Consider the following 72,089-nt stretch of genomic DNA (forward strand, 5'->3'; position numbering starts at 1 on the left):
CACTTTGCACAGTTTGTTTTACTTTCAATAAATGCATATAAAAATCTTACATTTTATTAATTTTAAGGTAAAATTATTATTTAGTGTATTCATATTTTAATTCCTTGTTAAGAAACTCTTTATTTCAGAAAGGTGATTTAACAAATAACTCAAGCTTTTTTCTCTTTTGTTTACCAACCATCTGATTTTGGCATTCAAATACAATGTATTTTACAATGTCTCTGTTTTTAAGTACTCACTCACTCACTCACTCAATTATAGGGGTGGGTGATTTAAACTTAGAGTTATATTTTTATTTTTTAGGCAAAAAGCTAAAAAGCAATTTTTTTTTTTATAAAGCTGCTTTGCAAAAGTGACCCTTCTTAAAAGTGCTATATAAAAACTAACAAACAAATACAAATGGAATCATAGTGGAACCTTGGATTGCAAGCATAATTCGTCCTGAAGTCGACTCGTATATCAAAACACTCGTAAACCAAAGTTCCCCATAAGAAATAATGAAAATTCAGATTATTCATTTCACACCCCAAATAAATAGATAAAATAAATTCCTACAAAATATAAAGTAAAAATAAAACAAAATAACCTGCACTTTACCTTTAAAAAAAAGTGAAAATAAATCCAGACAAATGTGTTTACGTTAGTTTTTGTCTGCGCACTTGCAGTGTATACTGTATGTGTACGTATGTGCTCGCAAGAGCTGTGTGTGTGCATGTTTGTGTGCATGTGTGCTTGTGCGACTCCCTCTTCTCGCCTACACCATAACCCTTCCTCCTCTCTTATCTGCCTCATTGGAAAAATTTAAAAGAAACATCTCTGACACTCGAGTGGGCGCACACTAACGGACTCACTGATGTGAAGTTAAAATAATACAAATTAACCTGCACTTTACCTTTGAAATGAATTCCGACAGTGCAGTTTCTGTTAGTGTGTGTTGTGTATGTGTGTCTATGTGTGTGTGTTGGGGGGGGGTGGGGGGACAGTGTCCAATGACTCGCACACACACATAACACATAATGAAATTAGTGCAAAGGCTGATGCAGAGAGAGAGAGAGAGGGAGAAAATGGATCTTTAACCTCTCTAATGAGACTTTCTTTTGCTTTACACACACGTGTGTTATAATAAACAGTACACGCGCGCCATATACACACACATACAGACACAATATAAAATATGTTTTACACACACACACACACACATGCTCACAGTTTTATAGTAAATAGTACACGCTTGCACGGAGGGTGATTATACCAGTGAGAGACTAGCAGGGGAGACGATTACCCACAATTCTGCAGCACAAGCAAGAGAAAAACCATTGGCTCAGTTGTGATCATGTGACGCTCAGATCACATTTTGCTCGGTGGCAAAACAAGAAGCGCTTGCATGATACATGATACTCTGTACTCGTAAACCAAGACTTGTTTGTTTTTCAAATCAAAATTTTATTAAAAATCTCACAAACCGCGTTCACAAACTCACAATCTGAGGTTTCACTGTAAATAAATAAATAGAGTAAGAATACATATCTGGGGATTTTCCACCAAAATAGATTACTTTGAGTTTTTTAGATTACTGTTACAAGCACTTTTATTAAAACAGATGGATGGGTTATCCTAGAGTCTAACTCAAGGATAACCCATCCATCTTCTTTTTCTACATTTGTTCTGATTTTAAAGAAGTATTTCATTTCATCTGTTTTCTTCATGTCACTCAGTCTGAGGGAGAAGTGTTTCTGTTTAACTCCTAAATAACCCACTCTGTCTGAGTAACCTGATTCATTATGCAGATCAGGTGGCTCTTTTCTCTGACCTGGCCTCATTACCCAAACTGTCTCTGTCACTGTAAGATGTGTTGGGTGTGTGTATAAGCCATTTACTGTATAAACACTGTAGATCATCTTTCATCCCCCAAAGCTCCGGAAAGATACATGAAAGAGGTGATTAGAAGTCATTAACCTGAGCACCATAAAACACTGAGTTAGGCTTACAGCTTGATTTATCCCCTCTGGAACTCTGGGTTGGCTCAAAATGTGCAAATGAGCATATATATTATATATATACAGTGGAAATCTTGGATTATGAGCATAATTCGTTCCAGAAGCGGAAGGAGTTTGTTTAAGATGGGAATGTACAAATTTACAAAAATTACAATATAAAATAGAATTAAAGTAGAAATGTATAAATTACATTAGATTTACAGAATGTGCAAAGTGAAATCTTAAGATTTTATAGAAAAAAAATACAGAAGTATAAAAATATGGTGTGCATATGACAGCAGCAGTATGATTGAAACGAGAAGTATGAAATGAAATGATGTGTGTGTCAGCAGCAGTGTGACTTTTCATGTCCTAAAGTGTAAGTTATTCTCCACTTAATGAATAAATAAGCAGCGTGCAAACAAGAGCAAGACATGTTTGAGTAATCCTCATCATCATGATGCCATCATGACTCTGCTGTGTAAGCAGGAATGTAGGTGTGTGTGTGTGTTTATTTAGTAAAGTAAACAAAAGAAAATCTGATTTGTGGTACTTTGGTTGAGAGCTCATATATCTGGCAGAATGAAGTTTCTTCTCAGTCTCTCTGCGTTGTCCTTGAGGCAGCAGAAGTGCTTTCCTGACCACAACGGAAAGACCAGTCTATTGTTGAGGTGGCTAAAGTCCTTCACAATCTTTCTGAGCTTGGTCCAGCATCACTTGCTGTAGATTGAGTGGAGATCAGGGAGCTTGGTAAGGATGATGCACTCAGCTGATCTCACCACCCTCTGTAGAGCTCATGTGTCCTGTAGGGGCTGTTCATGAAAAAGGTTGTGATGTTTCCCGTCAAGATGTTTTCTATGGTCCAGAAGTAGAACTTTCTTAGAACATTGGAAGGCTGCCTTAAGGTCTTTCAGGCGTCTGAAGTAATAGAGATGCTGCCGGCCCCATTTTTACCACAGTATTGATGTGACAGGACCATGAAAGGTCCTGTGTGCTGTGAACACAGAGGTATTAGAAGCTCCTTATTATCAGAGGTATTATCATTCTCTTCACCTTCTTGATGATGGGGGTCTGGTAGTTCCTCTCCTGCTTTGTGCTGAACTCCACTATAAATGCTTTTGTCTTGCTGATGTTCAGGTAAAGGTTGTTTCTCTGGTGCTGCCAGGTATGCTTTTTTGTTGTTGTTATGCCCTCTGCTTATAGAGGCCTATTCAGGCTGATCATGCGTGGGTTTGTGTTTCTAACATCTTGGAGCCCAGCCTCGATCTTTTCTCCTAAACCACATGACTCCAGTTAAGCTGCATGATTCATTCCAGAATGCAGCAGCATGTCTTGTTTTTAACCTTCCCAAGTTCTCCCACACCACCCCACTCCTCCGCTCCCTGCACTGGCTTCCTATAGCTGCCCGCATCAAATTCTAAACGCTGATGCTTGCCTACAAAGCTAAAAATGGCCCAGCACCCACTTACCTCTCTGCACTAATTACACCACGCACTGCACCACGTTCCCTCCGATCCTCCAGCACTGCTCGCCTCATCCCACCATCTCTCAGGGATCGAGGGCGGCATTCATCCAGGCTCTTCTCTGTTCTGGCACATGGGTGGTGGAATGAACTTCCTGTAGATGTCCGTACAGCTGAGACTTTGACTATCTTTAAATGACGACTCAAGACCCATCTGTTTCTACAGTAGTTGGACTAAGCCCCCCCCCCCCCCCCCCAAAAAAAAAAAAAACTCTTCCCAGTTGTGTTGGACTAATGGCACTTAGTTATTAACCTAGTTAACCCAGTGTAAGTATGTATCCAATGATATAAACTTTTTGTAAGTCGCTCTGGATAAGAGCGTCTGCCAAATGCCTAAATGTAACTGTAAATGCTTCTAGACCCAATGTGAATCACAATTTTTCTTCAAAAAATAACCCCCCCCAAAAAAACATTGATTGCACTAAAGAAAAAAAAAAAAAGAGTTGTTTGAACAGGACGTTTAAGTCTCTTGTATTAAAATAAAAGTCACATGTCTCTATTTTAATGTAAATAAAGTGAAAAGTTGTTAAATATAAATAGAATATTAACAATAATACATAAAATATGTAATAAGTACAGTAGCACTTAACCTCCACTGGGTAGACTGTTGCTCTCCAGCTCTATTGCTTTGCCTCGAGCTTTAGATCAGCATATCGCAGCCTCTTTCTCTCATTTGCCTTGTCTGTGGCATCCTCCATCTGTTAAACCCAGATCTATGATTTAGACAGTGCATAGACATTTGACCATAGGTCATAAGGTTAAGGTGACTATTTCTGATGGTATGGAAAGCTAGTGGGCCAAATCTGCCTGCATTTTCCCATCTTGTGCTCCTTTCAAAAATCCAACAATAGTCAGTGAGGGACTAGGGGGGACACTAAGGAACACACACACACACACACACACCAATGAAATCACTCCTCTCTGACAGAAAGTCTTTGTCGGAACACTGGGATCTTTAACAAGGAACCTCTCTAATTTGCTAGACATTTGCTTTTGCCTCTTTTTAAGGATTTTGTGGAAATGTGGCGTTGCATTGCCGTTAAACAGATTCATCTTCCTCACTGTGTAAGGGTCCTCCACTAGAGGTCACTGTTTTTATTTTGTAGTTTTTGTTGGCCGACTCAGTTTCCCAGCAGGCACCTCGGTCAGGTGATGCAGTGCACACCTGAACCGAGGTAGCCATCAATCAATCTATAAATAGCTGTTTGGACTGGGAAACTGGGTCGAGCGTTTTTGGTAATACCACTGTCAGTTATGTGGGCATTTTGGTTTGTTTTGTTATCTGTTTAATTTGTACTTTGATTTTAGTTGTGTTGACTTGGGCTCTCTTATTGGCAATGTCTCTGTGTATGTTTTGTGTGTTTGTGGAGCTGATTCAGTCCTGTCCTCCTGTGTTCTTGTGGTTAGCTAGAGCAGGTAAGCAGTTAGGTGTGTGTGTGGCTAGGAGCATTAGCTAAATGCTATGTTGAGTTTATAGTACAGTTACAGTACTAGCATGCTTCTAGCCATAGCCCCTCTGTGTCTCTAGCTGTCCTGTGTTTCCTACCTCCCTAGTTGCCCAGTGAGCCTAGCCTTTGAGTGTCCCCTAGCCTAGCCACTGGGCATCCCTTGTCCTGTGTTTCCTCTCCCCCTATTGTCCCAGTGCGCCTAGTTTTAGAGTGCTGTCCCTCCTGGCTGGGGAGTAACGACTAGCTTGTGAGTGCCGCCTCGCTTAGTCTTGGAGGGCTGCCTCGCCTAGCCACTGGGTATCCTTTGTCTGTGTTTCTGTGCCCCTATTCCCTAGTGTGTTTAAGCTATTAGGTAAGTATAGCTTAGTGCATGTTGGGGCTAAAGACATGCTTAGCTAGGTGTATGTGTAGCTGACTGCCATGGTTAAGCTTAGCTTAACCATGTTTAGCTAAAAGCCATGCCTAGCTGATTGCCATGTCTTTAGCCCTTGTCCCGTCCCTCTCTTGTCTCTAGTCTTTACGTGTCTCCCGTTCTTCTCTAGTGTCTCCCGTTCTTCTCTAGTGTCTCCCGTTCTTCTCTAGTGTCTCCCGTTCTTCTCTAGTGTCTCCCGTTCTTCTCTAGTGTGTCCAGTTTCAGCTCCACGCCTCGTTTGTGTCCAGTTATGTTTGTCCCCCTGCCTGTGTCTCGCCACAGGACGTGTTTTGTGTCTCCCCCTGCCTGTGTCTCGCCAGAGAGCCCCTGTTAGCACAAAGTTAAGTATGGTTTGAGTTTGTTTGTTCCTTTGTTTGTGTCTTTATTTATACTTTGTGTTTACTTATTATTAAAAAGACTTTTTTTTTTTTTTTTTTTTTTTGGTTACACCACCCCTCTGCCTCTATGCCTGCTCCTTCCGCCCACGGCGTTCAACACCCCGTTCATGACACACTGCTACAGTCTTTTAAACCTTTTTCTTTACAAACGCCATTTTGGGCAGTTACTAAAAGTCACTACACTCAAACATACACAAAAAAAAGCTTTAAAACAGTACACACACACACACACACACACACACGGATGTTAAATATACGAGTGACGCACACACTGAGACCAAGCATGGGAGACGATTACCCACCATTGGAGATTTAAAAAAATTGTGATCACATGACACTTGTCTGGTTACTCGCAATACAAGGTGCCACTGTAACCCAAGGTTCTACAGACTGTGGGAATCAGCTGCTCCCATCTAATAGAGCTTATAAAACGTATGGTATACCATAATGTATCGTAGTGGAAACATCATAATTTGCGCCTGCTTTGCTGCATCAGGGCCTGGCCAGCTTGTAATTATAGAGGGGAAGATGCATTTCTAGGCATATCCAAACTTTTTAAGGATAATTTAAGAATGTCTTTATGTCAGCTAAAACTCTGTAGTTTTAAGTTGGGTGATGCAACAGGACCAAAACACTACAGCAAGTCCACAACAGAATGGCTTCAAAAAACAAAATCCGCCTTTTGGAGTGGCTGAGATTAAATAAACATTTGACCCACTGGACTTACCTATTATAGCGGAACAGTGATTTATAAGAGAAATATTTCCGTAAATCCTTGTGGGGAAAAAAAATACTTGTCATATTCTAACCAACTAGCCAAAACTATAAATTGTTAAAATTAAATTTGTGGAGTGCTTAAAAACTGTATTAATGACTTCAACCTAAGTGTACGAATACTTCTGTACTTTCAACTGTATAAATTCTGTAAAAATACTGTAAAAATGCTGTCTATTGGACAAACAGCACACTATATCGATATACATCGACTACAATGGTTTTACATTATTGGCTTTAAAGGTGTAATCTTATGGTTTGTGATAAGACCGTTTAATGTTAGTGAACAATAAAACATCAGTTTGTGTACTATGCAGTTTAACTTCAGTTAAAGTCACCATTTTCCAGCCTGCAGATAATCAGCAAGATTGGACATTTTTAACTTTTATCATGCTTATTGGCCACACTATGAGTTAGTGGTAGGCAGTCCTTTACAGAAAAAATGGCATTATATTGTAAAAAATAATGCAATATATTAAATAATGCATATATATGAAACTAGTGCTTATATTTATTAATTTATTGCATTATGTAATGGACATATACTGTATATAACAATGCAGACAAAAAACATTATACTGTGTTTATTTATAATTGTTTTATTGAACAATATTGAAACTTATTTATTAAATAATATTGAATTTTTTTAAATAAACTGTCAAATTGTAAACTTACTTTACATTCTGTACTAATGTCATTACCAATAAAGAACTTTTTATCCAGAAGTGAACCTTGGCACGTCTATAATGCTCCCTAATGCATGTTACAATGACCAAATATGATAATAAATAAGTAAACCACACTCTCAACTAATAATAAAACACAGATTCTATTATTTTTATAAAAATTATATTTAATAACAAGCAAACATTTGATTAATTTATACAAAAACAAGAAAAACAAAATAACAAACTATATACAGACAAAACAATACACTTTATATTTATAACATATATACTTACATAACAAATAAAAAAAAAATTACATCCTCCCTGGCGCCAAGCAAAGGAAATCTTTGATGAATTTTTCAGCATCCGATTCTGTCGGAGACTGAAGAATTGGATTCCTCATAGCTGAAGTCGTAAGTTAAAATTCCTTATAGCTGAAGTCGCAAGTTAAAAGTAACAATTACAATAACTTAATAAATAGACAGGACACTATTCAGTCACAAACTGCTGTGAAAAAATATAGAGATAGGTTCAATTAAAATTCATGATAATTTATCAAATGAACAATATTTATACTTTGTTCCTCTCGCTTCACAACTCATGAGAACAGACCGAAACCAGAACCGAACCACAGATTAAGCATGCGCATATAACCATCGGTATTTTAAGTGTGATTAAAAATACAAGAAATAACTTAAACCAAAATAACGTGACTAAACATCGCTAAACAACAGGTGACATTTATGTTCGGTATTTCGTTTCTCTTAGGAAAGACGGGAATTAATTCCTGCTTACCTTTTCCACACGCCCGCCAAACGTTTGTCTTCTCAACACGCTGTGTTCTCTTCTCGCGATGTTTGCTCGAATATTTCTGTTTTTTTATAGTGACAAGATCTCTTTGGTTTATCTCAACATGATTGAATCTAATACATGTTAAGCTGTTGAATTTCATACAAATACAACATAAATTATTCATGTTTATCTTGGAAACATGAAATTATTATGTACAAAACACATATTACATTTTAATACATGTAACAGGTAGCCATATTAATTTTTTTTTAAGCGTATAAGAAAGAAAATGGGAAAAGGAACATGAACCTGCATTTACATCTACAAAGTAGTGTTCGTCTTTAAATGTGCTATACATTTTAGTAAAATATCTGGATCAAAAAAAATAATAATAATTCACTTATTTCCCCTTAAAACATTCAAGATGCTGCAGCTTCCCGTCCACATACCAGCAAATTTCGGATGATAACGATAAGTCGTATAGACGTTGTATAGATGTAAAGACGATGTAACAGCTTAAACAGGCGATTTACAGACGATCAAAATACGACTATAAAAATGAACGCGATGTTTACCAGATGATACACTCTTTAGCAGACGTCTCCGCGACGTACCTGTGCTATCTAGGATAATTTCCCACAATGTTTTCCACACATCCTCCAAGCCTGCAAATGTTTAAGTGGCCAGTGTATTAGAGAAATGTGCAGGGCATAGCCAGGCCTCGGTGTCAAGTCAACAAAAAACACTTTACCAAGCTTCATTCATCCAAAACGGCCAGTGAGGTTTTACTTTTTGCGGTGTATTTAAAATTAAGTGCGTAATTATTATTGACAAGGAGTCAGAAAGTTTAAAAATCGATAAAAAAAAATAAAAAAATGTTAAAACCACAGAGGTTGTGATCAAAAAACATGTACTATATTTTAGCTGAAAATTACACAGCTTTCGTTTGTTCTTAAATTGCTAAATTAATTTAAATTCTATGAATCTGTGAGTGGTTTAGCATGTGGATTAGAATGTCTAGGTTACTAACACTAGTGAGGTTAAAAGTTGTATTTATTTTTAAATTTTAAACTTTTAGTATTATTACGCTGGTCCTAAGTTAACCAGTGTGGTTTAACATATTATGTTACTTTTTAGCTTTTTTTTGAGTAAGTTATTGTTACTGCATGATCAGTTTTTGCAAACCAGTAGTTTTATTATAGAATGTTCAGTGTTTAACAGTAATTACCAGAACATGTAACTTTAAAAACATCAGTTAATTATATTCTATAAATAAAGACCAATATGTTGGTTTGTGGAAAAGTCATCTTGGTAAAAAAATAATATACACTTTACTTTAACTGGGTTCTTTTTAGAAGCATTCAAGGAGAACAAGAATCTTAACAAAGAAACTGCAGGAGAATGTTCCGGAGTCTCCATGAGCACCACATCATCAGTCAGGTAACCAGCAGCTGATGAGCTCAAGCCCACCTCTCAACCATCAGGCAGTTGGGAATGGAGTAGCTGAATGGTGTTTAGGTAAATCTCAAATGTTTCAATACATTTTCTTTGTTCCATTATGATTTTTATATCAAACACAAGAGATAGAGAGAACAGGAAAAGGGGAAATGCTTTTAAATCATCATTTTCTGTAACACTCTAGCCTTTTATGTACATGCCCACTTAACACGCTTCAACCACACCATGGGTAAAGTCATAGAAAAACTGAAGCCTTTAAACTTTCTCATGATGTAATGTCCTGTGCTGCTGCCTAATGACTGAATGACTGCATAAATAAGCAGGTATAAAGATGGTCCCAATTATACAGATAAGAAGTGTATCTTTGTGCATACCATAAAGAGCTAAAGACATGATCTAATAAGTTGTTACACAAACAAGTACATCTTAGACACAACTAGCAAACGTGTATCAGTTTATGCATAAAAAGGAAATAAGCCAAGAAGGATGTTTTTAAAAACAGTGAGTAACATATACACACACACCACAGAAAGAGGAAATGATCAAACACAAGATCGCTGGAGGCAGAGATATAGAAATTACACAGATATGTATTTTTTTCATAATTTCATTTCCACAAAAGTCTCTCAGTAGTGGACTGGAGTTTGTGTGAACATCAGTGAAACTTTAGTTCAGTACAGAATGAAGACGCTCCTCATCATCATCATCATCATCACCTTCTACCTGATCTCAGGTCAGTTATTCTACTTTAAATATCTAACTACAGAGTAGAGTAGGAGGAACCTTAAGTTATGTTAATGCTGAACTGTAACAGTGAGAGAATGTGGAGGTGTTTATCATTAGAGAAATGACTGAAATCCTTTCATTTTGATTGACAGGTCCAGTGCACTGCTCTGATGTGATTGGTTATCCTGGAGGTCGTCTCATAATTTACTACAAACACTCAGTTAATTTCAGATCTCCTGTGTATTTTTGCAGAAGGAAAACACAAACAGAGTGTAAAGATTTAATAAGAGCTCAGGGAGAACAGTTACACACAGGGGTTCATCAGGACAGATTTACTCTGTTTACCTCTGAGGGATTCATTACATTAATATTCAGAAACCTGAGTTTACAGGATACAGGAGTGTATCAGGGTGGAGAGACTGGAGTGTGGAGTCAGAACTTTAACCTGAAAGTGATCAGAGGTGAGACATGTTTACAATCTCTGACATTGGGTACCTTAGCTGTTAAAAGTAGAAAATTTAGAAACTAGATAACTAAAAAAGATTTTTTTTTAATTAACATCAAAGTTGTGGTGTATAAACACAAATCTAATCATAACTCTACACTAACTCACTGTGTCTGATTGACAGATCCATGTTGTAGTCAGAGAAAAACAGTAAGAGGTTATTCGGGACGGACTGTGAGGATCAGCTGCTCCTATCCAGTAGAGTTTAAAACGTACATGAAGTTCTTCTACAAACTGAATCGTCTCTCTGAAACTCCACTGATCCTCACCAGAGTATCAGAGCAGCATAAGGACGGCAGATTCTCTATTTCTGATGACACGAGGAATAAAGAGTTCAGTGTGAACATCAGTGATGTGGGAGAAGATGATGGAGGAGTTTATTCCTGTGCAGTCAGTAATGAAGAAACTGAAGTCATTTATCACTCGCTCTTCACTGGAATTCAGCTCCAAGTTACTGGTGAGTCATTAAGAATACTGTATGTTTAACACAACTGACAGTTCCACTATGATCCTGACTTCTTTTCTTTTCTTTTTTTATTAATAAATGAACATGTAATGCACATACACAGAAGTAACAGACGATCTAACAAAGAATCCAGGAGGCATATCAGAGACACCTGAGACAGGTAAGAGTCTACAATACACACATTAACAGTATATTTGCTCAGATATTAGACAACTTGATGAGAAAACATACAGCACTGCAGAAAACCTACAGTCTCTGGCCACTTTATTAGGTACACCTGTTCAACTGTTTGTTAACGTAAATATCAGCCAATGACATGGCAGCAGCTTAATGCATTTGGGCATTTAAACATGGTGACCTGATGAAGTTTAAATTGAAAATCAGAAAGAGAAAGAATTGAAGTGACTTTGAACATGGCATTGGTGTTAGGTCTCATCTAAGTATTTCTGAAACTGCTGATCTCCTGGGAATTTCACACACAACTATTTTCAGGGTTTTAAGAGAAAATTGGTTTAAAGGTGAAAAATTATTTGTTGATTCCAGAGGTCAGTGGAGAATGGCCAGACTGGTTCAAGCTGAAAGGCAACAGTAACTCAAATAACACCGAAAATACAACCAAGGTCTGCTGAAAAGCATCTCTGAATATGCAACATGTTAAACCTTAAAGCAGATGTGCTACAGAAGAATTAAAGCAGTTCTGAACATAGAAGAAGGTCCAACCCAGTACTAGCAACCAACTACTGCAGTGGCCAGAGAGTGTACTGTATATGCAGGTTTTTAGGAGAGCAGGATGAAATATTATTTAAATCACCTTGCTCATTAGGGATGCATTCAATAATATAAATGTAATATATTTTTGTTAACCTGCTTTGTTACAAAGTCTGCTGTTAAATGCACTATATACATGAATGACGACTTTTTTTTGTACTTGATGTTAGAATGTGTTTTGAAGTTAAGTGTTAAGTAACTAATGAGAAACTGCAAGAATAAAATAAAGACTTTCTCCTCTGCACAAAATGAGTCGTCCTCCCACTAGTAATAATTAATATTCCAAATTTAAACGTGGATCAATTATCAAAATTATATATAGCAGATAACTTAATAGCTTAACATAATACTTCTGACAATGTGTGACTTTGTGTAAAAACACCTTCACCACAAGCCATAGTGCTTTACTGCTTTTATTTGTAAGATACCCCGCTCTATCACAGGTTATATTGTGGTTTAGTGTGTCTGTGTGTAAATACTGCACACATTTAGAGATGTGATGATTAAGTAGTTTAAAGATGAATGCTATACACAAATTCCATCATCAGGTTTCTTATTTATCATCATCATCATCATCATCACTGTGTGTGTCTGTGTGATTATGCTGACATTGGGAACGTCTTTATTCACCTACATGTTAAGAAAATACAAGACTCAAGGTACTGTTGCTTTGAAAATACTTTAGTTTTTTCATGTTTTTGTTGTCTTTATTTTCGCATCAGGATGATTTTCTTATTTCTTACAGATTCTGCTTTAACAAGCCAGAGAACAGAAGCAAATAACATGGTGAGAGACATTTAATATAGATTACTGAATTAAAGCTAAACAGAAAATCGTTACACATACATTTTTTTTTCAATCACCCGGGACCATTGGGGGTCTTAACATGCTCTAAATCTCACAAACATTAGCCACACAGATTGGAATCTCCTGCCATTAGGACGCCTGTGAGTCTGATTGTGGTTTAGTGCCTTCACAGGAGATTTCGCTGGAGAGCCGGCCTCAGACCTAGGGGATATGATATCTGTGCCGGCAGATAACCTCATAAGAGCATTTTCTTAGCCCATTACATATGCACATACACACACTATGCACACACACATTCTCTCTCTCTCTCTCTCTCCCTCTCTCTCTCTCTCTCTCTCTCTCTCTATATATATATATATATATATATATATATATATATATATGACAAAAGTAACAAAGAGCAGCACAGTTATATATCAACTATATCTATAACTATGTTTTTGGTGGATTTTTTTTCCTAAGTGAAGTTTTACATCTGGTTGTTTCAGATTGCTGATTATGAAAACAATCAACCTCAGGTTCAGAATATCAGAATGCATCTGGTCTACCAAAGCCAGAATTCCAACAGCAACGCATCAGATTCAGTCTACCAGAGTCTGGACTGCAACACCAACCAATCAGATTCAGTCTACCAGAGTCTGGACTGCAACACCAACCAATCAGATTCAGTCTACCAAAGTCTGGACTGCAACACCAACCAATCAGATTCAGTCTACCAGAGTCTGGACTGCAACACCAACCAATCAGATTCAGTCTACCAGAGTCTGGACTGCAACACCAACCAATCAGATTCAGTCTACCAGAGTCTGGACTGCAACACCAACCAATCAGATTCAGTCTACCAGAGTCTGGACTGCAACACCAACCAATCAGATTCAGTCTACCAGAGTCTGGACTGCAACACCAACCAATCAGATTCAGTCTACCAGACCCTCAATAACAAACTAATTAATCACATTCAGTCTACTAGAATCTGGACTTCAAAACCAAACAATTAAATCTATTGTAATGCAGACTAACCCAAAAACAACCAAATAAAATGTATTTGTTTGGAATGTTAAAGCCCAAACAACTTCAACTCTAAGATTTATTTCTAAATAACTTTCAGCAACATTTATAACATTGTACATTTTAATAACTAAGCACATTTGTATGTAAAGCCTTCCCTTATGCACAGAAAATATATTTCTCTTTATATTTACTGTCAATATATTGAATAATTTACTGTCTAAACATATTTACAATATACTGAGTAATATATTGTATAAGTATATTACTAAATACATATTATATAAAATACATAAGGAATTGCAGATTTTCATATATTAAGAAATATATTTATATACACGTCTTAATTTATGTAATTTTATATTTACCAATATGCTTTACAAAGTATTGGATTTAATTAAATATATCTATTTCTTTTTTTTTTTTTTTTACAACATGCTTATGCAAATGAAATTAAGGCCAGATATAAATGAGATGTATGAAACACAAATGAGAAATATTATAGTTTTATCAAACATATAAAAAAAAACAATTAACAGCATACAGTGATGAGCCACAACAAACAGCACCTGAGACCAGTCAGTGTCCATACTGACCTCTGTCCACCACAACATTAAAACCAGCAGGGTAACAATACTAAAAATATTACAGTTTACTATTACTTTATTAATTTGTAAATCAAGCCGATGTGTAAAAATAAATACATAAATGGAATAAACTTAAATGTGTAAACTACAATATACAGTTTTTATTGTGTAATAAATTTACAAAGTACACAATATAACAGACACCAGCAAAATCTGTCAAATCAAGACACTAAATGATACAAAATGTCACTCAACCTGACAAAGATATTAAGGGTCACACTGCTCAACACAAAGTATGATTTATACAGGAGTTACACAAAGACCACAGTATTGTGACAATCTTCCAGTGAAAAGTATCCGTCAAAAAGGAGATGAAATTTTTTAAAAGAAAAAATTAGTTGCTTGCTGTACGTAAGGGCTACAAGAACAGGGCTAGAAAAGTTTATTTCTCACCAGCTACATCATTCTTCTCTTATGGTAGATGTCCAACAAGTTTGTCCAAACTCTTTAAGCTGCTTAGGGCTAATAAAACAACAAAAATACATATTAAAACCTTTGGGATTTACCCAAACACCATTCAGCTACTCCATTCCCAACTCTCTGAAGGTTGAGGGGTGGGCTTGAGCTTGCTCATCAGCTGCTGGTTACCTGACTGATGATGTGGTGCTGATGGAGACTCCAGAACATTCTCCTGTGGTTTATTAGTTTAAATTCTTGTTTTCCTCGAATACTTCTGAAAAATACCCAGTTAAAGCAAAGTGGATATAATTACTAAGATAACCTTTCCACAAACAAAACTATCTTTATTTATAGAATATAATTAACTGATGTCTGTAAAGTTACATGTTTTGGTAATTACTGTTAAACACTGAACACTATATAATAAAAATACTGGTTTCATTTGTATCACACATTGCAATATGCATGAATAAACTAATATCCTGCTTTAGTTCTGTAAATATTTGGTCACATGCTAAATGCTTAATCACACAAATACCTCTCAGACACAACTAGCAAACTTACATATGTGTATGCATGAAAGAGGAAATAACAAAATAAGAGGGTATATTTACCTAAAATTACACCACGGTAGGTTTTGGGCATCTATTTTAGACTTAAACTAAAGAGAGAGAGAAGGGGGGAAAACAGGAAACGGGAGGGAGGGTCCAAGCTTTTAAATGACACTTTTTGATGATGGTGGTGTTTCGACATTGTCAGTGGGCGGATCTATGAAGATGAGTAATGCAGACACATACCACAGAAAAAGGAAATGATCAAACACAAGACTGCTGGAGGCAGAAATTGAAAAAATGCATAGATATGTATTTTTTCATAATTTCATTTCCACAAATATATTTTTACATTGGACTAAAGTTTGGTTGAACATCAGTGAAGGTTTAGTTCAGTACAGAATGAAGACGCTTCTCATCATCATCATCATCACCTTCTACCTGATCTCAGGTCAGTTATTCTACTTTAAATATCTAACTACAGAGTAGAGTAGGAAGAACCTTAAGTTATGTTAATGCTGAACTGTAACAGTGAGAAAATGTGGAGGTGTTTATCATTAGAGAAATGACTGAAATCCTTTCATTTTGATTGACAGGTCCAGTGCACTGCTCTGATGTGATTGGTTATTCTGGAGGTCGGCTCATAATTGATTTTAAACACTCAGTTATTTTCAGATCTCCTGTGTATTTTTGCAATAATAATAAAAAAAAACTCAAACAGAGTGGAAAGATTTAATAGTAGCTCAGGGAGAACAGTTACTCACAGGGGTGAGTGGATGTAATGAATCCACCTCTGGTAAGGATTACCTCTGTTACCACTTACTGTAGGTAACATCTGAAATAAATAATTCCACACTGTGTCTGGTTTACAGATCCATGTTGTAGTAAAACAAAAACAGTAAGACGTTATTTGGGACAGACTGTGAGGATCAGCTGCTCCTATCCAGTAGAGTTTAAAACGTACATGAAGTTCTTCTACAAACTGAATCGTCTCTCTGAAACTGAAGTGATCCTCACCAGAATATCAGAACAGCAGCAGGACGGCAGATTCTCCATTTCTGATGACACGAGGAAGGAAGAGTCTATTGTGAACATCAGTGATGTGGGAGAAGATGATGGAGGAGTTTATTCCTGTGCAGTCAGTAATGAAGAGACTAGAGTCAGTTATCACTCGCTCTTCACTGAAATTCAGCTCCAAGTTCCTTAGCAACTCCAGGAGTACTATATATATATATATATATATATATATATATATATCTATATATATATATATCTATATATATATATATATATATATATATATATATATTAAATGAGACTTTAAATGAGGCTTTGAGACTTGAATGAGATTTAGTTTTTTTTTTTTTGGATCTACTCAAATGTGGCTCATGTGACCGACAGTCCTGGCTCTTGAGCATGGCAGGGCTTGTTTATATAATTTCACCTAAAATTCCCGAACATAGTGGGAACAGAGTTAACGGCGTCTCTAAACAGGCCGGAAGACGAGATGGGGGCATCAAGGAGGAACACACGAACCTTATCCTTAATGCCTATGGCATTTAGCCACAGGTAGCTCTCCGCGGGACACCATTGCAGCCATAAAAACGGCCGATAGCACGGGCCATCTGCTTTGTTGCACGAAGAGACAGGTCTGTGGCTCGGCGTAATTCCAGGAACGATGTTGCAGAGCCCTGTCAATGCTCAAGTCTTTCAGCAGGTCAGCCCGGTAAGCCTGCAAAAACCGCCATGGTGTGCAGTAAAGCACCAGCCTGATCAGCTGCCTAAAAGCTTTTCCCCACCAGGGAAGATGTCAGTCTACGGGGCTTGGTGGGGAGGGCATGCTTTTTCAGAAAGGATGATGTCCCAGGAGAGAGATAGCCCGCAAGCGTCTCTTCTATCTGTGACATAATCATATAACCCCGTGCCTTCGCATCAATGATATTCAAATAAATCAAAGTTGACGACGTGAAAACGTGTGATGAATAAGGCTTATTCCATGAAAGAGTTAACTCATAATGGTCGATGCTCCTCCCCCCCGCCACCTGACAGAAACCTGTCTTCTAAATTTTGAACGTTTGGAAAAAAAACCCCGCTTCCACGGTCAGATACAATACGCGATGATCGCGTGCATTACTTACACGCGGAAACGAGAGTAGGTGTGGTAGATTTTTTATTCTCCCCACATCGAAGTTGCCCTAATTTAAAATATTAAACAAATACTGTAACTTTAGTAAAAGAAATCAAAGAAAGACTCCGGACTCCGTGCAGATCTAGATGAAGTAAGGACCAAGTTTTATTGCAGCAACAAAACAAAGTGATGCTCAGGATGTGACTCTGAGCATCGCCAAAGAACAGACTGATTTAACTGCGACATAGGTACCTCTTTTATACAATTTCAAAGGGGCGGAGCACTCACCTAGCCCCCTCCTTTGTACAATTTTTTTTTATTTCTTATTAAACATTAAAATTACAATAAAATTACATTTTCTATACTACATCATATACCTCGTCATCTGACTCCACCTCCTACTGATATTATTTTCTATTATAACTTATTTTTCGTATGAATAGATTTCCATTATCTTTTCACTTTTCTTGTTCAACTTAAAAAATTATGGTGTGGCGCTTACGTCTACCATAAATTCTTGGTGCTTCCGGTTTACTTTACAGTTTTCAAGAGACAGGCCATGGGTAAGCATCTCCTTCACATTATTTTACCTATTTGTCTTATTTCGTCAATTTTGTTGTATTTACATGTTTTATTTTGTTTTCTATAGCTAATCGCATCTGCACGAATGATCACTACGTCCCTCCAAACGACTCGGACAGCCAGAGCAGTCCGGTTCACAGCCCTACTGACTACACCCCTACTAAACCTGTCATGGACCGGGCCTCGGTAAATTTTGCTGAGGATGAGCCTGAGCCATCTGGATCGCTATTGCAGTTTCTAGAGGAGACAGGGCTTACCTTTTTTAAAAAGAATGACTCCAAACCTGGTCCTTCTAAAAGACCTTGTGTGGATAGCCCTTATCCATTTTCTTTTAGGCCCGTACAGCCCGAGTCTACTACTCCCACAAGCCATCCGTCTTCTCAGCAAAAAGAGACTGGACTGATAAATACAAACACACACACACACCCACACAAACATTATCACTCAGCTTAACTCAACTACCTCAATAACATTGAGACTGGACTGACTCATCCACACAAGCGCAAACACACTGACCTACACTACCAAACTATCGTACACACCAACCTGTAAATGCTCTTTTGCACAATATTAATTACTGGATTACTTTTTGCTCTAAATTTTTAATTCTTGCTACTACGTTAACACTAGAAGCACCACACCAGTGTCACCTACTTGTAACGTGGTTTACTGGTCATTTGACCTCCTATTGTTTTGAATGGGAAGCTGTTGCTAACACACAATGATTGCTAGATGGCGCTTTCACCCAAAGCAAATAGTTTAGCTCCAAGATCAACTTGAACTTGTTCAACACGCCATTCATTCCTGCGTTGATAATCACATGTGTTTTTTTTTTTATATTCAACTGAGAAAACCTACTACAGAGTCTCTAAGGAATCACAAAGTAAGAGAAAAAAACGGCAGAAGAAAAAAAAAAACAAGTCATGTTTTGCATTATATCCCAACGTTTTTTGCATGACTTTTTTCAGCTGTTTTTTCTCCTCCTTTGTCTATTTAAGGGCTTCGTACTATAACAAAAAGGAAAGCTCTACTTAATTTTATATTGTTTGGAGAAAATTTATTAGTTCGTTCATTCTAAAGTATTTGAAGCTTCTGAACAACTTAGATGGAGCAGCAATTTAGTTCTGAACTCGCTTCTGTGAAATTATCGCTAAACAATATTAAATTTGAATAAATCAGATTTACCACAGCAGATATTAAACTATGCTATGTCATAACCGAAGCAAACACCATGATTATGCCTCGTTTTATTTGGTGGGAACATGGTTCACTTGGCTGCGGTGCATTATAAATCTGCTTATGCTCACATAAGTATCATTTAATAAAAGCAAGGGAAATGTGGAAGTGATGTGTGGCCACTCAGTGAGATCTAAACCAAAGATTACGGTAACTACACTGAGTGTAACATCTGCATAGTGACACTAAACAGCTGAACAACTTCACTTTTCCGTTTACCTCTGAGAAAAAAGCTGTATTTTGTTTGTTTACATTTAAAAAATTTATAACAGTACAAGAAGTACACGTGTGTGTGAACATAACAATAGATAAGCAACTGTTCCCTACTAAAGCATGCTGCCGTTTCACGCAGTACATGGCCAATAAATCTCCCTGTATGTGGCCAACCCATTGTCCCAAGTGTCTAATGCCACCAACTCCACCATCTCCAGCCTGGTAAGCAACGCCTCCCTGTCTGAAGAACATATCAGTTGCAGGAGCTGTTGTTAGAATGGCCGACAGTGTGCACTGACCGAATTGGCCACACCAAGGCAATCACCCACCATATCAGATACATCCGAATATCACACCTGCGGGACAGGTACAGGATGGCCACAACAACTGCCCAGGAACATACAATCCCTCCATCAGTGCTCAGACTGTCCGCAATAAGCAGTCCATGAGGAGGAGATGCACTGCAGTACTTCAAGCAGCTGGTGGCCACACCAGATACTGACTGGTACTTTTAATTTTGAGCCTCCCTTTATTCAGGGACACATTGTGAAACATTTTTAGTTTATGTCTCATAGTGTTGAGTCTTTTAGTGTTCATACAAATATTTACACATTAAGTTTACTGAAAGTAAAAACACTTGAAAGTCAAAGGACGTTTCTTTTTTTGCTGAGTATATTTACTGTAATATATATATATATATATATATATATATATATATATATATATATATATATATATATTTATATATATATATATATATACACACGCACATGACATGGCAGTCGCTTCAATGCATTTAGGGGTGTGGTCCTGGTCAAGACAATCTTCTGAACTCCAAACTAAATGTCAGAATAGGAAAGAAGGATGATTTAAGCAATTTTGAGCGTGGCATGGTTGTTGGTGCCAGACGGGTCGGTTTGAGTATTTCACAATCTGCTCAGTTACTAGGATTTTCACACACACCCATTTCAAGGGTTTACAAAGAATGGAGTTTAAAGGAAAAAACATCCAGTATGCGGCAGTCCTGTGGGCGAAAATGCCTTGTTGGTGCTAGAGGTCAGAGGAGAATGGGCCGACTGATTCAAGCTGATAGAAGAGCAACTTTGACTAAAATAACCACTCATTACAATCGAGGTATGCAGCAAAGCATTTGTGAAGCCATAACATGCACAACCTTGAGGCGGATGGGCTACAACAGCAGAAGACCCGCTTTTAGAAGACATCGTTTAAATGCCACAGGCTACCTGAGCATTGTTTCTAACCATGTCCATCCCTTTATGACCACCCTGTACCCATCCTCTGATGGCTACTTCCAGCAGGATAATGCACCATGTCACAAAGCTCGAATCATTTCAAATTGGTTTCTTGAACATGACAATGAGTTACACTAAAATGGCCCTCACAGTCACCAGATCTCAACCCAATAGAGCATCTTTGGGATGTGGTGGAACACAAATCTCCATCAACTCCAAGATGCTATCCTATCAATATGGGCCAACATTTCTAAAGAATGCTTTCAGCACCTTGTTGAATCAATGCCACTTAGAATTAAGGCAGTTCTGAAGGCGAAAGGGGGTCAAACACTGTATTAGTATGGTGTTCCTAATAATCATTTAGGTGAGTGTGTGTATATACACACACTCAAAAGCACCTCAAAAGCTAGACATCATGCCAAGATCCAAAGAAATTTAGGAACCAATGAGAAGAAAAGTACTTGAGATCTATCAGTCTGGTAAAGGTTATAAAGCCATTTCTAAAGATTTGGGACTCCAGCGAACCCCAGTGAGAGCCATTATCCACAAATGGCAAAAACATGGAAAAGTGGTGAACCTTCCCAGGAGTGGCCGGCCAACCAAAATTACCCCAAGAGCGCAAAGACAACTCATCCGAGAGGCCACAAAAGACCCCAGGACAACATCTAAAGTACTGCAGGCCTCACTTGCAGGCCTCACTTGCCTCAATTAAGGTCAGTGTTCACGACTCCACCATAAGAAAGAGACTGGGCAAAAAAGGCCTGCATGGCAGATTTCCAAGGCGCAAACCACTTTTAAGCAAAAAGAACATTAAGGCTGATCTCATTTTTGCTAAAAAAAACATCTCAATGATTGCCAAGAGTTTTGGGAAAATACCTTGTGGACCAACGAGACAAAAGTTGAACTTTTTGGAAGGTGCGTGTCATGTTACATCTGGCGTAAAAGTAACACAGCATTTCAGAAAAAGAACATCATACCAACAGTAAAATATGTTGGTGGTAGTGTGATGGTCTGGGGTTGTTTTGCTGCTTCAGGACCTGGAAGGCTTGCTGTGATAGATGGAACCATGAATTCTACCAAAAAATCCTGAAGGAGAATGTCCGGCCATCTGTTCGTCAACTCAAGCTGAAGCGATCTGACCCAAAACACACCAGCAAATCCACCTCTGAATGGCTAAAGAAAAACAAAATGAAGACTTTGGAGTGGCCTAGTCAAAGTCCTGACCTGAATCCTATTGAGATTTTGTGGCATGACCTTAAAATGGCTGTTCATGCTAGAAAACCCTCAAATAAAGCTGAATTACAACAATTCTGCAAAGATGAGTGGGCCAAAATTCCTCCAGAGCGCTGTAAAAGACTCGTTGCAAGTTATTGCAAACGCTTGATTGCACTTATTGCTGCTAAGGGTGGCCCAACCAGTTATTAGGTTCAGGGGGCAATTACTTTGTTACACAGGGCCATGTAGGTTTGGAATTCTTTTCTCCCTAAATAATAAAAACCATCATTTAAAAACTGCATTTTGTGTTTACTTGTGTTATCTTTAACTAATAGTTAAATGTGTTTGATGATCAGAAACATTTTGTGTGACAAACATGCAAAAGAATAAGAAATCAGGAAGGGGGCAAATAGTTTTTCACACCACTGTATATACACTCACCTATATATAATACATATATATATATTACATATATATATATATATATATATATATATATATATATATATATATATATATAAACTGCATATATGGAATGAAACCTAAAATAGTTACATATACACACTGAATGATGCACAGATAGTATGCGCAATCCCTTGCGCCATCTGCTGAGATAAATGAGAATCACAGGTTGGAAAAGGCAGGAAATGGCATTACAGTCGTGCAGCTGTCAGCAATTTCACGTAAATAAAAGCAAAATGGCTTTATACTGGCTTTTACTAGTGCGATTTTAAAAATGTAAGCATACAGGGTGATTAAGCTCACAGATCTAGGAAAAGTCATGAAGTTTTTTTCCCCCTTGCAGTCAAATGACCGGTGCTTGGTGCTTCTAGTGTTAAGGAATGTTTACTGTTTCTCCACTACCTCAACTCATCACCTCAACAACACATTATTATGTTATGGTATTGTCGTGTTTGTCGCACCGTCACTTTGTTGCTCTTGTTTGCACATTTGCACATGCAATTTATGTTGTCTGTAAAAAAAAAAGAACAAAAAAAACCTGTAGATAGTCTTCCTTAGCTAGTTAGTTTTTTTTTAATTCATGTTGTTAATTTATGTTGCATGTAGCACTTTGGTCCTGGAGGAACATTGTTTAGTTTCCCTGTGTACAGTACTAACTGTATATGGTTAAAATGACAATAAATGCTACTTGAACTTGTTTGGCGATGGTGGTAATTCCATCGTCACTAGGTTTTGGTAGGCGAAACTATATGAATAGGCCTTTGCGAAGTTTCTTCCCCGCCGTGCTCAAGAGTCAAGACTGTCGGCCACCCAGCCCGGACCAGGTCTTGCTCTCGCAAGGCGTGAAGCTTAGAAGGACAATGTGATGAGCCGGGCCTGACCTGCGAACCGTCATCCATCAAAGATGCCGGACATGTAGACCATCATCTTCACAAAGAAGAAGTCCTGGGGCTCATGCGCCCAGGACAGTGGGGGTGGCTCCCCCCGAGGAGGGGCGCGTAAAATTCTTTCTGAGAATAAAGTCTTCTCCCTGGCATCTCCCTGGCAAGGTTACAGGATTCAGTTTGCACATTGCCTTCCGTGTTTTAACGGCGTGGTCTTAACTTCCATGAAACCGGAAAGGTAGCATCTGCTGTCTCTGGAATTGCAGACTTGGAGGGCTGTGTCCAATTTTAGATCTTCGTGGGCTGAACCGCTATCACAGAAAGAACAGGTTCAAAATGTTGACTGTCAACATAATTTTTTTTTTTTGTGACTTAATGTCACAAAAAGCGTTCTCTTTTCTGCTCAGAACACTATTTTACAAAATATTTCCAATTAAAAACGGAGAGTGTGTAAATGTGCAAAATGTCCAACGTCCAGGTTATTGTATTGTAACGCTTGGATTTATTAAAATCACTAGTTACTTTGCTACAGGGTCGAGAATCAAAGTATGGGCTAGTAAACAGCACTTCCGGTATTGCGTAACCAAGGCGGGACAATATAAGACGCGACACAATGGCTGGTAGGAAACTCAACAAAAGTGTATTATACAAAATAACCCAACAAATAAACAAACAAGGTGCACCAAAACCAATATATACAAAATATTTACAAATATAAGCAATGTGTGTGATGTAAGCGGGTGTGTGAGTGTGTGTATGATAGTCCAGAGTCAATGATATTGCAGTGTGTAAAATGATGCACGGGAGAGATTGGCTTGGCCTCACCGGAATAGATGACAAATCCGGGAGCTCAAGTAACGGAACGAGAGGTGAATGGTTCATGTCCACTAGGAGGAATCCGCCCAGGAGAAAGTACTCCTTCTGAATCATCCAACAAACTCTCTCTCAAAAAAGCTGCATGCTGTGGTAAATCTCTCCGTCCCGACATGCTTGCTGGTTCCGTTTTTATGCCGGTACACGTGATCTGACTCACTTCCGGGTTCCCTCGCATTGCGATCGCGCATGCTCGCGGGAGCTTACCCTGTGACCAACACTGTCTATGGGGACAATTAAAACCATAGACTCTTCCTCGCCCAGGTAAGCAACATTAGCTCTTTAATCTTCACCCCGGGTATTTAACATGCCCCTTTATGTGGCTGCACTACAGTATGTGTGTGCGAAGGAGATGGATCGGTCTCACCGGAAATGATGGTAAACCACCGGGAGGCCGATGACGAAGTGTGAGAACCGTAACGAAGCAGTCCTGTCGGTAGTAATTCTGATGTGATGGAAAACCCGCAAGTAACAGCCTTCGTTTGTCTCTTTACCAACTCTGATAATCCAACCATGAAAACAGCATGAAAAATAAACACCATGAAAACAGCGTGCTGAAACTCCTAACTCCTTCCGCCCGGCATTTTTTACGTGCGTCACCATCTTCCCGTGCCGACCGGCAATGTAGTCTTGTGAGAGTAGGAGCGGGAACCAATACACATTAAATGCATACATAGGCACAAACAAACTATTCGGGCATAATTAATTAAGTGCTGCAGCTTTCTTTACTTTAAGCCGACTTACTCACACTATATAAAATTGCCCCTTATGTGGGAGTGCTACAATACCTTTGGGTCTTCTGCACATGAGATCATTTCAGTTGTGGCTAAGAGCCAGGGGATTTCACTTAAGGGCCAATCCCCGGAGGCAAATAAGGGACTACGCGCCAGGGGCTTCGTACCGTTTCTATGTGGTTCAGAAGCCGGTTTCTGACTTTGGGTCCCACTATAGGTGTGTCTTGTCATCGCAAGACGCTAACGACAGATGCTTCCCTAACGGGCTGGGGTGCGATCTGAGATGGCTGTCCAGCCCAAGGGAGCTGGAGAGGACATCTTCTCGCATACCACATCAATTGCCTCGAAATAATGGCTTTATTTCTGGCCCTAAAACACTTCCTTCAGCAGTTGAGAGGCTACTATGTCCTAGTATGGTAGTCTTGTACATAAATCGCCAGGACAGACTGTGCTCGCGCCGCTTGAACAAGCAAGTGCACCAGGTTCTGCTTAGGGCACAGGACAAGTACTTAAGGAGAAGTATAAAGGACAAAATCAAGCTTGAAATGAGAAAGCTCAATTCAGTCTCATGAGACTGGAAAAAGATCTTTCTAAGCAACAAAATATTGACATGGGTAATGCCTATGAAGTCCATTTTGTTCGAACTACTTTAATATATAAGCATATTGTAAATAAATATAAAGAAAATGATATATTTAATTAAATTTAACATTATAAAATATATTGTTGAATATAAAATTACATACATAAAAATATATTTATTTGAATGTATTTCTCAATATACGAAAAGTAGCAATTCCTTATGAATTTTTCAATATATTGTAATATATTAGTACAATACATTACTCTTTATATTGTAAAAACACTTTTATATCAGAACACTAAATCTTTTAATATATTGACAGTTAGTATATAGAGAAATATATTTTCTTTGTGTAAGCGGGGAGCATAAAGATTGGGGTTTTTAGAGCAATGGAAAAAGTTTTGGGGTCTAAAGAATTCACCCTAACAATGCATTGTATGCCATAATCAAAGCTAAAGGACCCATGTACAGTGGAACCTTGGATTGCAAGCATAATTCATTTTAAAAGCATGCTTATCTATCAAAGCACTTGTATATCAAAATGAATTTTTCCCATAAGAAATAATCGAAACTCTATTTATTCCACAACACAATAATATTCATATGAAAATAATTAATACAAAATATAAAGTAATACTAAAAAAAAATTATCTGCACTTTACAAATAAAGTAAAAATCAAGTACAAATAAATCCCGACAGAGCAGTGATTCCATTAGAGTGTGTTCGTGCGCGCACGTGCTCTGTGTGTGTGTGTGTGTGTGTGTTTGTGAAGCTAAATGAGATGAGAGGTGGAACAACTCCCTCCCTCCTCTTGTTTTACACAGTAGCCCTTTTTATTTGAGAGAAGGGAGGGAGCTACTGTGTGGAACAACTTTCACACACACACACACACACACACAAACGAAAAAAAGCGCCTTTGAGTGCCTGATTAGAGACTTCATCATTTCTTCTCTAACCAACACACTGGACCCTCTACAGTTTGCATACCACTCAAATGCTCCACAGATTATGCAATCTCTCATCTCCTTCACACATCACTCACTTATCTGGACATTCTGAGAGGGAATTATGTTAAAATGCTCTTCATCGACTACAGCTTTGCATTTAATACCATAATTCCCTCCACACTCACCACCAAGCTGGAGCACCTTGGACTCAGCACATCTATGTGTCAGTGGATCTCCAATTTCCTAACTGGCAGACCACAGGCAGTAAGGATGGGTGGACATGTCTGAGCCTCTGAGGCAGGACACGCCATTCACACGGAAAACAGTCTGTGTACTCTACGTACATGACCACGCCCCCCGGACAATGGCATGAATACACAAATATATATGCACACACACACTCACACACACACACAAACACACACAGACCAGCTTAAAACACACAGTTTACACACAGATTCAGTGAGATTTCTGCACGTTTGGAAGATGGCACGCGCTACACAACCCGGGAAGCTCTTCAGAATGTTCTGGACAGTGGGAGGAGTTTACCTTTACCTCAGAAGAAGACTGTGTGACTCTGATGACGAACGAGAGCATTTTAAAGAGAAAATAGATCCAGCAGAGGACATTCAAGCAAACTGTTATGACAATCGGTAAGTTATTAAGTCTTATATAACTCTTATGTAAAACCTTGTTTTTCAATGCCACTTTCATAGTTTAGGTAAATCATGCTAACATGCTGCCTTATGTAGCTTAGCACAAAGATGTTATTTCCCGGTGGCTAAGCTAATGCCTTATGGAGTTTACAGATGTTTATAAATGTTCTAATGTATTTATTCTCGTTTTGGATAGCTTTAGATTGTGGTAGCTAATATATATTTGACTCAGTTTTGGTTAGCTTATCACACTGCTATCAGTATATATCGGTAAAGCTAGTTCTAGGTGGCTAAAATACTGCCTTATGTAGCTAAGATACAGTATGATTATGAATATTTTTGTGGTGTAAACTCATGATTGTTGAATCAGTGAATCTGTGTTATTTTAAATAAACTACAAACAAATAAACATGTTTTTTGTCTTTCTAAACAAAAAGTGTCTTAGAAAATGTAAATGAATGTATTGTATTCTGTAAATGAGTGAGCGAGATGATTGTCTCATCATTTTGAAGTAAAACCTCTTCACAACAAGATGTGACACACAAATATCAGGAATGTGTTTTGTGGTCCTATATCAGTGACTTTTTTTGTTTTGTTTTCAATAATTACTCATAACTGTTTTTTTCCCCAATATATACAAACTTGTACATACCGTACATGCGGCTCACATACTACTGGAGCCCAGTTTATGCTGAATACAGTATAATCAGACTTTAGCCATTATATAATTCATAAGTAACAGAAAAATACACAAATGTCAGACATGTCAAAATAATTTGCGAGTCTGGAAATTGTATTTTGTGCATGGGCAAAAACCCTGTTTTTTTTTTTTTTTTTGCTTAGTAATGGGACCTAATACAGTATAACACCATACACTGTAGCAGCAGTATTTCTTTAATAATATGTTGGTTAAAGTGTGCAATAAACTGTGAGCAGAGATTAACAGGAATCTTGGATAGACTGTCAAAGGTTAAGGGCATGTTTAGTTAATTATCTGACACCTAGATATTACTTTCTGGCTATGAATAATAACAACATACTAATGTACTATTTTAATTCTGCAGACATTTAGTCACTGGTGAGGATGAAAAGCCCTTAGATGCAAATACATCTTAGACACAAATACAGTTTCGACAGAAATAGCAAACTCACATTGAATATGAATGAAAGAGGAAATTACTAAACAGGAACTGTGCTTATGTCCTTACCAGTTAAATACCACAGAATCTCTAGTTTGTAAAAAAAACAGTTTAAACACACCTACAAAAATGAAATCCAGAGAAAGGTGGAAAGAAAAAAAACAGGGAAGGGGATATTATCCCATTCTCTTAAACTATGTGTATTATTAATTGTTTCTTGATTGCTTAGCACAGGGCCCTATTTCATCATTGTCAATTGGAGAGGGTAGGTGTCTGTGAAGATGAGTTACATGGACACATAAACAGGAAATGACCAAACACACTGGAGGCAGAGACACATAGAAATTACACAAATATGCATTTCTTCATAATTTTATTTTCAGTAGAAGTCTCTCAGTGGACTGGAGTTTGTGTGAACATCAGTGAAGCTTTAGTTCAGTACAGAATGAAGACGCTCCTCATCATCATCATCACCTTCTACCTGATCTCAGGTCAGTTATTCTACTTTAAATATCTAACTGCAGAGTAAAGTAGAAGGAACTTTTATGATTTTGTGCTGCAGTTATTTTAATGCTGAACTGTAGCAGTGAGAGAATGTGGAGGTGTTTATCATTAGAGAAATGACTGAAATCCTTTCATTTTGATTGACAGGTCCAGTGCACTGCTCTGATGTGATTGGTTATTCTGGAGGTCGTCTCATAATTCACTTCAAACAACCAATTATTTTCGGATCTCCTGTGTATTTTTGCAGAATAAAAACACAAACAGAGTGTGATTATTTAATAGTCGCTCGGGGAGAACAGTTACACACAGGGGTTCATCAGGACAGATTTACTCTGTTTACCTCTGAGGGATTCATTACATTAATATTCAGAAACCTGAGTTTACAGGATAGAGGAGTGTATCAGGGTGGAGAGACTGGAGTGTGGAGTCAGAACATTAACCTGAAAGTGAACAGAGGTGAGACATGTTTACAATCTCTGACATTGGGTACCTTAGCTGTTAAAAACATTTTAATATAATCCAGTATAAAACTAACAGTTATATAATTAAAAATAACTAGAAAATAATTTAAGTTTGAAAAATCTTAAGTTGGATTTGTGGATCATGTCAAGGCAAAGGAGGGTCTTGGGGTGTTGTAATTACCCATAGAATATCTATAACACCCCCCAAAAATGTCTGATTTGTTTAGAAATTTAAGTGTTTATTATGCGAGTACTATAATTTATGATAAAAAAAAAACTTTGTCCTGTTTTATTTTAATTTTGAACCTTTGATCTTGCTTTCACATCCTGTTAGTGAGACTACATTTGTTATTGTTATTATTATTATTATTATTATTATTATTGGTAACTTACCAAAGTATTGACTATATCATAATGGATATTTTTTTTTACTCCATAAATGCAGTGTTTTATGTTAAAAATGTCTAATGTTAAATGTATGTTTTCCCCTTCTATTTTCTATTATGAATTTAATCGTTTAGGCACAAAGTCCGACTTCTTATTGTTCAGTTTTTCTGCACTGTGCGTTCATGTCACATTAGATTTGTTTTTATGGCACAGAATACTGTTGAATCATTGGTCAATGGTTTGCTTACTGGCAGACTTTCATGTCTAATTCTGAGGTTGAACGTACACAAACCTGTGTGTGTGTGTGTGTGTGTGTGTGTGTGTGTGTGTGTGCCCTAGCCCTAGCCGCATCATCAAGTGACATTTTATATTTAGAGGTGGGGCAATGTAGGCTGGTTTGTAATGTTAGAATGGATATCCTATGAACTATGTGGTCTGTATCTCAGTTGTGTTTATAACAGAATGGTAACTGTAGCAGAATGGGTACATACAGTAACGGGTATATGCATTTGCACGTATGTGTCAAGTATGTTGCAGTAGATATTAGTCGTGTATAATAAATGGATTTAATGTGCATATAAATCACATAAATCTACACTTAAGTAAAATGTGGGCTCCTGATATCTGTGAAATAAATCATTCTACACTGTGATTGACAGATCCATGTTGTAGTGAGAGCAAAACAGTAAGAGGTTATTTTGGACAGACTGTGAGAATCAGCTGCTCCTATCCAGTAAAGTTTGCAAAAAGCATGAAGTTCCTTTACAAACTGAATCGTCTCCCTGAAACTGAAGTGATCAGAACCAGAGGATCAGAACATCATCAGGACGGCAGATTCTCAATTTCTGATGACACAAGGAATAAAGAGTTCAGTGTGAACATCAGTGATGTGGGAGAAGATGATGGAGGAGTTTATTCCTGTGCAGTCAGTAATAAAAAGACTGAAGTCATTTATCACTCGCTCTTTACTGGAATTCAGCTCCAAGTTACTGGTGAGATTTTTTTTCCTATTGTATCATAGTGAATATTAAAAGGACAGGGTTGTTAAGGAATAGAAATCGGGATCAGGTCACTGCAAGGGTGAAAGACTCCTGATCATAACTTATTTATCTTTTCATTTCTATATAAACACGGTTAAACATCATGAAGCAAAAGGAGAGCTTCGACCAAATGACCTAAATGGCCGAGACACACATGAGCCAGGTGAGAATAAAATAATAATAATATAAATAACACCTTAATAGTCCATAAAGTGCCATAATTTGGGGTTAATATTAAATTTTACATACACTTTAAATAGCAGTTAAACATGAGCTTCTTTCAGTGAACCTGCTATGTGACAGTGTATGTTGTGGTTTAGCTCATCTGTGTAAAAATGTAGCTCACATTTAATGATGGGATAATTACATTGTTTTAAGTTCAGTGTCATCAGCAGGTTCCTCAGGCATCACCACCACTATTTGGGTCTGTGTGACTTTGCTGCTGCTGATGATGGGAGGATTTGCACTCAGCAATCAGTTGAGAAGAAACAAAGAAAGTACTGTCTATGATTTACAAACCACCCTAGTAACACACACACAAACTTCTTTGCGTAAACTTATACAAATTTCTCCCTGTTCGTCTGATGTTTTTTTTTTTTTTCTGACAGATTCTGCCTCAGAAAACAAACAAATTGAAACAAATAAATGGGTGAGTAATGATTAATATGCTTATATTTAAAATGACTGTACTTTACTTAAGTGGTTTTATTAGTGGATACATTTTACTTTCCAGTTAGACTTATTGCTGCATTCAAAGCCAAAGCTAGAACCCCCAATATCGGTGGGTGGGCGTGGCCGAAAACAAACTATGAACTAGGTACTAGTTTATGAATAACAGAAATACAGAAACAAACAGGACCCTTGGGGGTTTTTATAACTGAGATAACTTAAATTCAAATACGAATAAAGTAAATGTACGTTTTACTGTACTTATTTCACATATCTCTCCTTCACCTCCGTAGTTTTATTCGTGTATAGGTTTTACTCCATAAAATATTATACATATCTGTACGTAGTACATAGTATATATCTGTGGCAGTTCAGAGCAAGGTCCCTGGTACCTCAAGCAAAGCTCTTCAACCAGTGGTGCAATATCATGGCAGACCTGTGTTCTGACCCCTGCCCCTTAGCTGGGATGTGTGAAGAAAAAAGATAAGATAGGATATACCTTTATTCGTCCCACAGTGGATAAATTTTTAAAACTTACTATACAAAAAAATAATAAAAATCACTATACAGTAATGTATGTGTGGCAAATAAAGGTTTAATTTAAGTTAAATCTACTGTTGCTATAAACTATAGACTAGTATATTTCTCACACTATATGTGATGTAAAACCTAAAGCAAAATATAACTGCATCATAAATAAAAAAATAAAAAATAAAAAAAAAACATCTACCTATTTGGAATCCACAACCTCTGATGATGTACTCATTACAATGTCATGTTCAGCATGGACAATCCCTCTAGACCACCACTTTTGGAAAGCTTCAGTTCTTCCATCTTTGTGCACACCTATTTTGTGTCCCTTATGAAGTTACCCTATTTAAGTTGTGTTTTCACTCCTTAATTGCCAAGCAATATATGTTGTTTTTTCACTCTGCTTAACTTTTATGTAAGTTATTGAGATTGAGGAGTTCTAAGGAAAGAGTTAACAGGTCCTTCTCAAACAGCACCACCAACTTGAGTTACATTAAAATTACCATAGTGCTCCTGGAATTTACTCATTGTTGGGTCACGCAATATAGATAGGTCTCACTAGAGTATCCAGACTAAGAAGGGCTGCCAGTCTTAATTTTACTTGAGCTGCAGAGGAATGGTATCTGGGTGAAGTGTTGACGATAGCAGACAACAAATGTGTTAAGAATATCATCAATTGCACAGCTCCCAATGTCTATAAGACAATCTCTTTTTGCACACTACTTACAGTATAGAGGTCGGTCCTCCTTGGGACGGTGTTTGCATCCTTGTGCTGCCATCTGTAGTTATTGCAAGAATACAAAACTCAAAACTTAACATCTTGTACATACTACTTGGTACATTGCCAAAATTAATTTGGTACATTGCCAAAAAGTTGAACACTCAAAGGTTTAATTCAATCACATTTATTTATTACAGCACACAATGTGGTGTCCAGTTTATGTAGGTAAATTATTTCTCATGCTTCCAGACCCACTCTTTCACCGGTGTCCTGGAATATGGTAGAGGCATTAGGGAAGAAAAATTCCACAGATAATGTAGTTATTCAGTAAATTCAGGTCATCAGCTGACTCAATTTTATTGCTACATAACATTGCTGAGCCTAGACCTAAACAATGAACCAACACCAGATCATAACACTGCCTCCAGAGGCTTGTACAATAGACACTATGCATAATTCATGCACTTCCCTTCTTACCCTAGTGTGCCCGTTGCACTGGAATAGCCTCAATCTGGACTTATTAGACCAAATAACCATTTTTGTATCGCTCCAAAGTATGCTCCCTAGCAAAATGAAGCCTTTTTCAGATAAGTCTCAATTTGATTTTCAAAAAAATATATTTTCCTATGAGTTACTTCCATTATTAGACATTTTAAGTTAATGTTTTTATTAGAAATTGCATTAGATTTATGCAAAGGGTCAATATTTGTAATATTTTTTTTTTAAGACCACTGTAATTTGCCCTGGCACCAGAGACCATTTTTGCATAATCAATACTTGGAGTTTGTCAGAATTTGTGGGTTTTTGTTTGTCCAACCGCTTCTTAAGGATTCACCACAAGTTCTCAATGGGATTACTGGAAGTTCTGGGGAGTTTACTGGTCATGGACTCAAAATGTTTTGTTTCCTGAGCAATCCCACAGATGCATGGTCACAGGATGGCATGACAGGACTGATAGTAGTGCTCACCTTCATGCATTTCAGGAAGGACGGCGAAGAAACCACTTCTCTTCAGGAAAAACATCTGGGACAGACATATATGCTGCAAAGGTACAGGGATTAGACTGCTGAGCACTGGGTGTCATGTCAACAGTAAAGCATTTTCACTCACAATTTTTCCTAAGACCACAGCCATGAATAAATAATGGTACAGAAATTCAATTCAATTTATTTGTATAGCTCTTTAAACAATTGGCATTGTCCCAAAGCAGCTTTACACAATCAAAAAATATATATTTAAGTTTGTATGGAATTTGAATGTGTATGAATCAAAATGGTCAGATTGTCCCTGGTGAGCAAGCCGAGGGTGACAGTGGCAAGGAAAAACTCCCTGAGATGGTAGTAGGAAGAAACCTTAAGAGGAACCAGACTCAACAGGGAACCCATCCTCATTTGGGTGAAACAGAGAGCAGGAATTGATCTACATCATACTGTGTGTTAATTGGCAGGCAGTTCAGCATAACAGCTGATGTTAATATGGAGTTCAGTTAGTTATTGAAAACTCAGGTAGACTTGTATGAAGTTCCAGTCCTGAATTATCGAACGGTCAAGTCCTCAGAAAAAACAGCTGCCAACACCAGTCGAGGCCAGAACCATCTTCTAGGTAGAGAGAACCATCCCCAGACACGAGACACATCCCAGGGAGACAGACGGAGCATCCATGTGATGAGATCTCCAACCAGAAGTGGGGCACCAGGATGGGTCAGACAGGTCCGGAGGGCAGAGGGAGTCTGGATCACTGGCAGCTCAGGAACGACATGTGTAGCTCGACAGAGAGAGGGAAGGAGAGCGAGGGGAAGAGAGGGAAGAGAAAGAGCAGGAGAAAGTAAAGAAGAGAAGAGATAACAGTTAGGTCTGGTTACAATCATATAATGTATAATGTAAATGTATATTTGCTGTAGAGTGCAAGCAGAGACTCCAGCAGGACTAACAGCATAACATAATAATCAATGCGAAATTTCACAGGGTATCTGGAATCTATAATCACACCGAGGTCTTTTACTGTTGCACTTAATGGAACAGAAAGACCATCTAAAGATACAGAGTGATCTATAATCTTACTTCTAGCTGCTTGTGGTCCTATGATTAGAAATTCTGTCTTATCTGGATTAAGCAGAAGGAAGTTAATTATCATCCTATTTCTTATGTACTGCACACATTGCTCAACTTAAGTAAGCTGGTTTATCTCATGAGGTTTTGTTGAGACATATAACTGTGTGTCGTCAGCATAACAGTGAAAACTAATACCATGCTTACGGATTATGTTGCCCAGAAGAAGCATGTAAAGGAAAAAAAGCACATCATCTGAGAGCAACTTCTCCCAACCATCCAAGAACAGTTTGGTTACAAGCAGTGGCTTTTTCAGGACAATGGAACATCTTGCTATAAGGAAAAAAGTGATATCTAAGTGGCTCTGGGAACAAAAACAACAAATTGAACATGAATTTCAATTTCATGGCCAGATAACCTCCCAGGACCATAATCACATTGAGATCTTGTGGTCAATCCTCAAGAAGCAGTCACACAAACAAAACCCACAAATTTTAACAAACTCCAAGCATTGATTATGCAAGAATGGACAGCCATCAGTCAGGATGTGGCCTAGAAGTTGACAGCATGCCAGGGTGAATTGCAGAGGTTTTGAAAAAGAAAGATCAACACTGCAAATATTAACTCTTTGTATAAACAATGTAATTGTAAGCCTTTAATACCACATAGTCATTTATACATTATTACATATGTGGCTAATGGTTTTACTTAAAATTTCTATTGCCTGCTTTGATTTTTTATGTTGTAATGGATTAATAAAAAAGTGTTTATCTGTGTTCTTTAGACTGCTGACTATGAAAATGTTCAACCTCAGGTTCAGAACATCATAGTGCATCCGGTATACCAAAACCGAAATCCAAGCTTCAACCAATTAGATTCAGTCTATCAAAGTTTGGAACCCCACATCAACCAATCAGATTCAGTCTACCATACCCTAAACCCAAATACCAACCACTCAGATCCAGTCTACCAATATATTAAACCCAACATCAATCAATCAGATTCAGTTTACCATACCCTAAACCCAAATACCAACCACTCAAATCCAGTCTACCAATATATTAACCCCAACATCAATCGATCAGATTCAGTTTACCATACCCTAAACCCAAATACCAACCACTCAAATCCTATCTACCAATATATTAACCCCAACATCAATCGATCAGATTCAGTTTACCATACCCTAAACCCAAATACCAACCACTCAAATCCAGTCTACCAATATATTAACCCTTAACATCAATCGATCAGATTCAGTTTACCATACCCTAAACCCAAATACCACCCACTCAGATCCAGTCTACCAACATATTAACCCCAACATCAACCAATCAGATCCTATCCACCAATATCTAGACCTCAAAATTAACCAATCTAATTTACTCTACCAGACCCTAGGCTATGTTCACATTACCAACCTGAAGCGACTTAAGTCTGACTTTTCACATATAAAGTGACAAATATCTGCTTTTAGTGCTGAACACACAAATCAGACAGTATTCAGATTTGACCTTTTTTATTTTGTCACTTTTTTTTGTGGTCCTAGATTAAATAAATATCCAATACACAGCCAGATGATTTAAAATCAAAATGGTCAAATTGGAATTTTTGCTAAAAGTGCTATTGATCAAAATGAAAGAGTGCATGCACAAATGTGTTGTGTTTTAACCCAGATGTCAAAAGCAAAGATGTATCAATATGTGCATGCGTTTGAGATATTCAATCCACATGAGAGTGAGATAAAAGCCACTTGTAATTCAGAATGTGAACTGTCATGACACATAAATCTGATCTAAACAAAAATTCTGAACTAAGCAATGTGGTTGGTAATGCAAATATGGCAACACTTGGTTTCAGTTAGATTCAGTCTAACAAATTCTAAACTTCAACACTTATAAGATTTTACTGAAGCCTCACTCCAAGACCAACAACTAAAATTAATTTTAGCAGAACATGAACAACTGAACATCTATCACTCCATTACCAGTTAAGTTAAAATTCAGTACACGATACTGTATATGCTTCCAATGCTCCATATTATGTATGAATAAAAGCTTAATCACAGTGAAAAGCCTGTTTATTTAAATTGATGTATTTATTTACAGTATTTATTTTAAATTACATATTGCACTTTATTGGCCTTCTTGTTTTCTTTTTATGTCTTAAGTGTTATGAAATGTAGTTCATTTCATGAAGTAGTATCTTAATTTTATAATATTGTTATCTGAGCCTCTATAATAGCAAAAAAAATACTTATTTATAAATGTATACACATAATGCGAATGGAATTGTGTTTAACCAAATGAGCAATCCTTTAGCAATTAAAAGATAATAGCAACTATTAGGCCTTTGTATTCTGTTATAATAAAAATCTGCACAAAGTCAACACAGAAGCCCAGAATTTGGTATTAGCAAAACATTCAGTCTAAATAAACTCACCTGATCTGAACCCCATAGAGAATCTATAAACTAGTGTCAAGAGGAAAATGAAAAACAATCCATTCGATCGCCTCCATGCCATGCTGCATAGAGGCAGTAATTTGTGAAGAAGGAGCTCTGTATTGATTGCATAAATAAAAATTTATTTTTTTAATTCATTCTAGGAATATTCGAGATACTGTATTGTTTATTTTTGTGAGCTGGAAGCTGTAATCCTGTAATGATAAATGAAAACTAAAAAAAGACTTTATAATAAAACCAGTACAACATAAATTATTAATAAACAGAACTTTAGTGAATTTTACTGTACTGTGCCATTGATATGATCAGGGATTATAATATGCGATGGTGTTTAACTACATAATCCATATTGATCTCCTTTTTTAAAAATGACTTAAAAATTATAAAGATTTATAAAGAAATCAAAGCAATTTTTTTTTTGTAAACCATTCTTACAGGATTGCATTTATTAAGCTACAAAAACTTTCAATTCATGTGCACTAATGAACCAATTACTGTGATATAGTTTGATGCCGATTTATTTCTGCCACTTTTGTAATCATAACTAATCAACTAAATAAATAAATAAATAAATAAATAAGCAAGCTTGAGCCTGTGCAATAATTTCTTGATGACTGATAGGATAAAGTATAAATGCTAAGATCTATGGCAACACTGGGTTTGCAGTAAGAGCTGCTGCAGCACCATCTGGTGGCGTCTGTCAGAAACACACCAATGTTCATCTTTTTGCTTTACATTTTTTTAATTTAATTTAAAAACTGTGTGTTTAAAACTTTCAAGTCAAATAAAACATAATTGAATAATATATTGAATTATTAAATATTAAATTAAAGACCATTTTAGTTAATTTTGCTTACATTTGGCAGGTGCCCTTATGTAGAAAAACGTACATTTTAAAGTGCAAGTAATAGGATTATAAAAAAAAACAGCAAGGTTTTACCAACTCAAAAGTTTTCAAAGTCCCAAAACTCAACTTACATTAATCTTTACATTTAGCCATTTGTCAGGCGACAGACTTACAAAAATGCTTTGTTATACCCATTATGCTGGGTTACTAGGTTACTAAGTACCACAACTTGACAGTCAGATAGAGAGGATGCCTCATATGCTGCTTACTAGTATAACTACTATAACACTGTGACCACGTGTGTGTGTAAAACATATTTTATTTTGAAAAAGTGTGCGCATGTAAAGCAAAAGCAATTCTCATTAAAGACGTTAAAAATAAATTTTCTCTCTCTTTTCAAGGCTCAGTCTGCTCTTAGCCTGCTGTGTGTGCATGTGTGTGTGTGTCTGCGCGCGTCATTGGACACCGTCCATTCTTTAAAAATATTATTTTTATAACAGCTCAAGGAGCAACATGTTTTTGCACTTTCTAAAGAACATATCAAGATAGATAGATAGATAGATAGATAGATGTGATTAAATTGAAAAAAAAAAAATGTAACCTGACCTTGCTGACTAGCTGAGACAAGTTCTATGCAGAAAAAGACAACATAAAGTGCATGTGCAAATGTGCAAACAAGAAAGAGCAACAACATAATGCGTTTCAACACTCTGTGATAATGAGTTGAGGTAGTGAAATAAGAAACAGTAAACATTTCCTTGTGGATAGCAGCAGAGATAGAAAAGAGATTTTTTTTGTGCAAATAACAAATATTGTGCAAAAAAACAATTTCAGGTTGGTATGTATGAATTGTTAAATGGGTGTTGATCAGTATGTTTGTTTGTGCATGTTAATCAGTTCAGTCCCAGTGTTATTAAGGTGATTGGAGTTTATCTGAGTGTGTGTGTGTGTGTGTGTGCATATGTGTGTGAATGTTTATCAATCTAGTCGCTTTTTGGTGAGGAGTTGGGTGGCTTGTGGAAAGAAGCTGGTGCATAGTCTGGATGTGTGTGCCCAAATGGTTTAGTACCTTTTTTTATCTCAGGCTATCAACATTGAAGCACTTGGAGGGATCGTCACTCACTGCACCAAGCAGGAGACTACCACAGTAACAATGATTCCCCAGAATACATGGAATACAGAGATGTGTTCAATACAGTATAATAAAGGCAGGTGGCCTACCTCGACATTAACCATATGTTTGCGCTATAGAACTGTTGGAGGGAACAACCCTCTTTTAAGTATGGGTTTACCCTGTGTCACAGAAAGAAACCCATGCAATGGATTACATCGCAGTAGCACTCCAACAAGGATATATTTGTCCATTTACATCTCCAGCTACAGCCAGTTTCTTTTTTTGTGGAAAAGAAAGAGGGAGAGCTAAGGCCCTGGGTTGACTATACAGAGTTAAATAAAATAGCAGTAAAGCAATGTTTGTTCTTTACTTTTCCCTCCTAATGGAGGATGTCAATAATGGTTTTCTGCACAACTGTCGGGTCCGCAGTCTTTTCCATGATTGTGCTTTCTACTGAATCAGACTGAGAGACCATTTAAAGGCAGAGAAACCCTTTGCAGGTGTTATGGATTAATTAGCTGATTAAAGTAGAACACTTTGAGCCTAGCATATTGAACTTTCTCACAATTTTCTAATTTTCTGAGATTGTCGATTTAGGGTTTTCATGAGCTGTATGCCATAATCATCTCAATTATGACGAATCATGGCTTGAGCTATCTTGCTTTGCATGAGCAAGCAATGGCCATATAATAATTTAAATCACTAAAACATCCCAGGCACAGAGACAAACAAAGAAAAGAAATTGTAGCTGGAAGCTTAACCATAGAGAGGCAGGCTAGGCCTGGCAATAAATAATCATACGTGCAACCAAACCACTCACACTAGTGAAAATGTAATACCACTCCACACTTTGTAAACATAAGCATGCCACTCTACAAGCAGCTAGCCTGCCTTCACCCCATTCCCAGCTCCTAAAAAGAAAAAGAAAACAACAAACTTGGAGGACAGATAAACTAAATCAGCCAGCGAAAGTTTGTATTAGAGCACTGGTCGACAACATCAACAAACAAAAGAAACAAAATATATAAACACGCCAGCCCAAGGCAGTTGAACAAGCAAAGCAAAGAGCTGCTGGAAAAAAGCAAAGCAGAGAAAAACAAATATAATCGTCACAGGGACAAAAACGAAACTAAAACAAAACAAAGAGGAAAAACAATAAAACTCTAAGCTGGAATAAAACGGGTTCACTGAAGCAACAGAAACTTGATTGTAGCCACTAGCTAAATCCAATGTAGGGAACCAACAAGCACCAGTCAACATATCTAACGACTCCTCAATGCTATGGAAACACATCCTTCCTAGTTTTGTAGTTTAAGTGACGATAATCCACACACATGCGCAGACTACCATCCTTATTTTTGACAAGCACTATTGGAGAAGCATACACTATGGGCTACAACTATCCCTAATTACAACTATCCCATATTACCTTACTGGTTAATATGTGCCATCACAACATATTCTGAGGGAGGTATAAGCAATAACATTGTTGAATGGGGGTGTCATCAAGAAGAGGGATATTATGAGAGACCAGATCAGTACACCCAACATCACCCTCAAAAACAGAAAATACTGATTGATATTTTAATAGAAGAGTCCTAACCTTACTCTGCTCATCACTTGATAGACATGACAGATCTAAAGTCTCAATCTGCTCCTGCACAGATGAGATCTCCACTTGAGAAGTAATGGAACAAACAGTCCCTGGACATGGCTTGACCTTAGAAATGCCTGGAGGGAAGCTAACCACATGCACACTTGACACTCACTTGCTGGGGAAATAAGAGAGCCTCAATGGTCCCTTCATTAATAACTGGTATGTACACAGTTCCCCTAACCACCTTAACCAGAGCTGGAGAAATCAACAGCCCCACGGGAAGTCCAACATCAAGGAGCTCAAGTAATGCAACCTCCCTATAAAAGTAATCATAACTCATTAGTGGAACTGGGTGAACCAACCCTTTCCCTCTTTTGTCTCAATTTTAAATTATCAGCTCTTAACTGAGCTACCAGCTCCCTCAATTCCTGCAGCTCCTCCTCCATAATAAAAAACAAAAAACAAAAACAAAGGAGAATCCCCTAGATGCCTTATCACTATTCAGGAAAATGTCACTTTTAAGGGAAGAGAAAAAAAAAAAAAAGGATTCTCCACCCACTAGCCAGCACTACTGTTTTGCTCCAGTCAACTAAGAAAAAGAAAATTTAAATTTAAATTTAATTTGTCACATACACAGTCATACACAATGCAGTGAAATGCTTGTACGACCACCAGTGACCTTAAAAAGAAAATAAAAAACTATATATAAGGAATAAATATTAATAAAAAGAAATACGAAAGAAAATAAATTTAACTACTAAAATAAACTGTACAAATAAGGGCATAATAAAAATATTACAAAATATAGAAATATAGGAATATAGAGGGGGAAGGAAGAAAAAAAAAGTATATATATATATATATAAATTTTTAAGTGGCAATGGCTGTGCAAATATGCATGAAAAGTTACTTAAGAAAATGTCATGTGCAATGGTCAGATATATAAATGTGTATTGCATGAATGTGTCCATGATTGTCCAGTCAATGTCAATGTTTAAAAAGATATTACTCCTGTGTGGTGGTGTGAGTGAGAGACCTTATCGCCTGCGGAAGAAGCTCCTCCTCAGTCTCTCTGTGTTGGCCTTCAGGGAGCGGAATCGCTTCCCAGACCGCAACAAAGAGAACAGTCCATTGTTGGGATGGCCGAGGTCCTTCACGATCTTCCTGGCCTTGGTCCAGCACCGCTTGCTGTAGATCGAGTGCAGGTCAGGGAGCTCGGTGCGGATGATGCACTCAGCTGATCGCACCACCCTCTGTAGAGCTCATCTGTCCTGCTTGGTGCTGTTTCCAAACCAGGTTGTGATGTTTCCTGTCAGGATGCTCTCTATGGTACAGAAGTAGAAATTCCTGAGCACCTTAGAGGGCAGTCTGAAGTCTCTCAAGCATCTGAGGTTGTAGAGACGCTGCCGGGCCTTTTTCACCATGGTGTTGATGTGACAGGACCATGACAGGTCTTGCGTGATGTGAACACCGAGGTATCGGAAGTTGTCCACTCTCTCCAGCCTCCTGAGATGCTGTCTGGTCCTGCTGCTTTCCTGGTGTTCACTCTCTTGAAGGGTCTCCTCACGTCATGCTCGGTGATGATGAACACGTTTCCAGTGCTGGCAGTGTCCTCCTGTCTGCAGCAGTTAGCGCCGCTAGCATTAGCATTGCTAGCGTCTTTAGCTGCAGCCTCGAAGCGAGCATAGAATGTGTTTAGCTCGTCTGCCAGAGTTGCGTCCGCGTTCATCATACTGGTTGTTGGTGTTTTATAGTCTGTAATTGTCCTTAATCCCTGCCACAGGCTCCTAGAGTCACTCAGTTGGAGTTGTGACTCTAGTTTTCTCCCGTAGCGCTGCTTCGCCTCTGCTCGAAGCTGTTTCGGGACATGTCCCAGTCTGCGTCATCAAGTGCGTCCTGTAACGCGGCCACCGATTGGTCCATCCAGCACGCATCCTTCTTCTGAACTAGAACTTCCTGTTTCAGCCTTTGTTCGTATTTCGGCATGAGAAAGATGGCGGCGTGGTCGGATTTACCAAACGGAGGGGGAGATTGTGCCTTGTTTCTGTCCTTGACTGTCGTGTAACAGTGGTCCAGTGTCCTTTCACCCCTGGTGGGGCAGGTGATATGTTGATGAAAGTTTGGCACTGTTAAAGTCCCCCGCCACAATAAGCGCAGCGTCCCAGTGTTGTGTCTGGTGCTGTGTGAGTGCCTCATGCAGCTCGCATAAGGCAGTGTCCGTGTCCGCTTGTGGTGGAATATAAACGGCGCTGAATATGACCGATGTAAACTCCCGAGGTAGATAAAAAAGGATGACACATGATGGACAGTAGTTCCAGATTTGGTGTGAAGGAGCATGTGAAAGGAACAATGATCGCGGTGTTGCACCAGCTGCTGTTCACCATTAAACACACGTTGCCTCCCCTTGACTTCCCCGAGTAAGAACTCGGCTGGCTGGATGTCGTGGTCTGGCACCGCTGGGTTCAGCCATGTCTCGGTGAAAAGAGGAGATTGCAGTCCCGAATGTCTCTCTGGAACTTTATCCTGGCCCTGAGGTCATCAATTTTGTTCTCCAGTGACTGAACGTTGGCAAGCAGGTTGCGAGGCAGAGGTGTGCGATGTGCACGGGCTCTCAGCCTGTTCCTGACGCTGGCTCGTTTCCCTCGAGGCCGCCGCTTCGCGTCGTGTCCTTTGTTCTCCCTCAGGATCTCACTTGGCCAGAAGTTAAAAACGTCAAATTGTGAGTACATTGTACACCAATAGAAACAAGAGTGCCTCTATCATACCTAATGTACTCAATGGTGGTAATTTTGACGATTTTAAAACACTGAAAACTAACTGGTGGTCAGAGCAGTCGTGACAGCAGCCAACCTCACCGGTGCCATCTTGGAAAGAAAGATTAAATCAAATTAAATTAAAATTTTATTTGTGACATACACAGTCATACACAGTACGATATGCAGTGAAATGCTTATACGACCGCCGGTGACCTTAAAAAGAAAATAAATATTAATAAAAGAAATAAAATACGAAGGAAAATAAATGTAACTAGTAAAATAAACAAGCTGTACAAATAAGGGCATGTAAAAATATCACAAAATATAGAATATAGGAATATGGGGGGGAAATATATATATATATTGTGGCGTGGGTGGGGTTTGAGTAATAACCATCATGCTTTGCGGGAGGGACTGTTATGTGTTCACCGTGTTGGAGAAGTGTGTCTTGTTGATTGTTTGTGTGACTTTCGTGCTATGGAAAATAAAGTACTCCCAGCCATTTGCATTGGGCAGCAAGGAAGCTCACTCGTCTCTCCACGCTCATTGGTAGCTGTGAAAAACGCTACATTTGGTGTCAGAAGTGGGATGGAGAGTAGCGGGTTAGAGCGGCGACCAGAGCGGAGCTGCACGTTCCAGGTTCCGGCACGGGACCTTGGGGGGGATTCCTCCAGTGACGCAGCACCGGAGCAAGCTACAGCTCCGTGCCCCGTCCGCCAGCGAAGCGACCTGCAGCTGCGCCTGCCGGCCTACAACGGAGCCGTCGATCCCCACGCGTTCCTCGCCCAGGTAGAGCTAGCCGCCGACTTCGCGGGCTGGTCCTCGGCGGAAACAGCCGTCCGGGTGGCCCTTTCGTTGGAGGGTGACGCGCTGCGGGCGTTGGAAGACCTCCGGGCTGATGAGCGGAAGGACTGGGCGAAGCTACGGGAGTCGCTCCGCTTCCGGTTCAGCGCAGGTGACCGTAAGGAGGCCGCGTGCGAGGAGCTGGCAACCCGCGTGCGGAGCGCCTCCGAGCCACTGGGGGCGTTCGCCATGGACCTGAGGTCTCTCGCGCGCAGAGGCTACCCGGAGTTCGGGTCCGTCCAGCAGGAGGAGCTAGCGCGCCGTGCGTTCCTGCGGGGAATCCGGCCGTGGCGGCTGCGCGAGCACATCCGGTTAGCGGCATCGGCTTCCTTGGCTGAGGCGCTGCGCGAGGCTGAGCGCGCCGAACCCATCATGGCAGAACGCCACGGCGAAAGAGCCGAGCGACCTCCCGTGACTCAGGGCCGCTCGGTAGGTGAACCTAGCCGGGGACAGGGCAACCCGTCGCGGCTAGGCCCCGACCCAGCTTCCGAGATTCCGCGACGTCGCCGAGGCCAGGGACCGCCGGATTACCGCTGTAGTGTTCTCAGGCCTGAGGACAACGTACCCCAGCAGCCGTTAAAACTAGCTTCGGGGGGCGCCGAGGTGAAGCCGGCTCCCACAGCCTTCTTTGTTTCCCCAACTACCGGGTTCAACCTCCGGTCAGGACGTGCAGGAAATCGCTCGGGGGTCTACGTTAACTGTGGCCTGGACAACGTTTCGCTGCGGGCGCTCGTGGACACTGGCTCCACAGTTTCGCTGCTCCGCTGGGGGGCACTAGGACAAGGCGATCGCGGTTGTATGCTGCCGGCCCCAGCCGTGAGCATTCGCACCGTGTCGGGGAGCTATCTAGAGATACGGGCCTGTCGCACAGTGTGCATACAAGTAGGTGCAATCATTCTTTTTCATCCATTCTTGGTGGCCGACATTGAGGATGATTGTATCTTGGGGTTGGATATTTTGGAAAGGTGGGGTGCAGTACTTAATCTTGTTGACGGAACGTTGCGTGGTAGCTTCGGGTTAGCCAGGTTGCTAGTGCCCAAAGCGCAGCCGGACATGTTAGTGGAGCACACCAGGGGGGCGGAACTTCCGGCGGGCGCGCCATGTAAACATCCGGTAGCAGACCGAACGAGAATAATGGCCGAGCTTATGCAGCGTAGCAGCGTAGGGCTCAGTCAGACACAGGCCGACACCGTGAAATCCCTGCTACACGAGTTCGCAGACATTTTCGCGGTTGATGAGAGCGAGTGCACACATACCAACTTGGTGCAGCACACGATTGATACGGGTAACGCAGCGCCTGTTCGGCTACATCCGAGACGCCTCCCATTAGCTAAACGAGCTATCGCCGAGCAGAAGCTGCGCGAGATGGCCGACTCGGGCGTCATCACCCGTTGTGCTCGTGCGTAAAAAGGACGAATCGTGGCGGTTTTGTGTGGACTACCGGCGGTTAAACGAGGTAACGCGTAAAGATTCTTATCCGTTACCGCGGATAGATGACGCGCTGGAGCACGTTGCGGGCTCGGCGTGGTTTAGCTCGTTGGATTTGCGTAGCGGGTATTGGCAAGTAGAGCTCGCCCCGGAAGCACGACCAAAAACCGCGTTCTCGATCGGCCAAGGGCTATGGCAATTCCGGCGCATGCCGTTCGGCCTCTGTAACGCGCCAGCGACGTTCGAACGGTTGATGGAGAAAGTGTTGACGGATATTCCTCGCAACCGTTGCGTCGTTTACCTGGACGATTTATTGGTGCACGGCAAGGAGTTTGAGCTCGCGCTAGCTAACTTGCGTGAAGTATTTTCGGCTATCCGGCGGGCGAATTTGCGGCTCAACCCCAAAAAGTGCCAGCTGTTGCGGCGGGAGACGGGTTTTCTAGGACACGTAATTAGTGCTAGAGGTATTGCCACCGATCCAGCAAAAATTGCGGCAGTGCAGAATTGGCCTGAACCGCTAAATGTGTCACAACTGCGCACCTTCCTCGGGTTAGCCTCTTACTATCGCCGGTTCGTGAAGGATTTTGCCACGATCGCCAGTCCGCTGCACGGCCTCACGAAAAAGAATCAGCCGTTCCGCTGGGACAGGGCGCATGCGCATGCTTTCACTCGGTTACGGGAAGCTCTGGTCACGTCGCCCGTTCTCGGATACCCTGACGCGTCTCGTATGTTTATCCTTGACACGGACGCAAGCGATGTAGGGCTGGGGGCTGTCCTGTCTCAGGTGTCCGAGGGTAAAGAGCGTGTTATCGCCTACTTCAGCCGCGCATTGTCTGGACCTGAGAAAAATTACTGCGTCACGCGGCGCGAGCTGTTAGCGGTCGTCGCGGCCCTAAAACATTTTAGGCCGTATTTATACGGGCAATCCTTCTCGCTGCGGACCGATCACGCTTCGCTGGTGTGGCTACTTAGTTTTAAAGAGCCCGAGGGGCAGTTGGCGCGCTGGTTAGAGCGGTTGCAGGACTACGATTTTACCGTCCAGCACCGAGCTGGAAAACTGCATGGTAACGCGGACGCTTTATCCCGCCGGCCGTGTAGCAAAGAGCATTGTCGGCACTGCGAGCGGGTTGAAGAGCGCGTGCGTGGTCGCGACATCGAACACTCCCCGACCCCAGTGAATCGGAACATTCTCCCTGCGCAGTACTTCGGAGTCTCCGTCGGTAATCCGCCGTCCGAGCCAGCGTGCAGCCGAGTTACCGCGTCGCCTAAAGCATCGCCTGTAGTCGTTCCGCCTGTGCTCCAGATGGACTGTGATCAGCTAACTGCCGAGCAGGAGAAGGATCCGGCGCTGCAGCGGGTGCTGGGGTGGGTTAACGCGGGCCGGAGAACGGATTATGCCGCGGTTGCTCACCTGGGGCCCGAGGAAAAAGCTCTCCACTCGCAGTTCAACCGACTAGTGTTGCGGGGAGGATTACTTTTGTGCTTTAAAAGACAAACTGTTTCGTGTCCACGAGCTGGCGCGTAGACACTTGGCGAACGCCGGGGTGAAGCAGCGCCGCTTGTATGCTACTCACAGCCGGGGGCGAGACTTTGCTGCTGGGGAGCAGGTTTGGGTGTATTCCCCCGGAAGGAAAAGGGGGCTCTCGCCTAAGCTTATGTCGCACTGGGTGGGCCCCTGCACGGTCGTTGCTCAGCTGTCCGACGTAGTCTACCGGGTGCGGTTGACGGGGCGGTCGCGAGTGGTCGTGCTCCACCGGGACCGGCTCGCTCCCTACCAGCGCCACGTCAGCAAGACATCGAGCTCTGTGGAGGCCAGTCCGCCTCAGGAAGAGGGCTGCGCCCCGCCTTCCCCCGCAAAAAGACTCCGGCGTTCACAACGCCAGCGCCGACCACCGTCACGCCTGCTAGACTGATTTCGCCATGGTGACCGGGGACAGTCGCGGCTCGGGTGGGGGCAGTGTGGCGTGGGTGGGGTTTGAGTAATAACCATCATGCTTTGCGGGAGGGACTGTTATGTGTTCACCGTGTTGGAGAAGTGTGTCTTGTTGATTGTTTGTGTGACTTTCGTGCTATGGAAAATAAAGTACTCCCAGCCATTTGCATTGGGCAGCAAGGAAGCTCACTCGTCTCTCCACGCTCATTGGTAGCTGTGAAAAACGCTACAATATATATATATATATATATATATATATATATATATATATATATATATAAATTTTAAAATGTTTTAAAGTGGCAAGATGTGAAAGAAAGAAAGAAATATATATATATATATATATATATATATATATATATATATATTTTTTTTTTTTTTTTTTTTAAACAACCTTTATGTCCCTAGTTACAAGTTGAGAGATCCTGCTTAACCATAGAGAGGCAGGCTAGGTACGGAACTACACTTCTGCCTGGCAATAAATAATCACACGTGCAACCAAACCACTCACACTAGTAAAAATGTTGTACCACTTTACACTTTGTAAACATAAGCACGCCACTCTACAAGCAGCTAGCCTACCTTCTCCCAGCTCCTAAAAAAGAAAACAAGTAAATAAACAAACAACTATTAAGTCAAAAAATAGTATTTAATAGAAAAAACAAGGAAAATGCAGCTGTAGAGCAACCTCCAAACTTGGAGGACAAGTAACTAAATCAGCCAGAAAAGTTTAGCTTAGAGCACTGGCCGACAACACCAAACAAAGCAGCACAAACAAAAGAAACAAAATATATAAACACGCCAGCCCAAGGCAGCAGAACAAGCAAAGCAAAGAGCTGCTGGAAAAGGCAAAGCAGAGAAAAACAAAAAGGAAGAGAAAAACTAAGATAACCATCCCAAGGACAAAAATAAAACTAAAACAAAACAAAGAGAAAAACAATAAAACTCTAAGCTGTCCAAAACATTCCACTGAAGCAAAACAATCTGCCAGAGCAAAACAGCAGTGCTGAAGCTGCAAGCCAAGCTGTGAGCAACGCAAAGCCAAGGACAGGTGGGAAAAGCACCATCGCCAGCAACATCAGTTTACAGCGTAATGCAGACCACATCTATCTGGCAGCCAATCCAACTGGCAGCATTCGTCTTCTGTGGTACACAAAACTTGCGGCTCTCGCACACGGCAACAAACTTCCGGAAGCGCATCCTGGGGGTGAATTAGCGCCACCCCTGGCTTTCTCACAGCACCCTTTTATACTATTCTGAACTTTATCCAATGATCAATATTAGGTGCATAATCGGAAATCTGGAGGGAAGTGCAAAACTCTCTCTCACCACACATGTAATGAGTCTATCTCATATATTAGTCTCACATTTTATGATGCATTACTGAAATAAATGAACTTTTGCACACTATTCTAATTGTTCGAGTTTTACCTTTATACAGGATTGTACAAGTGAAGAAATGCGAGTTCCACAAGTTAAAAACTTCCTTTTTGGGCTACATCATTGACCCTGAGGGCATGCAAATGGACCGGATAAAAGTAATAGTGGTCAGAGTCTGTCTGATTTCAAAATCTGTAAATGATCTACAGCAATTTTTGGGCATTGCAAACTTTACCGACGTTTCATACAAAATTTTAGCAAAATTCCAGCCCCACTGTCCAACCTAATTAAAGAAAATAATAAGAGACTGAGATGTAACCAAGATGACTAGGAGGCATTCTTCAGTCTAAAGGACGCTCTGCTCCCATCCTAAAGCACTCTGACCTGTCTAAACTTTTCATAGTGGAGGTCAAGCCATCCAAAACATGAGTATGGGTCAGACAGGTCCGGGGGGCAGAGGGAGTCTGGATCACTGGCAGCTCAGGAAGGATTTTAGCATAGACTTAAATGCTGAGACTATGGCTATTCCATAACTTTGGGGCTTTGTAAAAAAAAGCTCTGCTTTAGTTAGTTTAGCTGTTGTTTTTATAATACGCGGTACTGACAAGCAGCCTGCAGCCTCTGATCGAAGTAGGCATGGCTAAGTAATGGCATGGTAAGACAGTAGCAGTTCACTCAGATAATGCGCGGTGAGACCATTTAATGCTTTATATGTCAAAAGTAGTATTTTAAAATCAATGTGAAATTTCACATTACAATCCACCACGCTCCTTAAGATCGCAAAACTCCGGATTTCTGGTAGTTCTCAGAATATCAAAATCTACAAAAGGGGGTAGAGCGTTCTTATATTTAGCTCCTAAGCTTTGGAATAGCCTTCCAGATATTGTTCGGGGCTCTCACTTCCATAATTTTATGATCAATTTTTTTCATCTGGCATACAGCAGCCAAACTACGGTGGCCCAGAAGGGCAAAACATTTTTCCCGTTTGTGTATTTTTTCCCTGTTGAATATATATGATTTTACTCTTGTAAATATGTGCTTTTTCCTGTGTAAGTGTACTCGGCCACTGTGATTTTTTTTTTCTTCTTTTTATGTGTATGACGTTTTCCTTGTGAGTGTGTTTGTATGAGGCGCCGTATAGGGCTTAAATCAAACTTTACTCACGCACACACATATGAAACACTTGCATACACATATATGAAACACTCACACATACATATATACTACTAACTGCTCAAACAACTACATATGAAACACTTGCATACACATATATGAAACACTCACACATACATATATATACTACTAACTGCTCAAACAACTACATATGAAATGCGCGCGCACATACATACATACTTTCCGCGCACACACATACATACTTTCCGCGCACATACATACATACTTTCCGCGCACACACATACATACTTTCCGCGCACATACATACATACTTTCCGCGCACACACATACATACTTTCCGCGCACACACATACATACTTTCCGCGCACATACATACATACTTTCCGCGCACATACATACATACTTTCCGCGCACACACATACATACTTTCCGCGCACATACATACATACTTTCCGCGCACATACATACATACTTTCCGCGCACACACATACATACTTTCCGCGCACACACATACATACTTTCCGCGCACACACATACAAACTCTTCTCGCACATTCACCTATGAGATTCTCAGTGTAACCGGAAGGCATTTCAGTGTAACCGGAAGGCATTTCAGTGTAAAAGGAAGGCATTTCAGTGTAACCGGAAGGCATTTCAGTGTAAAAGGAAGGCATTTCAGTGTAAAAGGAAGGCATTTCAGTGTAAAAGGAAGGCATTTCAGTGTAGACGGACTTGTCGCTTCATTCTCCCTGAATGGTAGTACTGGTTTGTATCATCACTGCTCAATCACATGGCATATTCAGAACTATCCACATAATGTCTGAATATTTCAGCGGCAGAAAACGCAGGTGATGATTTGCAAAAAGAAAATTAAAGCACGGAATCTGTGGCTAATATGTCGGATCCTACAACAGAAAGAAATACTGTTTTGTGAAATGTGTTTCCTCGCCTTCGCTAATATGAACAACAACTCATCGGAATCCCACGGGACAAACACTGTTCCGACCCCCCCATATCACCCACTTTTGTGGTGATAAATAAATCACTCGTTGTGTTCTAAACTGTCCATTAACGGTCTATTTAAGAAACGCTACTACTAATCAGGGAGAATGAAGTTCATATACATTGAAATGACTACTCCCTACACCCTACACCCTGCGCAGGAAATGTCTGAAAAGGGAACTTCACTCTACAAAATTCCACCATTCAGAACACCATGCAACGTCACTTCCTCCTTGCGTTACCATGGTAACACAAGCACCTCGGATACCTGCTGCTGTGGAAATTTCACGCTACGGACATTAAATATAGATTATTTATTGAAACAAAAACTGATACCATAAAAAATATAAAACGTATTATTTATTTATTTATTTTTACAGATTACTAGCCTATATAATACGAATGGTTTCTTTATTAAATCAAAATGTAAATTATTGTGTCCTATTTATATGATGTCCTCGCCTCGATAATAATTATAATAAAAATATAAATTCTTTTTCGAGTAAAATTTTTTCACACTCCAGCGATATGTAATGACTTAAAGGAAATTATCCATTCCCTTTTCCGCTAAACTAAAGATCCGTTGATCACTCGTTCCCTACACCGCTACAGTTGGCTTTGTGCGCGTGCACAGAAAGTATGTATGTGTGTGTGTGCGTGCGTGCGTGTGCGCGGAAAGTGTGTATGTATATGCGCGGAAAGTATGTATGTATGTGCGCGGAAAGTATGTATGTATATGCGCGGAAAGTATGTATGTATGTGCGCGGAAAGTATGTATGTATGTATGTGCGCGGAAAGTATGTATGTATATGCGCGGAAAGTATGTATGTGTGTGCGCGGAAAGTATGTATGTATGTGCGCGGAAAGTATGTATGTGTGTGCGCGGAAAGTATGTATGTATGTGCGCGCGCATTTCATATGTAGTTGTTTGAGCAGTTAGTAGTATATATGTATGTGTGAGTGTTTCATATATGTGTATGCAAGTGTTTCATATGTAGTTGTTTGAGCAGTTAGTAGTATATATGTATGTGTGAGTGTTTCATATATGTGTATGCAAGTGTTTCATATGTGTGTGCGTGAGTAAAGTTTGATTTAAGCCCTATACGGCGCCTCATATGTTTGTTTTTTCTGTGTAAGTGCTTTTTCCCCCATATTTTTAAAATTTAAACACCTTTTGCATAATATTCTAATTTTTTTAGATAAACTGTATTTCAAATGTCACACTCATTGTTTACATATGTATTTTAATTATTTGGCAATTTATGATACTCTTATTCTTGAACGTTCCATTCACAGTACATAGATATAAGTTGCTACTATTCATAAGCCTACATGTTTTTAAATAGTTGGTGTTTTTATGTAACCCATTGCATTAAGCTGTTAAACATGACACCCTGGTTATGTTTGCAGATCACACTTGAAGCATTCAGTTTATCCCAGATTTCAGCTCATCTTTCCCATGAAATGTCAGGTCAGGTGAGATGGCTGGCCAGTCAAGCAGCATTATGGTCAGCAAAATGGTTGGTGATAAAGTTTGACCTTAGGGGGCTTACACTCCTTCTGAAAGGTGTAGATGATCATCTTCTGGACAACTTGTTAGGTCAGCAGTCTTCCCCATGATTGAAGTGAAATATTCTAATATTTTGACGTTCTGGATTTTTTATTTTCATAGAAGTGTAAGCAGTAATCATTTAAATGAAAACAAAAAGGTCATGAGCTTCATACTGTTAGCATAGTGATATTAACTTGCTTATAGATCCATATGTGGATGTATATTACAGAGATGCCATGGAGCTGATGGTTTACACTCGGCTCGGCATTTCCCCCAAACATTTTAATAGTATTAAAATTGCTACAAAGTTATCATTAGTGCCTAAAGCAGTAACATCTGATTAATTTTATATATTAAACTTTACCTGGTAAGTGTGTCCAGTTGAGGATGTAGTGAAAATTATAACGATATCACGCTATAATTCACTGTATAATCCATCTAGTTGAGGTCTTGGAGCTGAAATCCGGCACGGTTCAGTGTTCAGTTGTGTTTTGACCTCACTCCCATAGTCCTTTGCGCGTTAGCTTTATCTTTAACTTTTGCACACAAGAAAAAGTAGTTGCGCACAAACGGGAAAAATCTCACACTTTCACGGGAAAAAGCATACATACATACAGGAAAGATGATCTGCCCTTCTGGGCCACCGTGCCCAATACACTTTATGTAATTCCTGCTATCTGATATCACATGAAATAATCCATAAATTTTTTTTTCATTTTTGAATGCGCTATATATATAAAATTGAATTGAATTGAATTATTATCTATCTATGTTCTATGGGCAGTAATGGGTTTCTCTCTCTCTCTCTCTCCCTTTGCTTTTTGTTCCCTGTGAGTCGCCGGAGATAAATTCAGAGATTTTTTATATTTTTTTTGTATAAAAAATAAAAATATTGTATTAAAAGATGCATTATTTGTGTGTGTGTGTGTGTGTGTGTGTGTGTGTGTGTGTGAGTTTTGTTTTGTTTTTAAATTGCAGGTGCGGCCTGAGAGCACTAATTGTTATTTCCTACCACACTTTTATATAGCTGTTTCACTGTTATGCATTTTTGCCAGAGTATGTCCACATGTCAACGTTGGTTAGCTGTGCTTAACAGAGGAGTTTGTTTTTCTTTCTTTAGTTTATTTGCTTATTTGCTTATGGGATTTTGTTGGCTTGCTGTTATTTTTGTTTTTCCTCTTGCTATTAAAGTATCGTGGTTTTCTTTACTTTATTTCATCTTTTTAAGTTAGTTTAAGTCTTTGATCCAATCGAGTCAGCAGGGTCCACGTTTCTGTAATTTCATTTAGTTTATTTATTTTTACTTTATTCCTGGGTAGAGAAACAACCTAGGTGGCATAACCAGGTCGTATCAGGGGTTACGCTTAAATAGGACTGTATGACTTTTTTATTGTTTCGGTTTCTGATTGGCCTAGGGTGACGTGTTTTGCAGTTTGCCTAAACATAATGACTTTACTTTACAATGATGATTTTTTGATAATAATGACTTTACCGAGGATGAGTTTTGAAAGCTGTTGACATTATAAAGGGGAAAACATTTAATATCTAACATCATTAATACATGCAACACTGACAAATTAAATGTTAATTTTAATGAGCAACTAAAGTCTTTAAACCTGGACAGCATATAAAAACTCATGAAGCACAGAAGGGCTGCATTCAATAACAAGAGCATGTGGGAAAAAACTAAAAAATTATCAGCTCAATGGTCTGATAAAATCATATATTTTTGAGCACTCTTGCTTTTGAACACAGATCTGCCGTCATGTGTGGTCCTCTGATCTCCAAGCAGGAGGGGAGAATTGAAGAATTAAAGATCACTGCTTGGCCTTTAATTTTATTTATGTATTCGTTTTATTCATTTAAACCAAGGAGCCAATATTATACTAGGAAACCATTTTATGCTTTTGTCCGAACCAAGGGAACCAAACACTAAAGTGTGAACACACCCTGAGTGAACAGCTACCAAATGTAACACTCCACCTCTTTTATGTGTTTGATTAGTCATGGTATAACAATGGAACAGTCCATGTTGGCTGTAAAATCATTAAGTGAAACACAATTATGCATAATTATCAGCAGGTGGTGAAACTCCCACTTATAAAAATACTACAAACTGCTATAGTTATGTAAGGCAATACCATGTAGTGATGTGAAATGACAATTTGTTGTATAATGTAGTAAAGAAAAGTAAAAAGTCTTCTAATTAAAACTACTCAAGTCAAGTACATATATTTTATATATCTTACGCAACTTTATATATATTTACTTAATATAAATATACTTAATATATATTTACCTTTACCTCAACTCACATAATGTTGGAAAGATACAATTATCTGGGCAAACCAGATTGAGTAATTGCAGCTTTTGTCTGCTACTGCACACAGATCTTGGTTGTTCTGAATTGCCAGAAATAAGATTATAATTATGAGGGGGAAAAAAGAATGAAGGTGCTGGGAGCGACCTTTCATAGGAAACACAAAACTCTTTGATAAATTATTTACATTTAAATAATTTTTCTTTTTTTTTTCTTTTTCCTAACCCTGAAGGTACAAGAGGACAGTGCTATCCTCCAACACCATGCATGGGTGTACACTATTGTTATGATAATATATTATGTAAATATAACAGTTGCTAAAGACAGTTGCAGACTTATAAAAGATTTATATACTGATTAAGTTCTGTAGATATTTGGTCACTGGTATGCAAATGAGTTAAGACGTAGCAAGAGTGGATTGGAGAGAAGAGAGCTGTTCATTTACTATAAAAGAAATTAGAAAAAATGTAAAAAATATAAAAAAAACATAATATGATCTGTTCTATATCCCATCTGCTTTAACTTAGTTTTTTTTATTTATTATTACAATTATTTTCTTTATTATTAAGACAACCTTTCAGTTTTGTAAATATTCTAGTAATAGTTAGTTAGTTAAATCTTACTTTAGGTTAAAGTTTTTGAGAATTAGACCATGCAGCTAAGATAAATGTTATGTCGTTAATTGATAAAATCTGGATTAAGGATATTTTATTTTATTTTGTTTTATTTATTTAATTTTTATTTTTCGGTTTCCCCCCTGAGGGATTGCCACCGTATTGTGGTCAGGGGGTTCGCGTGCCTCAGTGACCTTAAGAGCTATACCAGCAGGAGCTTAGTCTTCAAGTGGGACACCCAAGTTGGACAGGTCTGAAAGTAGAGGCCTGACAAAGTGCAATCCACTTCTGCAGGCTTTGGACGCAGCTAACAACACAATTCAGCAAAGACAATAACGTTACTATAAGTACAGGGGAATAAACAGTGCTCGAACATGATGCGTACACATGATGCCCCCTTCACATTTCTCACTGCCCTCCCATATGTGCCTGTCTAGAACCGGCCCTGCTGTACCCACTACGGTTTGCATACCGCCCAAACCGCTCCACAGACGATCGCTCACCTACAAACTCATATTAATATATTGTAAGTGGAAATGACCAAAAAGGGGCGTGTTTAAAAAGAAAAACCGAGAGAAAATGGAAAATGGGGGGAGTTTCCATGCTTTTAAATAACACTTGGTGGTTTATTTCATCATTATCGGTGGAAGGGACTGTACAGTTCAGTAACATGGACAGACACCGCATAAAGAGGAAATGATCAAACACAAGACCGCTGGAGACAGAAATGTAGACATTACACATATTCTCTTCTTCATAATTTCATTTCCACAAAAGTCCTTTAATAGTGGACTGGAGTTTGTGTGAACATCAGTAAAGCTTTAGTTCAGTACAGAATGAAGACGCTCCTCATCATCATCATCATCACCTTCTACCTGATCTCAGGTCAGTTATTCTACTTTAAATATCTAACTACAGAGTAGAGTAGGAGGAACCTTTATGATTTTGTGCTGCAGTTATTTGAATGCTGAACTGTAGCAGTGAGAGAATGTGGAGATGTGGAGGTCGAAATGACTGAAATCCTTTCATTTTGATTGACAGGTCCAGTGCACTGCTCTGATCTGATTGGTTATCCTGGAGAATATCTCATAATTGACTTCAAACACCCAATTAATTTTACATCTCCTGTGTATTTTTGCAAAATTAAAACACAAACAAAGTGTGAAGATTTAATAAGAGCTCAGGGAGAACAGTTACTCACAGGGGTTCATCAGGACAGATTTACTCTGAATGTCTCGAAAGGATTATTTAAATTCATATTCAAAAACCTGAGTTTACAGGATACAGGAAGGTATGAGGGTGGACAGACTGGAGTGTGGCATCAGAACATTAACCTGGCAGTGAACAGAGGTGAGAAATGTTTAGTCCTACTTTTAGAAGTAGGATTAAAATAAATGTATCAACATTCTTAAAATAGGAAATCACTCCTATCATCAACAAAATGTAGGAGAGCTTCAAAGGTGCAGAGGTTGTATTCCCCCACTAAAAAGCTTAGCTACAAGGAGTAAATGAACTGCTGTCATCAGTTGTTTTTTATTTTTATTATCAATACTGTATCTTCATCTTCGTAGGTCTGCTTTCAGGAGATCAATCACATGAACGTCCGACAGAGTGAGATCAGGACTTTAGGGAGGATGTTTTGACATCATGGAGAGTGTTGACAGCATGGGCAGAAAGTGTGCGTGTGTATGAATGTGCATTGTCAAGCGGGATTACGAGCATTGTTGTTTGTTGAACCTTGTTTCAGAAAAAGTTCCAATACTAGCCCTTAAGGATCCCAGAAAACTGTAAGCATTGATCAATTTTCCAGCTGGTGGTTGACTTTAAACCTTGTCTTGGTCGGTGATTGAGGATGTTTCCGTTCCATTCTCTGCCTCAGGCTCGTAGTGATGAATCTGTGTATCGTCAGCAGTAATGATTCTCTTTAGGAAACTTTTAGCTTCCTTAAAGGATAAGTCCAAATGTTGTTTGCAGATATCTAAATAATTTTTGCTCTTTAGTCAGTTATTTCAGTATTCATCTCGAACAAGAGATAGATTGCTGCATTCTGCTCTTCTTTGGTGAAAATTACAAGTGAGGTGTCCAATTTTGCTCAGTTTTAGTGTTAATATAACCGGACTGTGGAGATTTTTTGACTCACCCTTGTGCATTTCCCAACTATGCAGCATGAAATTATGCACATCACTTTTTCCACTGGAGTTGCTGCCATCATTCATGATACCCATTAAAATAATCACCCTGAGCACTGACGAGGGGGTTTATGTGAACGGAAAACATCATGACACTAATCAAGTAGTTTTGAATGCAACATAATTGTTTATTATATATACTGTAAGGAAGTAAGAGTAAGAAGCTTCATAAATGACTTTTATGTCATACAGTTAGGAGTATTTATAGTCCTGATTCAGAGGAGCAATTCTGAGATGCTTAGTAATTATTGGCCCATCTTAGTGAAGATGTGTTTTCTTGCTGTGATTTAAATGTGGGATTTGGCACTGGCACCTTCTGAGTAATTTTGCCTCCCAGAGGTGGGCAGGACCATTAATGATCGGAAGGTCAGTACTTAGCTCCACCAAGCTGCTGCTATTGGGCCCTTGAGCGAGGTCCTTAACCCTGTCTGCTCCATGGCCAGGGAGTGCTTTTAATTAAAAGCTGGAAAGTGTAATAATTTTACTGAGCAATAATAAATATGAATATAAAGGCTTTGCATTAACTTTTATCTCAGGTGCAAAAAAGTCTGTATAAAGTTAGTGTAGACAGTTAGTATAGTACTTTAATTAGTTAATGCAGTGGTACTCTCTTAACAGCAACACAATGCCTTTACTAGCATGATCCTTCAAATTAACCTGCTCTACCTTATGTTATGTTGTGTTTTATTTTGTGTAAAAATATTAGACGCATTTTCAAATGTGATGAATAAGTTTTAAGGTGCATGTTGCATGTTATTACAAATTCTTTTGGCAGGTTATTCACCAACCCCCATCACTGTGTGTTTCGGTGTGCTGTTGATGGGAGGATGTGTATTCATCTGCAAGAAACAAGGTACTGTTTCATTACAAACACTCCTCTGTATTAAGGTTTTATGGTAAAATCTCCCTTATGGTTCAATTCTTTTTTACAGATTTTGGCTCAAAAGTCCAGCAAACTGAAACGCGGAGAGATGGGAGAGCAGAATTTAGGGAGGTAGATATAAATAATATAATATAATATAATATAATATAATATAATATAATATAATATAATATAATATAATATAATATAATATAATATAATATAATATAATATATAATGTTCACTGTTTTTTTAAATTATATTTTAATTTATAAAAAAAGAATTAATATAAACATAAAGTAAAATCAAACTATGGAGTATAACCTCATGTTTTTGTCCCTTGCTCTGATTCAGTTTCACGCACATCTTTATCTCTCTCATTCATCTTTACTTCTTTATCTTTTCTAATTTCTGCATTTCTTTCATGTGTGTCCTTCTCTGCCTCCTGCCTATTTGCTTATCCTTCTGTATTTTTTTTTCTATATTTTTTTTAACTTATGGAGATTTTATTTCATATTATTGAACTCGATTTCTATTATTATTATTATTATTATTATTATTATTATTATTATTATTTATCAAAAAATTCTATTATTAAATAGAATTTTCCTGTGCCACTTGACAGAAAGCAGAGGCACATTAAATTAGAAGAATGAAGCAAGTTTTCCAGGCAGTATTAGTTAATATTGTTGAACTCAATCCGTCCCCCTGTTCCATTTCTCAGACATGTTTTTATTGGGTAAATGTATGTTGATGCTACTAATTAGTTGGTTTAGATACACCCCTTGCTAGTAAGTAGCAGTCCACTGGAAGTCATAAACTGGCATCAGGTGCAAGTTGGTATTTTTTTCTGTGTTGCAGTGATGACATGGGGGCTAAAAATCTGATTGTGGGAACGTTTAGAAAGATGAACCACCCTTGTAATTTGTGATTTGACATATTTTAAAGTGGATTTAGTTGCACTCAGCAAAACAAGACACTCTGATGAAGGCAGGCCTATATATATACACTACCGTTGAACAGTTGATATTGAGATGTGCCTGCTACGTATGCTTTGTAAAGACTTACATTTAGGCAGACACTCTTATCCAAAACAAATTACATTTTTTTTATCTCATTATACATCTGAGCAGTTAAGGGCCTTGCTCAAGGGCCCAACAGTGGCACTTTGGTGGTTGTGGGGTTTGAACCTGGGATCTTCCGAATCGTAGTCCAATGCCTTAACCACTGAGCTACCCCTGGCCCTACTTCATAACGCCTCTAATCTGAGCTGCTGGTTGTTAATTGGTCATTTTTCAGGCTGATAACTCTAAATGAACTTCTCATCTGCGGCAGAGGTAGGTTTTGGTCTCGCCCTCCTGGGACGGCCTTCATGAGAGCCAGTTTCATTATGGTGCTTGATGGATTTTGAAAATGCACTTGACAATACTGTTCTTGCAAGAACTATTACAGAAAGGCTGACCTCTGTGTCTTAAAATAACAACTAACTGTTGTTTTTCTTGTTGTTACGTAATTACCTAATTCCATATGTTATTTTATAGTTTTGAAATCCCCAGTATTGTTGTAGAATGTAGAAAATAAATCACTAAACAAAAATAAAAGAAATTTGCAAGTATATATATATATACAATTACTGGTTCCATCATCTAAAATAGGAAACATTTTGAAGAACATTTCCATGAATTTGGCTGTGCTATAAATTTCAAACTTATCAAGCACTACAGCCTGACGGCTATATTAATTAGTGAGTACTGCTTTCTTGGACAAATACCTGACACTCCACTCTTAATGTATTCTTAATGAAGAATGCATTCCATAAACAACTAAATCTTATCAATTGTTTCAAAGGTTCCATATCGGGCAAATTAATCATCCTTGGTGACTTCAACAAATGTCTTGGGCAACAAAGAAGATCATGTTTCAAATTCAAATTCATGTTTAAAACAAAGAAATTCAGAACTGCAGCAGCATTGATCTACATTTTTTGGGGCTTTGTGCAGAAAATCACCTGCTTATAATCAACAACTCTGTGGATTAGAAATGCATCTACTGAATCTGACTACCTACCTCACACAAGACAACTTAAAGACACTCACAATTCCAGGGAGTAGAACAATGTGGCAGGAATAACACCCTGATCCGTTGATCGATCCCCAGAGCAGACAATCGTTATCCGTTAATATCTCTTTTCTGAATCATTTATTGCAGGATTTCACAGCTACCAGCAAATTATTGAGTCTGGATGTTTCAGAACTATATAATGGCTATAGCACTCTTCCTCTCTGCAGAATAGAATTATAGAAAAGCCAAGGCACTATTTATAGAAACTGTTGTACCATTCCCACTTTATCTGGAAGCCATGATATGAGGCGTTCCAACTGTTGTGCCCAGTGTTCTCCTCAGACAGCAGAGAACACTTTTCAATCAAGAGTGATTGAAACATTGTCATCAGGAGCATCTATCTTGAGCAAGTTGAAAATTTGTAATTACAATGCATTGTCCCTAAATTGTCCTTTACAGAGAATTGCCCTGCGGCTCAAGAACTTGGGGGGCTATAAAGTGAAGATTAAGCAATCAAACAATCAATGCTAAAGTCACCCTTTAATAAATGTGGCAGCAACTCTGCTATCTGGGTGCTGGTCACTTAAAACTGGCTCTTCTGGACCAATTACATCCACCAAGGAGTCTACGATCATGGGTTCACCAATAAAGCTTGTGACAACCAGAGCAGGATGACTATAAAGGCCTGGTTTACATAGAAATGGGTTAATACAGTAAACAGCAATGCTTTCCATGAAAAATGGTCAGGGGAAGAAGCGCAAGCCCGGATTAGAGATCTTGTGGTTACCTTTTCTTTATGTGATACTGAAATTGTCATTTTCTTTTCCTGTTTAAATGGTTGCTGGGGATGTCATTGCGTTGCCATGGGTTTCACTTCCCATTCTCTCTTCAACGTAGTCAATATTTGTTATTATTTCTTCCTTTACTGTCTTCCACAGTTACCTTCTTATTTTCGTAAATCTGTTTTCTGCTTCCCCAATAAATTACACTGTTTAGGTTCTGTGCTATTCCTCCTTAGTTGCCAAGAATTATACAGTGTTGTGTTTGCACATAGCTTTTAGGTTATTGTTAGGTTTTAGGTTATTGTTAGGTTTTAGTTTAGGTATTGTCAAGTGCATTTGCAAAACCAGTCAAGCACCATAATGAAACTGGCTCTCATGAAGGCCATTCAAGGAGGATGAGACCAAAACCATTTAACCGTACCTCAGATTAGAGGCATGTCACTATTAACTGATCAAAAGAGATTAATGCATTTTTTGGACGCCTTTAGCATTCCTTTACAATGTAGAAAAAAAAAAAAATCAGGAACCATCATGGAGTTAGAAAGTGACCCCAAACTTTTGAACGGTAGTGTACATTACAATCTATTTTACAGCATGTAAAAATCATATATGCATACTGAGAATTGTCTTATTTTTGTGCTTGTACCATGGTAACATTGTAATTTTTTCAATAGCTTTTTTAGAATCTTTTACTTTAAAATACCATTGTCTACTTTAATTGGGTGGTAATTCTTTTCTATGACCTGTTCATTTATGTTTCTTCCAGACTGCAGATTATGAAAATGATCAACATCAGATTCAGATCGGAATGCCTTCCTACACCAACCAATTAGATTCCGGCTACCAGAGTCTAGATCCCAACACTAACCAGATTAATTCATTCTACCACAGCCTTTATCCCAACACAAACCAATCAGATTCAGTCTGCCCCAGACCGCAACATCAACCAACCACATTCAATGCACCTGATCCTCCACTCCAGCACCATCAGAATTAGTCTACAAGAATAAAAGCCCCAACACAAACCTGTCAAAATTATTTCTAAGAATCACTTTGTTAATTACATATTTGTATTTAACACCATCACCCCCCCCCCCCTATTATTAGGACTAGAAGATATACTAAATGAACATGCCCACATTTCCCACAAGTTCATCGGAATTCCAAAAAGAGCCAAATTTGTCATATATCAATTTGTTGTCCCAGTATTAGCAAATAGCATACCTTTATTCCTATTGGGAATACATTTATTAAACATTTCTGTTGAACAACCACCAACTTAAAATTGTTGGGTGGTATTTTCTTTTTCTTTTTAAACTGTGTGTATTTAATTAGCTATTTCTTGCATTAGTTACTTCTGCATGCCAAGGATGGATTGGACACAACTAAGTCTCATGGGGGGCGTTACTTAATTATGTTTTATAACATTTAGCAATTTCATCATTATGATATTTGTAAACCCCATCCTCCCTGTAAGTTATACCAGTGTGATATGTTCTTACACATTGTACATTGTGCATATAGGCATAACAATTAAGTAGGTTAAAACCATATACAGGTTGGTTGTAGTAGGCTACAGTATTATAAAAATTAAACTATAAACAATATTGAATATTTATTTTTCCATTGAGCTTTATTTTCAAGTAAAACATTCTGATGAGATTTCTGATTATTTCAGCGCAGGAGATATTTTTCCTGTGGTGGTCAGAAGTCCAGAGGGACCCTGTTATTTCTCAAAACTAAGATGGTATTGTAAGATAATTGTTGTGACTTTGTCTAAAATAGTCAACTTCTTTAAAACATAAAGTTTTAAATAATTAGGGTTTGAAAATGATGAGGCCAGAGTATGTGGGAGTTTCTGGTGCCATGACTGGGCAGTTGATAAATGGTGACCTTTCTGAACACCAGCAGAAAGGAGGGCCTGGACCCTATACAGAAAGAGAAAACAGAATTACATACATATGCATTACATTATTCTTTCATTTCCACGAAATGGAAATAAACTTAAACTTCATTTTACTTTATAATAAAGAAGTTTATCATCACCACTTCTGCCTTATTCTGCCTTATTCTGACTACAGAGTAGAGCAGGACGAACCTTAATGATTTTGTGCTGCAGTTATTTTAATGCTGAACTGTAGCAGTGAGAGAATGTGGAGGTGTTTATCCTTACATTCCACCTTACAATCCTGGAGGTCATCTGGTTATTTTCTTCAAACAACCAATTAATTTAATGTTTATTGTTTATTTTTGCCAATTTAAAACAAATAGATCTGATTCAGCGCGAGGTTTGGTGCCATGATAACGTTTCCATCTTACCATGCAAAAAAATAAACATGTTTAACATGCCGAAGCTCGCAAACCTTGCAGATCTTCGCGGAACATCGGACGGGCACTCGAGGCAGCTCACAGTGCCTAATACCCCTATCTCACCTACTGTATGTGGCTTGACTCATGGTGAGATGCGATGTTAGGCACCGTGAGCTGCCGCGATTGCCCGCGACATTCCTTTAATGTTCCGCAAAGTTCTGCAAGGTCCGGAAGCTTCCCCGAGGACCGCCAAAAAATTAAACATGTTTGTATACATGTACTATTTTATGTTTATCTATTTTTTTTTAACTGTTTCATTTTTTTATATTATGATTTTATTAGTTTTAATTAGTCTTTTATTTTTATTTTTATTTAAATTTTAATTAGTTTAAAGTTTTGTTGCAAACTGCATTTATTTTTATTTTAAATGAAATGTAAAAGTTTTTGTTAAAATGTCTTATTGCTATTATCTTTTATTTCATTTCTTGTTTATTTTATTTTCTTCTATGTAAAGCACTTTGAATTACCACTGTGTATGAAATGTGCTATACAAATAAACTTGCCTTGCCTTGCCTTGATTAAATATAGGTGAGATACTGTAGGTGTATAAAGCATTACAATCATTCAAAAAAAAATGAAAGGATGCGGGGTTTGAAACTCCCATGTTTAATTTTTTTTTATTTAACTAAATCAAATTTCATCATAAAAAAAAAACGTGTCAAAAGAAAAGTCCATCCAGTCATGAATGATGGCTAATGATCAATGAAACATATTTTAAACAAAGCGTAAGTACAGAGCGTAAGTATGACGCGTTGGCCTGGCAAGTGCAGGTCTGAGCAGGTCAAGAAGCTCCATAATCAGTTGCCTTGGAAGGCAAAACTTTTTTTTTTTTTAAATATCCACCTCAGGCAAAATATGAAAAGGGCTAAAAAATTTTCCTAAAGGAAAAATGTACATGAACCACACGGCTCCGCGGACGGCGCCGTCTTCAGTTTAGCACAACAACACACTGTATCACTGCCAAATAATTTGCCACCTGTTTAATATTAAAAGTGATCGCCAATTTTAATGCATTAGTCACATTATAGGCATTTCTACTCTACTAGTTCTGATATTAAATAAAATAAAATTCATAAACAGATCTAAAGTATATTCCATCATTAATACGACTTTGATAACGTGCCAGTAATCATTTGATCTTGACTGGAATTTGGCTCCAAGTTACTGGTGAGAATAGTTTTCATCATATTGCAGTAAATTGTCAAAAAAGTAAGCACTGTTTTTTTTTTTTCCCCTAAGCAGAACACTAAGCGGTCTAGAGTCTCTTAGTGTAGCGTGTCTTCATTTAATTCAGTTATGTAAAATTTTGCATTTTAAGTTCTAAGGAAACCACAGTCAGAATCATCACTTATTTGTTTCCTTTTTCCATTAAATATATAATTCATCAGCATGCTCATACATCGTGGTACATGTACATTAGTAACAGAAGACACAACAGAGAATCCAGATGGCAGATCATGCACACCTGAGCCAGGTAAGACTTAACAATACTCACCTCACATTTGTGGTCTTTTGTTCTGGTGCAGAAGAAAATCTGGTGGAGACATGGAGATATCTGGACTATTGGGTTCCTTATTGCTAATAAGGTTAAGGCTTAAGATTGGTGATATTATGAATACTGGTACTACCACTATTACTGATAATACTACTGCTAATATCAGTACTACTATTGCCACCAAAACCACCACTACTACAGTACTACTATTACCCCAATTAATACAACCCCCTCTCAAAAATAAGTAAAGTTTTTTACATTAAGTTAACTTTACTTAAGTTTAAGTATATTTTCATGCGGCCTGGTGGCATAGTGATTAGCATGTGGTTCCTCGTGTCTGTGTATGCAATTTGTTTGTTTTGCCTGTGCTTGGTGGGTTTCCCTCAGGTACTCTGGTTTCTTCCCAAAGAGATTAGGTTAAGTTCTGTAATGCTGCATTTGATAATCGTTCCGTAATCACAAGCCCAAATAAGAAATATCTATCTGCAAAGGACGATCTATTACCGTTATCAAATACTGTAAAGGTCAGTACAAGACTCACTTTAGAAAGTGTCCTTGGAAATGTAGTCCCTGGAATTGTCTGTTCCTGAACACAAAGACCTCACAGCTGCTGCCCAGTACTGGGGGTACTAACCTCGCAATGGGAGACCGCCTTTTATTATTTTTATAATGCAAGCAACTACAACTTTAGCAAAAAAAAAGCAATAAATGGTAAATAAGTATAACTAAGCAAATGGTTTAAAGGAAAATAAAAGAACACAAAGTCTTGTGAACTTAAATTAACAATGCCTGGAACCGCTGCCTAAGAACATTATGGAAGTACAACAGATCTCTCTTATACCCTGGTCCTGTGACTCATGTTCTAACAGCCTTACCCTACTAACCACCGAGCAGGTTCTAACCTTATAAGGTAAATAGTGAAGAACTAAGCTGCTCTCTACTGCTTCTAAATAGATTTAACATAGAATAACAGAATACATATTCTTATCTGGTGTCTTGCTGACTGTCGGACATTACATCACATAGTACATCTTAGGTGTGAAGAACATCACTGGTAACATCAGCCTCGCTTCCTGCAGCCTTGCAAATGTCAACAGATTCTTTCTCCACAGATGATGCAGCAATGTCAGGAAGAAGGGTCTTTGCATCATTTTCTCTCGCCATCATCTTAAGACTCCTTCGTTCTCATCGAGCTGCGACTCGCCCTGCTTTAATATCTGAAACATTTTCAGCTTCACACATTACATCTCCTATAGTGAGCTGGGACATATGAGAACTTAACACATTAGCACAATCTCATAACAGTTCTCAAGTATTCCCAAGTGTGTGTGTGTGTGTGTGTCTGTGCCCTGTAATGGTATTTTAGGTGGTTGCTAGGCTACTCTTAAGAGATTGTTGTGCTTTTTCATAGGGTTGCCATGCTAACGCAGTTGCTACCATATCGCTAAAGTATTCCAAGTGACTCCTTGTGTGTTGCTAGGTGGTTAATTGCTAGCCCAATTTTTATTGTACTTATGTGGTTTCTAGGGGTTCATGTGGCATTTCAAGGGGTTGTTAAATCAAAAATAATACACAAGTGTATTTCTAAATAGAAAAAGACACATGGCTGTCTCTTTTGCAGGGTCCTTGAACAGAAATGTAATGGAAAGACTTCCAGAAGTGAGCATGCTGCTGTGAATTATGTTGCTGCTCTTCTTGTTTTGTTTCTCCAAATTGCTGAAAACCGGATGATGACAGTGATGTACAGTGACATATAGGGAAAAGTTCATTTCAACCAGACTGAGCTTAGCCATGATACAAAGCCACTTATCAGAGACGTATTCAATTAAAAATTAGTGACGTATGAGTTTTAAAAATATGTTTGTCTTCACCCAGTCCAAGGAAAAAAAGTCTTGTGAAAATAGACTACATAAGTTAAGTTAACCCTTTTGCTGGCAACATTTTTTGAACAGTAAAATTAAAGACAAAAAATTTAAGACATTATTCAAGTAAATTATTAAAGGAAAAATTAAGACATATTTAAAAAAACCTTTGTATTTGATATCGACATGGGAAACACACCAACTGTATGCATTGAAGCTTGGATGGTGCGGCAACTGTTCAGAAATTAATTTTTATTATTCTGAATGTTGAACAGCATGATTATTTGGGGCAAACAAAACAGTAAAATGTTTGTAAAAAGTAAATGCTTTATACCAACTCTGTGGCTTTCACTAAGCCAACGAATTCTAATAGACAAACTGTAGACGTCATAGACTTGCAGTGAACATCAGCAACAGCAACTAAAGAGGAAACTGGACAAATTACCCCAATATGGTACAGATGGTGTCCATTTATGAAATTGTTAATGTGTATAAAAATAGAGGGTCAAATCTCCAAATCTCTGCTGTACATGACAAGTTTGAAAACGAGCCAAAGCCAATGAACCCTTCCATTTCACCATAGATAATTCATACCTCTGCATCATAGTGGAGCTGAAGAAAAGAGAGTAGTGCAGTTTGTTTATCTCTGGGCTTCTAAGACAGTTTCCTTCTTTCCTTTTTAGATTTCCCTCTATGAGCAGATTGAAGATCACAGACACCATTATGATCTTGAATCAACTGTATATTACTTACACCCTTCTGATTCCCCAGACACTGTGTACTCACTCCACTGCAGAGTCACACACACAATCCCCTCGAATCCCCCCAAAATCTGCGGATGTCACAGCGAATAAAAGCAATGCATGAAATTCCTTACACTTGAATACACTTTTTGTTTGTTTTATATTTAGTAAACAGATATAAAATGTTATATTTCATTCTATCAGAGCTTTATAAATTCCTTGATCTTTGTGATGTGATGTGTAAAGCGCTCTACAGTAATTTATTTTAATGAACAATAATTCCTGACCATCAGCAGAGGGCGCTCTCTGCTGTTTTTATAAATGACTGTATTTACTCTCCTTACTGTGTGAGTAGCTTTTCTTATTCTACAGTGTGTGGGACATTTATATCTGTCATCATTTTCTGTAATTAATCTAATTATAGCTATAATCTAATTATAGTTATTGTTATGTAACGCTTTACTCTGTAAAGAAACTTTATATTTGAGAATGATGTTTAAATGTAAATGAAAATTACATTTTTTGTTTCTTTATTTACAAAGCATCTAATTTTGACAATAAGTTTTTTTAATATAATTTCTTTATTCATTTTATTTTAGAGATGTAACAGAATGTGTATACTGTCTCACAGTGTTTTGATCTTTGCTTAAGTGTTTAAACAGTTTTAATGGTCTGAGCATAAAATTGAAATGTACTGATTAAAGATAATATAAAAAATGTGCTGTATAATGGTTTGCAGTTTATGGCAATTTTTCATAATGCTGTTTCGTTAATACCCTATTGACAGTTAATTAACTCATTAACTCATTAACTCACTCACTCACTCACTCACTCACTCATTTACTCTCCTATTTATTCACACACTTACTGACTGGCTCATGCCCTTTAATTTATTGATTTATTGACTCACTCATTTAATTACTTAATAACTCTTTGACTCACTGAACTCATTATTCATTTACTCACTCACTCATTCAGTAATTTACCCTCAGACTCACTCCTTTACTCCTTCACTCACTTGTTTGTGTAGTCACTTATTCACTTATTTATTTCCTCCAAACATTAACGACCAAATGACCAAAACAGCTATAAAGAAATACATTAGGTAATCTGAGATCTGAGTTTTTTGTCTCTCTACAACCACATGCTCTAAGATTAGGGCAGGAATGGTAGGAGCAATGCGCAGGTGAGAAAAACGCTCTTCTGGGATGAGGAATGGAAACAACGGCACACCTTGGGGAATTCCGGTATAACATGCAATAACAGATCCGTCGCTGACATCCACGAATCTCACCATGCGATCTATGTTCAGGTTGCCTAAGGTGAACCATCCTCCCAGCTGCACTTGCACTGTTCTTGGCTTCTTCTGTATCTTGAAGGAGTATTTGTAGGATGTCAGGAGCATGTAGGAATCCCCTTTTCTTTTGAGACCCCAGAAGCCCATTTCAGCAGTCAGAGGTTTTACCAAATCCATGTCTGCTGAACGCTGACACACACCAAGAGTCCAGTGCTTACTGTTTCCCACCTCGATGTTCCAGCAATGGAAGCCGTCACTGTATCCCTCAGATCCGAGCACCAAACGATTCCCATGAAACCCAATAGGGTTTGGCCGGATGCATGACGACTTTCCAACACTTGCCAGGTCATCTGATATGAAAAAGTCCTCAGGAGCACTGTTGAGATCCAGGAGGACCGGATCTGGACACAATATCTGACATGAGGTTATCATACAGTACCTTATTCAATAAAACTAATCCTTGGAGTTTTACTCACAGTAATGGAAGATATTTGTCATCTTCTCCCACACCCGGTACCCCAGATTCCCCACATGTTCAGCCATGTTGATAAGATCTGCTGAAGGTAACTCTGAATCCAGCATTGTATGACGAGCCCTAAAACAAAAGACACAAACAGGAAATTAATCATCCATTGTGTAACGAGATGTTATCACACCAGGGCCAAAGGTGACAGCATACAAACTTTAGTTTTTTTTCATTAGAATTTTTGAAAAAGTATGGAGTATTTGTTTATGTACCAGTCTTTATGAGAGGAATTATCGCTTAAAATGCAAATTAAAGCCAGAAAAAGAAAGAAGAAATTACAGCTGTATTGCAGTACAGCTCGAACACAATATTAAAGATAGAGCATAAGCAGGAGAAACAGGAAATAGGAACAGGAAGTGCTCGGCTGTAGATAAAAAAAAAAAAAACATGTTGTACCTCTGCAGTACAAAGTTGTAATTCTGAAAGACAAGAAAACCAACAAGGCATGTTACACACAACAACAACAAATATTTAAGAAAATAGCAGTTTTTAATTGTCATAAGTTATGAACGTGGATGGAAGTGTTACAGTCCAGTTCAGTACAGTAAAACATAAAAACACCACTTAAAACATTCAGCTGTAGTCTGCGTTACTGGAAAGAGGGGAGAGCATCTGCCTGCCCAAAACCACATTAAAAACCAGTCACAGAAGCACTTTCAGCAAGAACATCCACCTGATGACGTTATGTCATAAGAGCTTGTACATCCTACAGTACATAGCGTACTAGCTTTCTATTAAAAACATTTGTGATACCCCAGAACACAGGAGTTAAACTAACCGTTATTCTAAAGCGGAGTAGGCGGAAATGTAAAGTAAATCTCGTTAACTCCTCAGGAATGTCTACTACCTCCATAGTGCTTTAAGGGGCTCATGATGACACACCTCAACTGCAAACAAACTAGTCCTGGGGGAATGTAGTTTCATTTTGTTTTACGATTTATATAGGGCCACTTGGGTTCACTTTTTAAAAAAATATGTTAACTGAATTTCATATTGAAAATCATTCTCTTTCATTATTATTCTCTTCCAGAATGGTTAGCAGATTTCCTTAAGCTGTAAGCTATGTTTTAGAAGCTATTTTTTCCAGCTGTATTGAGTTCAATCCTACCTGGAGTCAAGTTTACCTGCAGAAATGCAGCATCTTCACTCTCTAGTTCTTCTTCCACCTCCCTCACTCTGTCAGAAAGAAGCGATATGTCTTGTTCTATCCTTTCTTCCAATTTCCCTTTCTTTTTCTCCACATCTCTCTTCAGTGCTGTCATTCTGGCCTCCTCTTCCTTTTTAAGGAAATGGTGAAATTTCTCAAACTCTGCTTTTATTTGTCTCTCTGCCTGATGACCCTGAGACTGAGAGGTTAGACAGAAAGAAACATAGATAAGAAAATGGATACATTCATGATGAATTTGTTTCTAATTAAAATGTGAAACAAGACTGATTATTTTATTTAAAAAAAAATAACAAAATGTTTTCGTGAGTTACCTGAATGTACTTGGTGATTTCAGCTTTTTTGTTTGTGCCATTCTTTAGAGACTGGAGAGCTTTCTCAGCTGGATGGAGCGCAGCTTTAATTCGGTCCTGATAAACAATAAAATCAAGGACATGAGACACAAACAAATAACTGGGACTAGGAACTGGGACTAAGTTCAGCAACATTATGTGACCACAAAAATGAAGTCAGTTGACTGAATTGAGATTAAATAATTTCCTCAGCCTCAAATTGTGAAAGAGTTGTTCAGGTGTGGACACCGTTTCCATGTGTGGACTGGCTACCACATCCAGAGTCCAGACCTTAACCACATCCAGAGTCCAGACCTTAACCACATCCAGAGTCCAGACCTTAACCACATCCAGAGTCCAGACCTTAACCACATTGAGAATCTTTGAGATGAGCTAGAGAAGTTGGTCAGACATCATCAATATAAGATCATGGAGAGAAATGAATGTGACTCTGGATGGAGATGCATGTTGTGACATTGCATAAGCTTATCGAAACCAAATATGCCACAGCCAAAATCAAAGCAAATTGCAGTCCAATAAATTACTAGATTGTGCAACTTTTATTTTGAGTCAACAGTGTACATAACATTATAATCATTATTACCCAGAAATACAAAAGGAACTTGTTTTTCACCCCAGTGAATGGGGTGCCATTCAACAATCAAATTCCAGGCACAAAGGACTTTTTTTTTTAAATGACCAAACAATGCAAACTGATGCGATACAAACAGATCAAGGTCAGGTGACCAACAAACAATACAAACTGTGGTAGCCAAGAGCAAGATGAGGAAACCACTTTTTAAAGACGGTAATGATTGGTATGCAAACACA

The 72,089-nt window shown here is 38.6% G+C and overlaps 3 protein-coding genes across 3 annotated transcripts in view; 2 read left to right on the forward strand and 1 right to left on the reverse strand.

Moving 5' to 3' along the window:
• The first annotated feature begins 10,018 nt into the window (after nt 1-10,018).
• Nucleotides 10,019-13,718, forward strand: LOC128506964 (uncharacterized). Its single transcript, XM_053477580.1, has 7 exons — nt 10,019-10,181; nt 10,327-10,635; nt 10,804-11,136; nt 11,249-11,305; nt 12,462-12,572; nt 12,659-12,699; nt 13,209-13,718. The coding sequence occupies exons 1-7, from the start codon at nt 10,130-10,132 to the stop codon at nt 13,716-13,718; spliced, it is 1,413 nt and encodes a 470-aa protein (XP_053333555.1). The 5' UTR covers nt 10,019-10,129.
• Nucleotides 13,719-28,632: 14,914 nt separating this feature from the next.
• Nucleotides 28,633-35,384, forward strand: LOC128506965 (uncharacterized). The gene is made up of 4 exons (XM_053477581.1): nt 28,633-28,722; nt 28,883-29,191; nt 30,243-30,575; nt 35,377-35,384. Exons 1-4 carry the CDS (start codon nt 28,677-28,679, stop codon nt 35,382-35,384), a joined length of 696 nt encoding a protein of 231 aa, XP_053333556.1. The 5' UTR covers nt 28,633-28,676.
• A 31,999-nt stretch (nt 35,385-67,383) lies between these two features.
• Nucleotides 67,384-72,089, reverse strand: part of LOC128506857 (E3 ubiquitin-protein ligase TRIM35-like) — a 6,429-nt gene continuing 1,723 nt past the window's right edge. The window contains exons 2-6 of the mRNA XM_053477463.1: nt 71,241-71,336; nt 70,886-71,107; nt 70,158-70,180; nt 69,712-69,830; nt 67,384-69,636 (exon numbers count right to left, since the gene is read on the reverse strand). Coding sequence (XP_053333438.1) covers nt 68,981-69,636; nt 69,712-69,830; nt 70,158-70,180; nt 70,886-71,107; nt 71,241-71,336 — 1,116 coding nt within the window. The 3' untranslated portion in view covers nt 67,384-68,980. The remainder of the gene's footprint in view (nt 69,637-69,711; nt 69,831-70,157; nt 70,181-70,885; nt 71,108-71,240; nt 71,337-72,089) is intronic.

Source organism: Clarias gariepinus, chromosome 18 (assembly GCF_024256425.1).
Source record: "Clarias gariepinus isolate MV-2021 ecotype Netherlands chromosome 18, CGAR_prim_01v2, whole genome shotgun sequence".
Lineage (NCBI taxonomy): Eukaryota > Metazoa > Chordata > Actinopteri > Siluriformes > Clariidae > Clarias > Clarias gariepinus.

Excerpts from the sequence above, each read along its gene's own strand:
- LOC128506965 (XM_053477581.1), top strand. The coding sequence starts at position 28,677 with ATGAAGACGCTCCTCATCATCATCATCACCTTCTACCTGATCTCAG. Across the intron at positions 28,723-28,882 it reads CACCTTCTACCTGATCTCAG|GTCCAGTGCACTGCTCTGAT; the intron begins GTCAGTTATTCT and ends TTTGATTGACAG. Across the intron at positions 29,192-30,242 it reads TAACCTGAAAGTGAACAGAG|ATCCATGTTGTAGTGAGAGC; the intron begins GTGAGACATGTT and ends TGTGATTGACAG.
- LOC128506964 (XM_053477580.1), top strand. The coding sequence starts at position 10,130 with ATGAAGACGCTCCTCATCATCATCATCATCATCACCTTCTACCTGATC. Across the intron at positions 11,137-11,248 it reads AATTCAGCTCCAAGTTACTG|AAGTAACAGACGATCTAACA; the intron begins GTGAGTCATTAA and ends GCACATACACAG. Across the intron at positions 12,573-12,658 it reads AAGAAAATACAAGACTCAAG|ATTCTGCTTTAACAAGCCAG; the intron begins GTACTGTTGCTT and ends TATTTCTTACAG.